Source organism: Thunnus maccoyii, chromosome 24, assembly GCF_910596095.1.
Source record: "Thunnus maccoyii chromosome 24, fThuMac1.1, whole genome shotgun sequence".
NCBI classification, from domain to species: Eukaryota; Metazoa; Chordata; class Actinopteri; order Scombriformes; family Scombridae; genus Thunnus; species Thunnus maccoyii.
Window position 1 is genome coordinate 20375359 of NC_056556.1, and position 72089 is coordinate 20447447.

Genomic DNA, 72089 nt, shown 5'->3' on the forward strand with positions numbered 1-72089 from the left:
TTGTCTTCTTGCTTTCTGCTATGCTGATAGAAAGCTTGCAGTTTGCTAGTCTGAAGATGTGACTCAGAGCAACAGGAGGTGAAACCTCAGAAGGTAGAGTCATGAGTTGAGGATCAAGCTTAGGAGAGCATGAGAGCATAAGCCAGGAGCTCTCTTCTGATGGAAACTTCTCAAGTCTGGACTGGCCAACTTACTCATCATTACAAGATCCAGACTCCAGCTTCTCACCCCAGCACATCAGACTCCATTCTCTGAAAGAGGCCACCCCAGGGAGCAAGCAAGTATTCATACAAAACTATCATCAATTTGTTTAACCCTGGTGCTTTCAAAATTTGTAACTTCAATTGGCAATTCAGAACTAAGCTGTGGTACCATTGATTTGACTCGCTGCTTCCCAGACCACAGTCATCTCATCTGTTAATCAGGTCTCTCATACCGACTGCACAATAGATAACTCTGCATCATGCATTTGAATCATTCAGTAGCCATAGCATTGTGTACCAGTTTCCCTTTCCCTCTTGTGTCTTGTTTGTAAAATGTTGTAGTGTTTAGTACGTGTAGCTGTAGTATTAGTAATAAATGTGTATGTAATTAAAGTGAACTTGTTTGTTTTCTTGTGCTTGCATCTCAGTCACTTAACCTTAAAAGACCTTTACACTTGCAAAATCATAATTAAGATTAGTAATCATAATTCTAATTGACCTCTCTTGTGTGGCCAGCAAGGAGGACTATTTCCCTATTATCATACCTACTCTAATATGAATTATGTCACTGGACAAATAATTTCATGTTGGAGTTGTACACAAGAATAATTCATAAATTCACCCATAAAACCATAGATATTTGAGTGCACAAAATCCTACAACAGTGTGGCAGTGCCGGCAGCCTTGTTTAGTAGGATGAGTACCAAGGACATATGCATGGCAGCGTCGTGGTCTATGCCCTGTCCATTCATATGGTTCTATCTCTTAGACATGTTGGGCTCCTTTCACAGTCTGTGCTCAGTGGATCGACCCAAGACTGGTAAAAAAAGGTGGGTGTGTATGTCAGCTGTGTTTCACCCGATCCACTGTACCCATAGAGTTCACTGGAGGGCAGAGCCTGTGTGGGATAGAACGATAGTTACAATATTATAGCCCTGGTTCTATTAGCACAGGTGGAGCCCTCCACCTACGGGCCCTGCCACTCCTACACCACTCACTGAGGAGGTTGTAGGATGCTGGACAGTGGGCATGCTGCCTTACAGTATATACTGTGGGCTCCACACTTATTCAGGTAGGCACATCCTGATCAGCCGGCTACGTTTATGCAAAGAAAAACCAAAGAAAATCTTGGTCGACTGAAATCGTACACAGTCTTCAACCAATCAATTAGTCGCCTGGGGGAAAAAAAATAAAAATTGTTGGATGATACAGGACAGAGTGAACTCAGCAGCCACACATTTCTCCATTCTCTATTTCTCTGTTTAGCATCTTCAGGTTAGGTTAACCCATTGTTGCTAACTTTAGAGCTAACCCCCTTTACTTTTCCAGCACTTGGGGAAATAACAGACGTGACTCTTGAGAGGCTGCAGCATTTATTAACTGACACACTGTAGTCTGTACTATACGTTTACTGCCAGACTGACAACTTACTGCTAACCTCTTCTTCTGCTCTACTCGCATTCACCGTCACTTTTCTGCCGCTCGTTCTTTCCCACTCGCTATGCACACATATTACACACTGCCCTATTCTTAATGGAGTTATACTACTAAGAGCTTCTCAGGCAATGACACAGAGGTTGACTCACGTTTCAGAACAGCACTGCACAGAGGCTCCCAAGCGCTATTGATTTCCAAATGAATAGATTTTTGGGATTAGAAAAATATTTTTTTGGCCTGACAGGGGTTCTCGTTGTTATAATTATGTGAGAAACACTGACTAAATGTTCAGTACATAAACGCTCAGTAAATGTTCACTACAGTTAGACCTAGCAGTCTCCATTAGGTTGGGCGAGTTCAAAGTTGTGAAAGCAACAGGGGTGTTTTGAATACACCCCAATTTTCACAGGTAATTTGTTAGTTTGACCTTCCTGCCACAGGAAATAGTGGATTAATCCTTGAAGGCTACTGATGTAGCACTTTTCTCGTTATGAAAGTAACACGACGATTATTCGACTAATGAGTATTTGGTCAGACAGGAGCATATCAACAAAGTAATCGACCAGTCAACTGGGAGACTACAGCCCTAGTGGAAACAGGAAGTTAACCTTTTATTCTTATCTGAATTCAGAGGGATCATAGCTCAAGTATGACATTTTAGAGGGCTTTAATTTTGAAATTCAACACCAGAGTATCCTGATATTGTCAAGTTTTTCAATGACAGTCTGTCATTTTGGTGCTTTAAAGTCAGATTGGTCTTTGGAAATGTATTCTTTAAAATAGAATAGAATAGAATAGAAAGCCTTTATTGTCATTGTACAGAATACAATGAAATTAGGAGCACTTCTACTGATCAGTGCATTAAAAGACAGTGAAATAAAACAAAATAAAATAAAACAAAAACAACCTTAGCAAACAAAGAACCACAGCCAATAACATAGGTTCTAAAATAATAAATATAATAAGTAATTTAATTTTGCACCAGAACAATTGTATCTTATTAAGGTTGACTAATTATTCACACAATTGAAATGACAAAGCCTCAAGCTTTCTTTGAAATAGTTTGCAGGCAGAAGTTATTATATTTTTTTATAATTATTCATTTATTTATTATTTAATAATTATTCATTTTGTCTCATCTAGTTAGTTATTTGTTTGTTTGTTTGTTTATTTATTCATTTATTATTGGCAGATTGATTGACTGAATGAATGTGATATCACATTCACCGGAAGGTTGCTTTTATTTTGAAATCAGTTCTTAAACGCTCTTACCGTAATGGCCAGTATATACACATAGCGCAAAACAATGTGGGGGCTAGTTTGACCGCAGTTCCGGGGGGGTTTATTAGCAGTTACAGGCTAAACAGAGAATATTGTGTTGTTTTGGTTTCAGACAATACTAACTACCAAACGACTGTCTTCACTCGTAGTTAATTAAGTGAAGATACTCACGGAATATCGTGTGCTTCGCTTGTTTAGCGGTATCATTTCAGGTCCCAGGTTAGTATAAATTGCTAGCTAGCCAGCTTATAGCAGCTTGTAAACTAAGCTAATATACTGAAAGGGAGCACGGCTATATTTCTGTTGATTGTTTAGAGAGCAATATCGTAGACAGCGCTATTTAACTCCACATTATCATGAAATAACGTCTATAGCTATAGGTACGTAAATAGATCACTATCTTAGCCACTAACAGCTAGGAAGACAGATGGTGGGCGTTAGCGAAGTCAGAATTATAAGTATGTGTATATGTTTTTGCTTTGCTTCAAAGGTCTTTGTTATGTATTTCCAGAAAACAGTATAAGTCAAGTCGTCATGCAGCAGTCAGAGAAGGACGCTGAGGAAGAGGCGACGGTAGATGTCCAGTTTACTGATTTACCAAACGCCCTTATCGCCTGCAAAGTACCGGAGGATTTATTCAACGAAGGGACACGGCAGGTAAGGTCAAACAAAGTGCCTTAAATCTGTGCTTCTCAGCTTCCCAGTGTGTAACATAGGTGGAACATTTATGAACGTTGGCATTTCATTGTGCTGCGTGCCTTTTAGTGTATTGGATGTGCGCCGACATTAAGAGTGGTTCCTTTGGATTTCTCTTCTGCGAGATATGCACTTAATGCGATTGAGCAAAAAGACTCGATGGAGTTTGGTGCTATACTGTACAGGTCATATGTATATCTCTTTGAGTGACAGTATCAGATAAACAAATTTCCATCAGAGCATGAACCCACTACCGACTCTAATGGATTAAGACCACTAGATGGAGGTAATGGTTAAGATAATAATGCTGTTGTTATGACTGAGCTAACAAGAGTACACACTTCCTGGTTCCTTAGTTACTCTGAGTTATTTTGTTTAATTTTGTCCTCATATGACACACAGATATGTGTCGTTGGGAAGTGACCATTAATATTCATTTGGAATTTGGTACCAGTCTGGTTCTGCTGAACAGTAGATTTTGAAATAGTCAACTAAAGCAGACAAGAGAGTAACAAAGGTGTAAAGTACACTGAACATATTGATCTATTTCAGGGTTTTGCTTGCATCCCTGTGACTGCTTACCTTAGGAGGATGTTTATGTGGTAGCTGAAGCTGAAAAAATATCCTAGTGTTGGTGATGAAAGAGGAACATAACTTAAACTGAATACTTTCATAAAACAAAACATATGAGTATTCTTAGCTCACACAGCGTACTTTAAGCATACCACTGTTAAGCATAGTTAAAAACAATATACATATATATATATTTGCTCTGTCGGCTCATGGTTGAGGCATTAATTTTGAATCACGTGTCACGTACCAGTTTGTGCGCGTACCTTTTGAGTGTCATGCACTTAAGTGAAAAAATCACAATCTGTCCATAGGGATTTAAATTTTATACCAAGATGGAACAAAGAGATGAAAAATACAGGTTGTAACGAATGTTGGCAGTTATTTTGTAGTCCTGGGGCAATATGCTCATCTCCAGATTCAATACTATCATAATATTTGGGTGCCGATTTGATTCAGAATCAATTCTTGATTCAAAACCGCTTCTTGATTGAATGAATAGAAATGGGTGTACTATTTTCAGTCTCTTGCTCCAGTATACTGTGTGCCAAGCTATTCACTGATGTCCTTATTTCACTGAAATACAATGTAAATATGAAACATAACTGTCAGATAAGATAAATGGTCTGCAGTCTTTTTAGTTAAAGTTAATTGCATTAATTAATGAATTAATTAATTTGAAAGCATCTTACTAGGGTTGGGCAGATGGGCGGATGCCATCGTCCATCGCTGATGGCTGACAGTCATTGACTGAGCCTCTACCATCGTAACTTTGTGATTTTAAAGGACCCCACCCCTTGTCTCTCCATCTTTTGTGTGGATTACATTATTCTTATTGGCTTTTTATTCACAAAGCCTTTATTGCAGTTACAGTAACACAGGAAGTGTAGTTGTTGGCAAGTCGACCTGGTTTACTGTCTCTCCTCTGCACCGCACAGAGGACACATACTCACACATGCACGGAGCGCTCAGCCCCGCCCGCAGTGAAACAGAGGAGAGGAGAGAAACTTAGCGCTACCATAAATGACAGCTAAATGCAGTAGACGCTCACACTGAGCTGAAATGAAACGAGTGCACATAAATTAGGTAAATAACACAAGTAAACATAAATGAGGTCTACCTGCCAGCAGCTCACCCTCACAACCAGTCGTGTATGTGTATGTCAGTGAACACCTACTGAGCGATGCAGAAAAATGAAGAAATCCCTCTGCGATCTCAAAATCACGTAAATGGTAAATTGACTGTACTTGTATAGCGCCTTTCTAGTCTTCCGACATCTCAAAGCGCTTTTACACTATGAGTCACATTCACCCATTCACACACAGTCATACACTGATGGCACAGCCATCAGGAGCAATTTGGGGTTCAGTGTCTTGCCCAAGGACACTCCGACATGCGGACTGGAGGAGCCAGGAAGTTCTATTAAGTTAAATTAAATGTCTTTCCTCCAACTTCTAGCCACCAAACCCATAACAAACAGGACAAAAATGTTTCCATTAACTGCAAGTCATGCAGATTTATAACGTACTGTGTATAACAGTTAGGGTTGTGTAAATCAATAGGGAAGTGATCCAAGTAGACGTAATAAAGTATCCGGAATTTACTGTACGTCAGTATTGGTGGGTGTGGCATGGTGGGAATGGTGGTTTGAGCAATGACTAAAGCTTTGTTGTTAGTGAATGTTAAGGTGCATCAGCAGTATCAGGGTTCAGCGTAACATTTCGACAGGCCCACTTGGCCAGTAAATAAGTTTTCTTGGCCCCCTGTATATTTTCACTGGCCTGGCAGTCAAAAAATTGAAATAACCATTTCCATAATTTTGGTGATTTATTATACATAGTTCACTTTTAGATTTAGTTGTTTTCATTTAGTTATTTGATATGTTATGTTGATATATTACACAGATATTCAAAATATAAAATTAAGCACATATTGGATCAGTAAATGAATGGTGTATAAATGTAGATTTCTCCATATTTTGTATAAAGCCAGATAGTATGGAACACAAAGGGAGAAGAGAACAGAATTTATGATAATAACATTTCAGCGAGTATTGATGACCTTGACAATACGCCCAATATACAAATTAACATTAACAACATCAACATTAACAATTCAATAAATGATGAGAGATCTGCAGAAATGTACTAACAGTGAACAGTGAGAGAAAGAACATAATAGTATTTGCTTGTGTCCACTCTGGATTAAAACTCAGGTAAGTTACTGAAGGATTAAACCTATATTAACCACAGTTAAACAAACAGACAGAGCAACAGCTGCAATATCTATACTTTAGAAGAGAGATTTCTGCAGTAGATGTTGACAAAGTTGGCAGGAACCACAGAGATGAAGGCTACACCTCAGTAATGTCATAAAAAACACTCCTGGTGATCAGCAGCAAGCATATTGTTGGTTTTAAGTAAACTGTATGTTGCCGTTTATAAAACTTGGTGATTAAAACTTAAACAGAGAGCTGTGTGTCTCCGAAGCTGCTGCTCTCAAAGTTACACAGAAGACATGCACATAACTACACAGTGAGGATGCTAACTGGCTAGCAAGTTAGCCAGCAAACTGTTCAAAACATACCACAGTCCGTTTTTCTACCCAGGAGCATTGTTGCTTTCAAGAAAATAGAAAGCTCCATTTTCTTTTCGTAGCCTTGTAAGTTTCTTTCGCTGATATTTTTTTCGAGTACTGGTATTACACCATATTTGGTGACCCATCAGATTCACCAGTAAGAGGCTACTGGGCTAAGATCGCAGCCTTCCCCACAAGTATTTGAGCGAATCACAATGCATTTCCTTGGTCACGTGTCTTGAAAACGATGACATAATGCGCTCACGTCACAGACTCTGATTGGCCCTGCATAAATTTTTTCTGGCTTGGGCTATCGTGCCATGGGTTATGTTGAACCCTGAGTAGAGAACAATAGTCAGACAAGGGAAAATCAGACTCAGTGGAAAATCAGTGGAAAACAGCTGAATACAAAAAGTGTTTTTATATGGGAGCAAAATACGCCGCCTACAGTTACTGTAGCATTGCACTGAAAAAAGATGCTTTGATACAAATGAAAGGTAAAACTAACTACAAAATCTCTAAGTACAGTGAGGTTCCACAGAATAGCTTTAATGCAACCTGTCACAGAATCTACTCTACTGAGCATAAAAACAAGCCTTAACTTTATTTGGTCTGTGGTTAGTTGCTAAATTTAAAAAAATACAGATAGACTTCTCAGCAACAGCAAAACAATCAGGTAGTGTTCTCACTCAGATTTCATGTATTGCTGAATGCTGAAGGATGGTGATAACCCGCAGGACCTACGTTTAAAGAGCAACTTATAGGTTTAATATCTTATTGAATAGAGTTGGACAGTACAACTCCCAAGATACATTTCAGCAAGAGTCCAGTCACCGAGCTTAAACTTCTGTGACAAGCGCCACTAAGTGCAAGTGAAAGGTGAAAGATGAGAAAACTTACTGAAGGTACAATCTTCATTGATCATCATTTTTAATTTACTACAGCTCTGATTTGCACCTGTGACTGGTTTCATGGAAGTTTGAAAAATCTTTTTTACTTCACATTGATGTCACATAATGTCAGTTTCCCCACAGGACACGCTGCTATGGGCTGATCAAATTTCAGAAGAGACTCAGCTGTAAAAGATTTCTCCATTCTCTGTTTGAGAGTGGCTGACATTGAGACTAACATGAGAATAGCTGGTTCACCTTTAAGGTTAGTCCACCTTAGGTAAGCCTGGTCAGGTTAGGCTAACCCATTGTTACTAACTTCGGGGCTAACCCCCGTCACTTTTCCAGCATTTGTGGAAACAATAGACAAGCTCACATTCACCATCACTTTTCTGCCGCTGGCTCAACCACACACTTGCTACGTACACACATTACGCACTGCCCTATTCCTTAACGGATATACACTACTTTTATAACAGTACCTTTCATGTAGTTGTCCTTTTGAAGAATGAGGGGAGGGAGGATGACTCAAAACAATTCCACTGTAACTAGGGTGTTATGCTCGCACAGTGTGCGAGTGAAAATCGTTAGTAACCCATTGATATTAATGACTGTGTGAAATTTTGCAACAGTGGTGTGCCGCTGCAGAATGAATATAGGGGAAACACTGGTTTGGTATTAGTAGCTAACATTGGTCATTCACCAAACACGTGCCCAGTTGTCCTCTCATTCTCCTCTTATGTATGCATCTTCTGTATTTTCAACCAACTATTGGTGTCAAAACTAGAATTGGGATCCATATTTATTGCTGTTAAACTTGACTTAGCTTGGCCACTATCCGTTATATGTCCAATTTCTCAGTTTTCAGATCGACAAGAAAACTGGTCCACAATGAATGCAGGTGCCACTGTAGTGTATAAGTTCAAGGTAATAAAGTTATGTAATTTTTTAAATTTAGCTTTATTTGCTGATCCACATTGCTTCATACAAACATATATACATATAACAAATAGCTCATACACACGGGCGATTTACCCACCACATGTGCACAGTCTACAGTGAGATGAGCTAGTGTTTGGTGGTGTCCTATAGGGGTTCGCTGACATTGATGGAAAAGGAAAACTAACAGAGGAGAAGGGCAAAGGGCTTTTGGTTAAAAAATTACTTGTGTTGTTGTTGTTTGTTCTTCCCTCTCTTCCACGATCTTGCTGCTTTTCCACTGAGCAAGGATTTGTAGGTCAGCTTATGTATTGTATAGCAGAATATTCTGCTGTGTGTGTGTGTGTGTGTGTGTGTGTGTGTATTTGTCATGTATTCTTGAAAATACTCAGTTGTTTTGGTTCTGTTAAGGAATGAGTGTACTTCAGTGGAATGGCCTTGTATTAAATAAGGCCGAAGGGATAATTTACACACATTAAGGATAAATTGATTGGTTGGAGAGAATGGGAACATTTTCAGATGGATCATTTCACAGGAATAAAGCAGAGTGTATTTCCAACTTGTGCAATCAGTCAATTAGAGTGTTGTCAGCCCAACTCTAGCAGAAAGCTGACTAAAACCAGCATGGAAGAACAGATTTAGGTCAGGGGAAACTCTGATGTAGGTCTGGAAAGTCAGGCAAGTCTCCTGGACTTTTCCAGCAGGACACACCCAGTGGCAACAGATGAGATCATCATGATTTAAGTTGAAGATTCAAATTCAAATCCTGGTCTTACTATACTTCTGATGTAAAATTACATACATAAATAATAATAATATTAATTAATTAATAAATATGTCTGATCAAAGTTTCCAGCAAAGTGATTAGCATTAAACTCAATTTTTTTTATTGGCATTAATGTCACAACAACAACATTGCCCAAGCATCAAGAGTCAATGAAACAAAATAACATTAACATAACACTACGATTGATATATCTTAATTATTTATAGTATATCTATTAGGGATGTCAGTTTCTGTTACTTTTGGTTTCAACAGACTGACACCCATTAACCGATAACTAACTAGTTAATTTTTAAGAAAAGTTTTGGTGTAGCTTTCATTCGTGAGAGCTGTCCAGCAGTAGGTGTTCAGAGCTAATGTTAGCTGTTAGTAAAAAATTATTTTCTCCAGCAGTTAGCATTAATACAGCTGCCCGTTTGTCTTTTCGAGCTCCTTATTATCTGCAACAGTGGCTTGACATATTCCGTTTCTGCAGTAGAGATGTCAGAAGACACTTTGGACTCATTTTCACACATCATGAATTTATTTCCTCTATGGCAGAAAAACACATTACACAAGCCTATATAAACTCCTGCAGGTTAAACCTGACTAACAAAACACTTTTAGGGCTGACTGACCCTGACACACTCACTATAAACAGACTTTAAGACGCTCGCTAGCCTAGCAACATTAATGCTACAAACAACACATAATGCAACACTCCGTGTAGAAGTCGGTTTTACACTGGTACTTTATCCATTCAAGAAGATCTGAGATGTTGTGAACATGTAATTGTCTAGCCGTTAGCAGATTGTGTATGCAAACTAACCTATAGACTGAAATGCGTAACCAGTCAAAAATATTCTCTTCAGTTAACCAATTAACGGTTAACTGTTGACATCCCTAATATGTATGTCTTTATGTGTGTGTGTGTGTGTGTGTGTGTGTGTGTGTGTGTGTGTGTGTGTGTGTGTATATGTGTGTGTGTTTTGTATATATGTATGTATTTATTATATACACACACACATACATACAGTATATCCTATGCATGTATTTGTCTGTGTGTCTGTGTCTAGGTTATTCACTGTCCCTCGGGTTGTGGTATGTTGATGCATATATTCGGCAGCAAGTTATGCCCTGTCTCCTTCTCCAAAGAGTATTTTTAATTTTGTCTCACACAACAGGATAAGCAGTTTAAACATAGATGAATGGATGAGTGGATGGAAACATTCATCTGAAATTTTCTGACCATCTTGATGAAAAAATGAAAAAGTTTTTAGCCAAATGGAAAATCTGAGCAGTTTTTTTGTTTGACATGCACTGACTCAGGATTAATGAAACTGCATGGAAGAGTGAGAGGTTTACTGCCATTATTCTGAAGTTGTCCACAAGTTCACTGGAAGGCCGATAAAGCTGGAGAAGGGACAGATGTGTCATTGTGCTGCATGTCTTATTTTCCTGTTCAGATGTGGAATGTACATGTCAGAGTCTGGATTCCATAACCTGATGCCTTTTTGGCTGAAAGTGGATTTTGTGGCTGGACAGACCACAGAAGTGTTCAGAGCTGGGGGTTTCAAAACAATGATGGTGTTTATTTGTAGGAACTGGAATCCACCTAAAGGTACTATTGAGAGTTTAAGTTATGTCGTCAAACGTCGTGTTTTGTCCAACCAGCAGTCCAAAACCCTAAGGTAAACAGTTTTCTATCATGCATGCCAAAGAAAGGCATTGAATCATGACATTTGAGAACCTAAAACCAGCAAAAGTTTGGCATCTTTGATTTAAAACATTGTTAAACTGATTCTTTCTCTCTCTCTCTCTCTCTCTCTCTCTCTCTCTCTCTCACTCTCCCTCTACACACACACACACACACACACACACACACACACATATACATATATATTTTTTATTTAGCCTATTTATTTTTTAATGTTCAATTCTAGTTCCCATTTCAATTTTACATATAGTGAGTTTCTATTTCGTACTGTACAGTTTAGAAACAATCTTTTACGGGGTTACCTGTCAACACTTCAATCACTTCATTCACCTTCTGCTGAAAATCCTTTTTTAAAAATCTGTATCATAGAAATGTCTTAGCTTTAAATATCTGAACAGGTCCCAATTTTCTGAATTCAATTCTCCTTTGAATTTTTCAAAAGTTTTAAAAATTTTCCCTCTATGAATTTTGTTTTTCCTTCTTTACTCCACCTTACAAATTATCTGTCTCCATGTCTAAACCTGGAGGTCTGAGAGAGCCAACTACGGAAGTTTATTGTCAAATTCAATTTCAATTCAATTTTTCAATTCAATTTATTTATATAGCACCAAATCACAACAAAAGTCATCTCAGGGCACTTTTCACATAGAGCAGGTCTGGACTGTACTCTTTAATTTACAGAGACACAACAATTCCCCCATGAGCAAGCACTTGGCGACAGCGGTAAGGAAAAACTCCCCTTTAACGGGAAGAAACATCAAGCAGAACCCAGCTCTTGGTGGGCAGCCATCTGCTTTGAAGCAGATGTATTATATACTATGTATTATATGTATTACATATATTTAGTGTCAGGTTTATAGTTAAATAAATTGCATTGCGATGTGATACATCTGCTGTTCCTATTGACCCACTTTCCCCATCCTGTGTCTATCTATAGTGTTCAGTAGGAAATAGTCTATTCTGGAGTGCACCTGATGATTAGCTGAATAGTGAGTAAAGTATTTTTCTAGTGCATAGAGGTTTCTCTCAAACAATCAATCATCATCAATAACAATCATACATACCTGTCTCTTGAATTAACATATTGAGGTCTTTTGAACTGCATGGGATTTATGTCTTGTTGTACTTGTTGTATTGATAGAGTAGTTAAGCATTGTGTTCCACTCTCCAACACAGTCAAAAATTCCTTCACTTTCAGAGATTACTGTATCAAATAGGAATTTAAAGAATTCCCTATCACTCTCCGGAGGGGTGTGTATATTAGCAAATGCGACCAGAACATTGTCTATCCTTCCTTTGATAATAATATATATATGCCCTCAACTCCCCAAACTTTTTCAGCTTATTATGTTCTTGTTTTAACGGGTGTCTCTTGTAAAAATATAACTTGTCTGATCCTTTTCCACTTTTGCTAGCACTTTACTCCTCTTGACTGGATTACTCAGGCCATTCACGTTTAAGGAAGTAATTCTCAAGTTATGTGACCTTGTCATACATATTCTAAATAATAAATGAGCTAGTAGCTCCCAAAAACAAAGTCTTCTAAACTCTTGCTCTTGCTCCTCCTAATGAGAGGGTAAAGCCATCCCAGATTTTGTAGTTTAAGTCCTCGTTCATATTTGCTTGATGTGTCCCCTCTGGAATTCCTGGAGTTTTTCCCTCACTCTCTGGGCTGGGCTGTCTCTGGCTCTTCCACGGGAAATCCACATCTCTTCAGCTCCCGCTGCGTGTCCTGTGCACTGCTGTATGTTCAAGCCCCATATCCCAATGGATCCACATTTTCGTGTATGGTATTTGAAAGCAAATCTCCTTTTCCTTTGGGCTTCCTTTACCCCATTGTATTCCCTGCGCTACTTGACTATCTCAGTCGCATAATTGAAATTGTATTTATTTATCAAGACAGTTTTTAACCTAAATGATGCACTGTACCAGATTTAACTTCAAGCTAATTTTCATCTGCAGTCCCTTAAAATTAAAACATATAACAGCACAATAACAAACTGTACAAAGCAAAAAACACACAGAACACATTATACAAAATACAAAGCTACACACAATCGCATTTCACATCCATAGTGTCAACTAGAAAGTCTAAGTAGAGAGTTCTGTTGCCCAGCTGGATTTTTCCCTTTTTCCAAGCTTCTCTCATTCTCTCATCCTCCTTGATGGTGAATTCCTGGAAGTTGATAACGATAGGTCTTGGTGGGGCTTCAGATCAGAGGTTGTGCGCCAGGGACCAATGAGCCCGCTGTATTTTTAAATCCAAGTCTTTTGGTAATAGCAACTCACTTCTGAGGAGTTTCACAATAAACCGTGCTACCAAGTTTTCCTCTGCCATGCCAAAGATGTGTATATTGTTTCTCCTATTCCAGGACTCTAAGTCCATTAGTTTTTGCTCCAGGACTTTTTGCTGTTCCAAGCAGGTGCTGAGTACCTCAGTCACCTCTGCTGCCCATCCCTCCACCTTTCCCCATGTGTCTCTGCTTCTCCAACTCAGTCAGACAAACTCTGCATTTCATCACAAGGTTGTCAAATTTGCCATTGAATTCTTGTCCCAGGTGATTAATTTCTTGTCTCAGACTGTCATTGTCCCACTTGAGATCAGTTTTTATCTCCTTTACTGCCCTAATTATGTCTTCAGGGTCTATGCTCGTTCCAGGGTTCCTCTTGGCTTCAGCAGTGTCTCTTCAATTGCGAGTGCGCTCTCTTTGATGTTGCTAGCTTTCACCGCTGAGGTGCTTATACCTTGAGTTTTTCGCATTTTTTTACTCTCTTTTATGGCCTTTGGTGATTTCTTCCCACTCATCTATCCCTTTCGCTGATAATTGTCAAGTTTTTGAGTTATTTAGTGGGTAAATTGCAATAGATCTGGGAGTGTGGTTTCACTGTGCATCTACTGCTCCATCAGCAAACCAAAGTCGTCATCCTTAATTTTATTTCAGTGTTGTACTTTTTTTTTAAATATGTGTGTGTGTGTGTGTGTGTGTGTGTGTGTGTGTGTGTGTGTGTGTGTGTGTGTGTGTGTGTGTGTGTGTGTGTTGCCTGCCTATCTGTCTAGTGAGGCAATGGAAAAAATGGGGAGATGAAACAAAAACATAGGAATGGAAAAAATGAAGGGCTGAGTATGCACACACACTCGCACAACACACTCTCCTAGCAGCCACAGCAGGGTGTCGTTGAGGTCTGGAGATGATTAGCACCTACCAACACATACTTAGAAGATAATGTTTAACATCAACAAACAACACTTACATGAGAACATTGGTTTCACTGGTGGGAGGCTCACCAACATCACACCATTTTCTTTTCCACATGCACTTTCCATCCAGCACACACAGGACAGTGCCATTAGTCCTTTCACTATGCATTTACACCTGCACTCAGGCAGCAAAAATGACGTACTGTGTGTCGACATGTTAGACTAATAGTTTACGATGGGCACATTCCATCCAGACCACCTGCCAGATGTCACTACCTATACATGGCTGAGATTTACTGTAGTTTTTAAATATACATGGTGGCTGTTAGGTCACTGCTAGTCTGTGTTACCTGAATGTTCAGCGGTCAAACCCAGCTGAGGCCTTTTGTGTTTGAATTTATATGTTGTGTCTGCATGGATTTCCTCCATCTGCTCCAGTTTCCTCCCACTGTCCAAAGACCTGCAACAGGTGGAGGGGGGATTTTTAAGTGTAAGTAGGTGTGATTGCAGTGTCCAAAATTAACTTTTTGACTCACCTGCCAAGGGGACTTGTAGATGAAAAAATCCATCAGCCATGCATATTTTTTCACTAGCAAAATAATAAATTGCCTTTTTGTGTCACATATACATTTGTTTCAGTGTATAATGTACTTCTATATAACTTTATATCAAAAAGTAGGCAGTAGTGCAAACATTCTAAATGTAAAATTAATATATTAATTAATTAATTGATTTGCCTCCGACAGTCTTGAGCACTCCTACAGTTTTTTGGCACTGTTTAGATAAAGGTAAAAAACACATATGGTGCACATGTCTTCATTATTTATATATATATATATATATATATATATATATATATATATATATATATATATATATATAGTGTGTATTAGGGATGCACGATATTATTGGCATGTCATCAGTATCGGCCGATAAGAGCTCTAAAATGAAATATCGGCATTGGCCATTTCTTTCGAATATGAGAGGCCGATTTGTTGCCCTCTCCTCCGCCGCCTAACTGTGCCTCCCCCCACAGACTGTTTCACCCTGACGGTCCGGTGTTTCCTCTGCAGGTTCCACTTCACTCAGCTGCCAGTTTGTTATTCAGGTTAAAGTGGGAAGAAGCAGCAGGTCTGATGGGCAGCACCGGGACCATCAGGGAGAAACAGTCCATCGAGGAGTTGCTATGTTCGGCTCATGGATGTATTATAAGAGCTGGATACCAGAAATGGCTCCCATTCAGCGCGTACGCCAAAAAAAGTTTCTAGCTTCCGAGTTTGCTTCCACGTTGTGGGGCCCACTGAACATGCGCAGTAGTGTTTCCCCGCTGGCCCCGCCCGCGAGTTCCCGCTCATTGTGATGATGTCACGGATTTCAAAATCGCTTTTCTCGGCTTGAGGAAAGTTTTACAAATATAAAACCTCCATGAATCAAAAGTTCATAATAGAAAAAGTCATAATTGATGTTGTTTGCAGTTCGAGGTGTCCTGTCAACAGTTTTACAGACGTCTGTTTTACAATGGTGATCTATGGGGAAAATGCTTTTTGGGCCGCAGGGGGATTTTTCGCTGCATTACCGTGAGTGGCCACTGGGAGAAATTGGTTGGAAGGCTGAGCGACGGTGCCCTAGTTCTTCCTTCATATATTGTCTTTCTTGATCATACTGAGTACAATCTGCTTACATACGTAATAGTCTCCTCAGCCTGCTGGAAAAAAAAATATGTGCCTATATCAGTATCAGCATCGGCAATCGGCCACAATAGAAAGAAGAAATATCGGATATCAGCAAAGAAATTCATTTCTAGGGAGGTAATCTTTATACTCCAAGATGTACTGATCTAACATGTTTTCCAGGATCCAGTGGTCATAACTTAGCATTTTATGCAGTATTAAGCTTTGTGGATGTGCTGTACGGCTTCCACCAACAGGTTGTGCCTACAAGTAAGGTGAGAGAGTTTTGAAGCAGAAGTAGTAGAAGAACAACTTGTTCTCTTGTTGTTGTTGTATGTTGCAGTAGTTTGCACAAATTTAGTGGTTTTAACAGTAGAGAAAATATGCTGGCGGACTGTAAGCAACATACTGCTTCATTTTGGTTGTAAAGTGTGTAAATAAAGAATCTGCAAGTTGTACTGCAGCCCAGTGTGAGCCTGAGTCTCTGGCTGCAACACATGACTATTTTGGTACAAACGTTTACCCATCAGTGTAGTGGAATACCTTCCAAGATTTAGCCGCCAAACACAGGGATGCAAACTTAGTCACTTAGCGCAAATAGGTCATTTGTGTGATTTGTGAGTTTTTGAATTTGGGGTGGGGTTTCATTAACCAAGCAGGTGCTTCTATTCAAGATGCTAGTTTAGCATTAACATGGGCCTCAGATAGCTAAATCACACAGCCATTAGACAACAACTCTGTGGCATTTTCACAACTTTATGCTTTAGTGTTCATCAACAGGTCTGCCACAGTGAGCAGATCGAGGCACGCTGCGACTTTTTTCTTCGTCCGGAGGCAGGGAGGCAAATCAGGCAAAGTCATGACAGTGCTTGACATTAAGGCTTGTCCTCTAATTGGGGACAAGTGGATTTTTTAATAGGGCAATAGGTAGAGAAACTTACGTGCCCCACTGTACAAGTTAAAGGTCATAAATAAACCGTGTCTTCACGTGATGTGCAGTGTTTCCCCTAGCATTGCCTGACCCCCTGCCCCTCCCGAAAGAAATAAAAACAAATGTACAAATGTAATGTAAGGTATATTAGCAAGATGGTGGTAGTGCTAAATGCTGTTTAGCCACCTCTCAAATTCAGAAATAACATTTATGCAAACTTTCATCACTTTACAACTGGTAGCTCAGACTGGCTTCCTACCGCAGTCTATTGCAGCTTCTAGGATGGCTTGTTTTGTTTGCCGTTTACCTAATCACATAATCAAGATTTGTTTTTAAGATAGAGACTGATTGGTCTATCTATCCATCCATAAGGCCTACATTTATTTATGTGTTGTAAATAAATATTGTTAATATTTAAAAATTAGGTAAATAAATAATATTATTAATATTTATTTGCCTAATTTTTGTGCACTTGTCTCATTTCAGCTTAGTGTAGTCATATTGAAACAGACTACCGAGTGCTTCACAATTCAGGATCAAATGAATGGCTTTAATAAAATTCATAAATTGTATTTTTTATATGTTGACATGGATGCTTCAACTGTTTGTTCGTCTGAATTCTACATTCTGCATTCGTAAACAAAATTAAAAAAGTAAATTATAGATTATATTAAAGTAAATATATAAACAGAGACAAGCTTTGCAAAAAAAAGTATCAGTCTCATTTCATAGATTGAAAATCACATTGAAATGACAAAAAAGAAAACTGGCAATAGAAGAGCTTTTTCAAAAGCGTCTTCTTCCCTTAAAACACTGTTGGTCTATAGTATTTAAACTTGATGGCTGCATTAGAGAACAGCAGCCATGGTTATGTGTGGAGTGGTGCTCAAACCTCATAATTTTACATATTGTGTTATTTGTTTAGCAGGCGTCAAGTCATGTTACCTGTAACATGTTTTACAAATTGCAGTTGGGGAATATGACTTGGCTGTGGCTTGAAAAAAAATTCAGTCAAAAGAGTTTTTTTTTCTGTCCTTTAATTCCTCACTCAGTTCAATTCAATAAGCTTTATTTGCATGAATGTCCGGTGAACAATATTGCCAAGTGTCAAGGATAATACAATTCATAAAATCAATGAATAAATAAAAAAGAACAAGAAAATGGCAAACATTAAATGTGTTTTGTGTGTGTGTGTGTGTGTGTGTGTGTGTGTGTGTTTGTGGTGGGTTTTTTTGTTTTTTGGGGGTTTTTTTGGTGTTGTTGTCGTGTTTGTGAGTGAAATCATATTCAAATGTGAAAGGTTGTTAGATGATTGGGCTAATTAAGCAATATTACACGAGAGGGTGTGCTTTACTGTCACTGTTGGCATGACAGTGATGCGGTCAGGAACGAGGCGCTTGCGCCGAGTTCCGTAAGCACTGACAATAAGGTAAAGCACACCCTCTCGTGTAATATTGCGATTATACAACATTTACCAACAAAATAAAAGATATAAACAAAAGTTATTCATATTGTGAAGCAGTTCGCTCTAAAAATAAAAACGTTTTGCTTGTGTTATCTCCGTTTCCATGGAAATACATGGGGTATGACTAATACCTGGAAAACAATCAGTTACGCCAGTAGACTCCTATCTAATGGAACCTAGTTTACTACTCCAGCAAGTAGGTCGACCCTTAGTAACGACCTAGCAACAGAGACGATTTCTAGTCCCTGCTGACTCAGCCAGCCAACTTCGGCTAATGCTCTCTGGATATCGCGGCATTTCCCAAACTGAATAAATACCTCACATATAAACACAAAACTGCTTTGCTAGCTCAATCTCGTTGTAACTAAGATATCCGCTGAAAAAAAAATATTTTTTCCGTGGACAGATTTAGCTACTTTGTCCGCAGACTTCACAGGCATTTCTAAGCTAGTAGCACTGTAGCACCAGCATGCGTGTGTAACTCGTCCCATAGTCTCAGAGTTCAGTCCACTCGGCAAAGGGTCTGTTTTGTTTTCCCCACAACCCCTAATCAGTTCAGTTCAATCCAGTTACAGAAACGTCAGATTGGTCGGACCACCGTGTTTAACTATATATCTAAAAAAGTTACAGTTACAGCTGAAAATGACAACAGAAAAAAACAAGTTTGCCAAGTTTACACAGCTCCGCAATTCAAATCAACCATCAGTCGTCTACCCAGAAATAACTGTTGTTGTTAGTGCAACGTCACAGCACATGTTTTGTGTGTGTGTGTGTGTGTGTGTGTGTGTGTGTGTGTGTGTGTAACTCTACTATAAGGTCACATTTACAGTACAGTGCTTGCTTTGTCAGGACTATGTAAAGTTGCAATGTTGCCAAAGCATAGAAACACTGTTAAATTAAGGTAATACAACAATAACATGACATTCACAATAGTAAATAATGGAACAGATAAAAATGGATCTACAGAGTTCTGCATGCAGTTTCTCTATGGGATACCTGTCCCATCTAGTGTAGTCCTGACAACCATAAAGGGCAATTGGTTGGATTATTCTATCATATTTTTTTCCAAATTCTAACTGGTATGTCTATTGTGTAAAATTTTCTTTTTTGCATGAAATGCTCTACATGCTTTTTGGTTCAGTGCATACACTGCAAGACCAAAGTTACCTGACCCACTGATTCTGAGCCCCAGGTAATCGTAATATAAGCTGTGATCTAGATGGGTGTTTCCTAGTTTGAATTGATATTTGGTTTCCTTAGATTTGGGCTTCTTTTGGAAGATCATGATTTTAGATTTGTTAAAGTTGACTGTCAAGGGCCAGTTCTGACAGTACTGCTCCAGGAGGTCCAGGTGCTGCTGTAGTCCTTGTTGCGTGGGTGACAGCAACACTAGGTCATCAGCACATAGCAGGAATTTAACTTCCTTATTGTTAAGGGTTAGGTCAGGGGTTCCAGACTGCTCCAACAGTACTGCTAAGTCATTAATCTAGATGTGAAGTAGAGTTGGAGACAAGCTGTTGCCCTGAAAGATGCTTCTCCCTTGAGTGAAGAGATCTGTAGTTTTGTTGCCAATTTTTACTCCATAGTTATTACTGACATTGACTTAATTGTGTCATAAAGTTTACTCCCGTCACCGATTTGGGGAATTTTATAATGTAATCCCTCTTGCCAAATAGAATCAAAAGCCTTTTAAAAATCCACAAAACATGCAAAAATTTTACTCTTGTTTTTTTGATGTACATGATGATTAATTAGGGTGTGTAGCGTGTAAACATGGTCAGTAGTGCGGTGATTTGGTAAAAAGCCAATTTGCCCCTTACTCAGGACATTGTGTTCCGTAAGGAAGGCCAGCATATGGGCATTGATAATGCCACAAAAACACCTTCCCCAGATTACTGCTCACACAGATGCCTCTGTAGTTGCCAGGGTCCAATTTATCTCCACGCTTATGTATTGGGAAAATAAGCCCCCAGCTCCAGATCTCAGGAAAGCAACCTGATTGAAGAACGAGATTGAACAACTGAAGCAGGGCCTGTTTTAGCTCAGGGCTGCTGTGTTTCAGCATCTCTGTCCTGCTGTCGTCAGCTCCACATGCTTTCCCAGACTTAAGTGTTTTTATGCTGTTTTCTAATTCTTTCATTGTTATTAGGTAATCAAGGGAGGTTCTGATTATTTTTGATTGTTGATTCAAGGATTGTCAATTTTTCTCTGTTTCTGTTCACGATTGAGATTGTGAGGTTAGGTTGCTCATATAATTTTTCAAAATGTTCAATCAATCAATTTTTATTTATATAGCGCCAAATCACAACAAAAGTCATCTCAGGGCACTTTTCACATAGAGCAGGTCAAGACCGTACTCTTTAATTTACAGAGACCCAACAATTCCAAATGTTACCATTTTGTGGGCCAAGTTGTCTGTTTTTTTCTATGTTTTATTATCTGTTTGTATTCTCTCAGTTTTCAGCATAATTTTGTCACAAGTCTGTGTTTTGTGGCTGACAGTGTTTTAGGTTGGACTGCTGTCTTAATTTTTTTCTGACATTTTTGCAGTCCCTGTCATACCACTCTTTCTTTTTTAGTCTCTGTTTAGATGCAGAGCTTTTCTTAGTAAGACCTGCTTTACTGGCTGATTTATAGTAGATTTCATTTATTTTTGTTACAGCCAAGTTTAATTAGTAAACTTCCCCACACTGTTACGAGGGAACAGCTTTCTGTGTTCCAGGAATTTACCATTGAAGTCAATAAGGATTGCAGTTTTAGGGTGCTGGTGACAGAGTGGTCCTTGTTCCTCTGTGATTGGTTCTACTCTGGCTGGGCAAGGGGCTGTGTGTAAGGCTGGAGGGGCAGTGTTGTCTTGTGGAGGGCTGGCTTGTCTGGCCTGTGATGCTGCTTGGTTGCTGGAGCCACTAGGTGGAGGGCTGGCCTGTGATGCTGCCTGGCTGCTGGAGCCAGTCTGTGAGCCTGTGTCTCTAGTTTAAGTTTGAGGATGCTGCTCTGTTGCTTCCATCCTAAGCAGCCTCTCTTGATAAGAAGGGTGTCTCTCTGCTCCATCTCCTTTCTCACCTGACATGTTCATGCCTGAGAGTTTCATTTGCTCTATGAAGCACATTCATACTTTCTCTCAACTAACACCAGTATTGGTTTCCTCTTTAAACAGTTTCATTTCATTTTTCAGCTGTTGAATTGTGTCAGACTCCAACAGTTTGGGTGCGTCCAAAATTGCATACTGTGCACTACATACTCAATACGCGTTAAGCATACTTTTGTGTGAATAAACAGTAGTATTTGACTTTTTGGATGCACTACTCAGCCTATTACTACATCACTTCCTGAGAGCATTAGTTGTAGCGAGACGTATTACCATAGTAACCTCACATCTACCAGCATCTGCAATACCTGACAGCAAGCATGATGAACCTCTTGAGTTTTTGGTTAATCTTCACATCTGTAGGAGTACTAGGGCTGTTAGAAAATGCGGCCCTTGAAGTGAAACCCACATTTGCTGCGGAGGTTGTTGCCTGTTGTGCTATTCTTCACAACATCTGTTTGGAATTGTGACGTGGTTGATGAGGATGTCATGGAGCCTGCTGATGAAGACAATGGGGAGTATCTGGCTGTGCTGAAATAGCATCAGGGGACACATTAAGGGACACACTGTCAGCAGCTGTTTCAGTTCCTGAGGCTGCAGTACCTGCCTTACAAGAGCATGACTGTATGAAAATATGTGAAAATACTATTGTGGCAAAGACTGTTCTCCCATTAATTCTTTTTCTTGTAAATAGTTTGTAAATATGTGATCTTATGTGAGCATCACATAATATCCTATATGGTGTGTGGTGCATAGTAGTGTAGTATTGTATAGTATAGTATAGCACTGTGTATTTTAGTGCAGTAGCCTATATATTCAGTGGTGGTCAATCAATACATATATATATTTTATATTAGTATATATTTGATGGTTTTAATTAGGACAATAATACAGTATATTTTGATTGTAATGTGAAATCACTTCTTTATTAAACTTTACTGCTTGCTTGTAATTGCTGTGGCATATGCATTAAAATAGAGCAGAACATATTTCTCTTTATACTACACTACACCACCCTACATTCTACATAATAGCTACTACAGAGGAGGGAGCATTAAAATTTATACTCAAATACAAGACCCACTACATTCCAAATATTGTACTCAATTAGCCTACAAGTAAATGTATTAATTAAAAGCAGTTATTTACTCAGGTAATAGTCCTTGTCTCTTCTCTCCTCTCTGTCTATTCTCTCCCTCTCTCTTCTCTCCTCTTTCAATTCTCTCCCTTTCTCTTCTTTCTTCTCTCTCAATTTTCTGCATCTCTCATCTTTCATCTCTTTCTTTCACCTCTCTCAATCTCCCTTACTCTCTCTTGTGTCTCTGTTTTTCTCTCTTCCTGTCTCTCTAGCATCATACCACTTCCATGATGCTACTGTAGCCTCACCACCGTCAGTACTAACTCCTGACTGGGGACATTTCAAGTCCTACAAAACATGAAAGCATAAATATTAACCAATAAAATAAGATTTTTTAAGACTTACTGTTGTGACAACTGACCAACTTACTTACTTTAAATTTTCCCATTTTTTTCTTCACCCAGGCAGGGTTCAAGACTTCAAGAGACCAGTTTCTTTGACAAATGTCCTAAAGGAAACACAGTTATGTTCACAGTTATTATTACAGCAGACTTTATCAGATGCAAACAGTTAAGAGTGTTTAGTTAAGAACACACAATAAAGAGCAGGGTGTCTGCAGGGTCCACCAAGTCAAGTTAAGACTTTTAAACAAAGTTTTTAAGGACTATTTAGACTGCAGTTTAAGACCTACTTCACAACTGTTAAGGCCAAAAGCTTCATGCTTATTTCCCAGACAAAAATTATCTTTGTCAACCTTTTTGTTCGGTGGCAATTAATTAATTTTATAGTACAATTAAGTGAAAAAGAGTACTCATAGCATTACTCTTTGTTTAAAATAATAAGACATTGTTAGACCTGGAAGGCTATTGAATGAGAGTTTTTTAGACTTTTTAAGGACCCACGGGAACCCTGAAAGAGAAACAGCTGTTCCTTTGAACTTACTCAAAACCTTTGATGGTGGTGTTGCGTTTGCCTGTGAACAGGCTTTTGAAGGCTGCGCGCCAACGGATCAATTTCTGTCAAGTCATCTGTCAATGGGGAATCAACATGAATTAAAATAAATTTAGCAATAAGCACAGGAAAAGAGGTAACTTCCTAAATTACCTGGGTAAAGTTAAGTACGTCCCCCTATTCCCTCTCATTTATGTCACATAACATTGCTAATGTTAATTAATGGTAACGTTAGTTGGCTCTTTAGTTAACATAGTTAACATTGCAACCACAATAGTGCATATACATACAATGATGTGACCAAATGATGAATGAACTAACTTTAAAAAATGTATTTCGCCTCGTAAAGTGAAAATATATATATACTCATACATACATATACATTGTGGGATATTTATGCCAGCTTAGTGTCCAGTGCTTGCATACTGCAATATTTCCCAGGAAATAATATGCACTTCATGTACTATTGGTTTCATACTATTGGTTTTGGACATCAAAAATCTCACATACTGTTTCAGTGTATGTTAGCATGCGATTTTGGACGCACCATAAGTTTTGTTTGAATTCTATTATCTCCACTTATAGAAGGGAGAGACATTCCTGAATGCACTGCACTGACACTGGTGTCCTGGGTGTCTGAGTGCTGTTAAAGTGGGCAGGCGAAGGAGTGCTGGAGGCTGTGTGTACATGGGAGGCTGGAGCAGTAGTGCTTGGATCTGAAGGCTGGGAGGGTGAACCTGCTTGAGCAATAGCTCTCATAGTTGAAGCCTTGGTGTTTGAGTCTATTTGTTGCAGTTTGCTTCTGTATTTCTTATCCTCCCTGCTTCATTGGTCATGTCCTCTGGGTAGTGGATCACTGAACTATCTAGGCTCCATCCATCTGGTTGTAGTTTTGGGTCCATTATTCTTCTCAGGAATGTGCTCTTCTTAAAATTGTTTTTTTTTTCTTTAGTTATCTTGTTTCTTGTTGTCTTCCCCTCCCTTTGCTGTCCTTTTTATTAGTTTTGTCCTGGTTTAGGTCTGTGTCTCCATGGCAGTTGGTAGCTGACAGTTGACACTTGGTGTTGTTAACAATTAGCTGGTTAGGTAGCTAGCTTCTCCCAAAGTTTTGTTTGTTGATTTTAGTTTTCTGGTTTTTCAGATTGCCTTGAAACTTGCGCAAATTCTTTACATTGAATTAAATATAAAACTTACCACTAAACTTGATCTAAAAGTAATTAAATCATTTGCTGTATGTGAGTGCACCTGTGCATAACCAGGCATTCAGACCAAAAACAGCACTAGGTTTCTTTGGTAATGCACCTGATGCTGTTTGGTAATTGCCAAAAGACTTCCCCACTTCCGCAGTTTAGTTACAGCTGTTGGGCCTCCACATACAGTCAGACAAAGATGGGTTCCTTTTTTCTTCTGAAACAAAGGATCAGCGCCTAAAGGCTGATCACAAACTCCATTCCCCAGCATGCACCATTTTCTCACCTAGGTGTTAAACAGGAAATGGCCTCAACACAGACTCTGATTGGCAGAGACGCATCAACATGACAGGGAGTCATGGCAACGGAGCCGTGACGTCATTCCCCCTTTTAAACACGGGCCGGGGGAGAGTCTTGTTCTCTTTCAGGTATTCTTGCTCAGGAGAAGGTTCGCCTTTTCGATCAGCTCGATCACCAATGAAAGTGACTCGTACACGTGTGCTATTCCCCCTTTTTTATTTGGAGCTTCTCCACTCGCTGGACGAGACGAGACTTCGACCCGTGTTCTTCCGAACACCAGTAACATTACCGGATCAGCGAGAGACTGCTTTTTGCAACCCAGCACTCTCATTTGATACCTGCAGAAGGGAGAAAGGACTTTTCTCCACGAAGACGCAGACAACTTCTACGCCCCAACTTCTACCGACTGAGTCGACCATTCTGTGTTTCTTCGCTGCCCCGCCAAGAAACCAGCGCCATCAGTCTCGAGAAACAAAGACGGCTCCACCAGCATCACACATTTGAGGACCTGCTGCTGGATTTCACTGATGGACTTTTACACACACACCGGTTCGCTCCGGAGAGCGACACAAGTAAGAGGTTGTCTTGGCAGAGATAGTATTAAAATTGTGTGTTTATGAGCTCAGTGCTCGTATCGTTGTCATGTGTTTTAATGTTGCTGTACTCTGAGGAGTATTTTTAAGTTGCTGCCTGTTTAGTTTTGTGTTCACCACACTAAACTGTTCATGTTATCCCACTCAGGATTTCTGTGTATGTGCCACCGCGAGTGAAAAGTAAGTTGCTTTGTCAGTCCACAACCAGACAACGTGCGTACAGGCTACCATCTGTACACTCGCTCTCTGTAGACAAAGCAACCGCTGCTCTCCCCTCACGGTCATGGGACCGAGAGTCGATCTCCTTTCTTCTCTTTCCCCCACACACACACACACACACACACACACACACACATTCACCTAACCATGCACGTTTTCCATACATCTGATAGTCAGATAACAAAGGGCCATAGCGCCGTCTTGCCCCTTTGTTATCCGCCATCAGACACGTGAGTGCAGAAACGCCATTGACCACCGGTCGGCGCTATCTGTTATTCTTAACCAGAACTCTGCGGCGCCTTCCGCCGGTTGTTCTCACATGACGCGACTTCCCCCCGGAAGCCACGCCATCTTGAATCACGTGCATCGTCACGTGATCCATGCCGGCCATCTTGTCACACACACACACACACACACACACACACACACACACACACACACACACACACATACACACACACTCGCACACACTTTGGTTTACCTGTTTGCCTTTACACAGCTGCTGATTTATGTGTTTTTCTTTAGTATTAGTTGTGAGCATAGTATTTATTGAAGCAATTGTTGACTTTGTTAATCCTTGTGGAAGTTAATAAATACTATTTATAGCTTTTAAAGAGAAGTTTCTTGTCATGATTGTGCATCTTTTATTGTGATAAGTGGCTGAGAGTCAGTGCTCGGACTTTCACCTTTACTGTTCACTTAGTGGTGTTGATACACCAGGTATTAGCTCCCCTTAATTGAATAATTTGTTGATGAGGCTATTTTTACAGTTTGGTTATTGATCCCAGTCTCCGGGTGGTGCCCCGCATTATTAATTAAGTTTAATAATTTCTGGTCAGATGTTCCTGATTCAGCAAAGCAAAGCTCAGCTACAGCAAGAAGAAAACCTAGAGCAGCCCCCCCCCACTCATGCAGGAGGCCAATGCACCGGATGAAGCCAGTCTGCTGTCTGCATGCAACTTCAAGCTCCGCAGGCGAGGGAGCTTGCCCTGCACAGGAAACTTGAAGCTGCCCAGCTGCAGCAGCTGACTACTCGAGTTGACGCGCCCCAGGTGTCTAGCAACCCATGGTGACGCAGCCTCCAACCTCTCCATTCTGGACACATACCAAGCTTCCTCAACGGTCCACTCATGGAGCATGACCGCTCCACCATCTTGGGATGTGCTGCAGTCTGCCCTGAGACAAAGGGGTCAGTACTACGACCACACTCCCTCCACACTGCGAAGTACAAGGTACCGGTCTCACCACCATGATGAGTTTGGCTATGAGGGGTTGATGCAGATGGCCCGCTGCCGCCAAGTTACAGTTTGAGGACCCGTCAGATCGAGTGTCTCGCCCGTGATGTAGAGCAATTCGACCCAAGTAGTCACGAGTCAAACATCGATGATTATCTCAGAGAGATTGAGCGGTGCCTAGTTGATCTTCCATACGCCTCCTCACGCGAGAAACTCAAGCTGGTGTGGAAAACAATGGCGAGAGAAGTGCATGTTTTTATGGAAACTGCCGGCAGAGACCAGAGACTGGTACCTAGCCCTCTGTAGAGCCTTGCGGGAGGAATATTCGCCATACATGGACAAAGCCTCCGCCACTCTCAGGGCCCTTACCATTACACAGAGGAAGCACGAGCCTCTGCGTGAGTATTACAGGTGTCTGAGAGCCACCTACTTTCAAGGGCGCAACGCCCCTGGCTTGGAAGAGGAGCAAGCCTTCCGATCCCTCTTCCATCACAACCTCCATGATAGCATCCAGTACGATGCAGGAACTCAAGAGGTACGCTCAGCTGGCATGGGAAACGCGCATCTGCCCAACCAAAGGGCATGAGACGGAAGCCAGAGTCCTGGAGGTCCGAACCTCGGAGAACGACACCCTGATGCTAGAAGGCGACGAAGTGCCTCGCACCGAGGCAACAGGGTGAAGCACAGAGCCGAGGAGGTGGTGGCCAAGCGCAGGACCAGGGTCACTTTAAGCCACGAAGGCAGGACTCTCACCAGGCGAAAGGGAGAGTCCATTTCGAGCAGAACTCTAAGCATCTGAATCAGTCAGGTAAAGCTCTGAACAGGCAGCAGGAAAATGGAGGACTTGATGCGGAGATGCTTGACTGAGGTGTCAAGGCAGTTTGAGGCACCTCGCAGCCTTCCAGGACCACCGGATCCCGCAAAGGATCCCGGTCAGGGTCCCTCGTCATCTTGACTAGGCCAAGTCCCCTCCCCCACCTCCGCCAAGGTTTACTTTGTGGACTGGGGAAGGGAAACAGAGAAGGCCAAGCCACTACCTCACTTAAGCACTTCTGACCCTCAACACACCCCTTTCCTGACTTTCCTTGGTGACCTAGTCCGCAAGGGCAATGGTCACCGCATCTACACCTCGGTGGTGGTAGGGGGGTGCATCAGCTCCCTGGCACTACTTGACACTGGTTCAGAAATCAGTCTTATGTGTTCTAGCATGTTAGCAGAGGTTGCCAGAGTGATGCTCTCACTTGGCAAACCCCTGCAAATCGAGGCCTGTAATGTGAGTATAACTAGTTATACCCAGAACAGGTCTCCCATCACCCAACGCACTTGGATCGACCTCACCTTCCGAGAAATGACTCTTGTGCACCCCATCAACATCTGTATCATTGATACAGATCCTCTGCTCATCGGACAAAATCTGCTGGACTGGCTGGCCCCCCTCATCGACTGCCACTGTGGACTTATTTGGGCTCAGATGGATACCCCAAAGCCACTTGTTTCAGGCAGCCGCCCGCCAGCTTCGTTGTCGTCCAGGAGTCCAGAAGTCCTCTGCTGATGATCATGCCTCTTCCAGAGCCCGAGTCTGGCTCTGAACCTTCCATGCTGCCGTTGCACGTGCAGCCATTGTCTGACAGTTCCAGCTCCTTGAAGGACCACAAGTCCTTCCTTTGCTCACTGGAGAACTTGAACTCATCATTGTACAGCCCCCCTGTGGTCGGAGGTGTACACATTAACGGTGTCTTGACCCCCAATGCGTTCGTAGCACTATGGTCGGAGAAATCCGCCAACAGTCAGGACCTCTTTAACGACCTCTGTCAGCGCAGCACACCTCCGTTCTTTGCACAGCAAAGCCACCGTGTCCTTTCTGCAGGATCGCCGCAGATGCTCCTTAAGGCCATCGGAGTGTGTGCTCTCTCTGTCAAAATCGTGAGGAAACAGGTCGAACATTTCTTGAGCGTTGTCCCGTAATTTCAAATCTTGCAGATCTTGTCAGGCTGGGTGCCAAGCTGGACACAGTGACCCAAGTCCTGTGGTCCCAGGCCAATGCTGAATCACACCCCCTGACCGTCGAGCCTGCATACATGCTATCAGGTCAGGCCAGACGATCCCCCAGGCATGTCAGGTTGCCAGTGTAGCTGATCTTGTGGTTCCTGTACGAACAGCAGGCTTCCCCATCCGCTTTGTGATCTCAAAGGACAGAAATCCCTGGGTCACAAGCTTTCTTCCAGCCTTTGCCCCTCTTCTGGGAGCTCAACCGGACAGTCTGTGGTACACCATTGCTCGCCTTGGACAACCGCTCTATGTACATTCTGGTGCACAACTTCACTCACCTCCCAACCCAGGTAACGCTGCGTCGCCCACTGGGGATGTTGATTGATGTCTCCTTCTGTAACTTCGAGCTGACGGTGTCAGTTGTAGGAGAGCTGCCTCCTTCCCTAGCTAAAGACCATGACCTGGAGAGTGTCCTCTTCATGTACCTGACCAAGATGATCACTATCATCCACCACGAGACGCTGCAGAGTGAAGCTATCTGCAGCGCAGCTCCGAGTCCCAAAGGTGACATGGTTGTGTACGCCCTCGTGATTCAACCCAGAGACACAGCCTCAGGTGCTGCAGTGACTCAGTCCCCGCCTGAAGAGCCTTACCCCGGCTTTCCTCGACCAGCTGCTGCAGAAGCAGAACATTCGGGAGTGTAATTCCACCTACAACTCTCCGATATGGCCAGTGTTGAAACCAACCGGCAAATGGCGCCTTGACCATTGACTACTGCCCTCTCAACAAGCAGGTTCCGCTTTCCCGTTGGCCCATGATTCACTTGGACCAAGAGCTGGCCAAGGTGAAAGGGGCTCAGTTCTTTTCTACCGTGGACATGGCCAACGGTTTCTCGACCATGAGGGTTGACCCGTACAAGCTGGCCTTCTCTTAGGGCAATCGCCAATACACATGGAACCGTTGCCGGTTCGGGTATTCAAACTCCCCTGCCGAGTTCAACATCTTCCTCCACAAAGCAATGAGCAATGCCGCCGCCCGTGACCTCATCTATGTGGACGACATCTTGATGAGGAGTCGGACCTTTGACGAGCTGAGATTTGGCATGCGCTGAACCAGCTCTCCGCCACAGGTGCCAAGTTGTCACTCAAAAAGGGTCAATGGTGTCGAACAAAGGTCAAGTGTGTGGGATTGACAGTGGGTGCAGAAGGTATTGAACCCCAATCAGGGAAGATTCAAGCCATCCGCAACATCAAAGCCCTGACAAATGTGTCGGAGCTCAGGAGCTTCTTGGGTGTCTAACTACTCTCGACAGTTCATTGAAGACTATGCAGAGATAGCCAGACCTCTCACAGAGCTCCTCTGCAAAGACAGGTCACTCGCGTGGGAAGAGCCACAGTAACAGTCCTTTTGCCATATGAAGGACAAACACTGCTCAGCTCCCTGTTTGGCCTACCCAGACAAGGACAGAGAGTTCTACCTGGAGGCGAGATTCTCTTCCCACTGCGTGAGTGCCGCGCTGGCACAGAAGTACGACACAGACAAAAGAGCTGTCGCCTACACGAGCCGACCCCTGAGCAGCGTTGAAATGAAGTTCTCCGACTGTGAGAGGGCCCTTCTCACCACGGTATACCAACCTACCTCGTTCCCATGAGTCTGGTTGAGCAAACCCTCAGATCCGCAACAACTACTATGGTACAGTCATCACAGACTCACCTGGCATATAGTCTTGGTAGTGCAATCCTGGTTTATGAACCCACAAAACCTGGAGATAGGGTTTCTTCTCAGTCTTCCCATAATAGAATGGTAAAATGTGTATCGGTTAAAGTCAGTGCTGAATGTTGGGTTTTGGCAGGACAACACTCATGTCCACCTTAAGACACCACCAACACTCGCATACCATGATGATGACCCCTTGCTCCACCTTAGTCCCAACTGTAACTTGTGCACCAAAACTAAGCATGTTCACTGGGTTTGTCCAGGCAGTCCCTTCATTTAGGATGTTAGCAATTACCTCTGTGGCATAAGAGACGAGTCCCCTGAATAAAAGTGTCAGGGCAGACTGTCTGTTAAAGACGAATGTATGGACACTAAGGTAGGACGAGTGGGTAATCGATGGCCCGTTAGCACACCTGCTAACGAAGCCCTTATGGCGTATGATCGTCATGACACAACTACGAAATTGACCCGACCCAACCAGACGATGTTCTTGACGGTTCCTCATGGAGCCACCATACACTTTGGTGACATTGTCCTCCATCATCTCAACCCTGACCAACACGACACGGAGATTGAGATTATGGACGCAAATTAGTGAAATTCAGTTTCAAACCATCTGGACTCACTATGGCTTACTTTAGCCACAGGTCATCACCCTCCCAGGAACATCATGTCAGTTGGGCTGCCCTTGGGCTCCTTCTTAGTGGTTGGGTCATCACGGCAGTCATTGCACACATCATGTTCAAATACATTTGCAGGTTGTAGGCCAGACTTGACACCCTCTTGGTTGTCTTACAGCTCTTCGTGCACAAAGGAGTAGGCCGGTCTCTAACCCCTCCTGCTTTTCTTCACCCCTACCTTAGGCCTTCCCCTAGCGTTAGTGGTGAACATTGAGCAGTCAAAGATTGTAAGTTGTAAGGTAAGGTGTAATGTATTTTCCTTCCCTCTTTTGATGTGTAGCGTAGTTTAGAAACCATCTGCCCAGATGAAACTTCATTGCTTATCTGCCCAGAGGCTAAAACCTCTGCTTATTGAACTGTACAGACTCTGACTGTTCCTCAGGTATCATGGACTCTTTGTTTCAGGGATATGGACCACTCCTCAGAACAAAGGGGGGATGTTGGGCCTCCACATGCAGTCAGACAAAGATGGGCCTACATGCAAACCCTGAGGTGTTCCTTTGTTCTTCTGAAACAAAGGATCAGCGCCAAAAGGCCAATCACAAATTCCATTCCCCAGCATGCATCATTTTCGCACCTAAGTGTTAAACAGGAAATGGTCTCAACATAGTCTCAGTTTGGCAGAGGCTTCCCCTCGGAATCCGCGCCATCTTGAATCACTCTTGAGGCAACTTTTACAGTTTGGTTATTAGTCCCGGTCTCCGGGTGGTGCCCCGCATTATTAATTAAGTTTAATAATTTCTGATTTCATAATTCATAATTATCTCTGATAATTATAAATTATAGCTAGTAACCATACACACCCCATTCAAACCCAACACAGCAATTAACTAGCATTAGCAATAGCTAGCTAGCAAAAACTATTCATGAATACAAACACATGGATGAATAACATTTATTGTCTTTTCGGGCTCTCACCCACTCTAATCCCTCATCCATATGATCAATGTTCTCTCACCCATGCAACAGTTGAACTGATCAGGGATCAGATAAATGCTACAACTAGGGTTGGGCCAATGGGTGATGCCATCGTCCATCGCTGATGGCTGACAGTCATCGACCACTGAGCCTCTACCATCGTAACATTGTGATTTAAAAGTCCCCCACCCTCATCTGTCCATCTTTTGCATAGATTACATTACTCTTATTGGCTTTTTACTCATGAAATTTACAGTAATGCAACAAGTGTAGTTAGCTGTCGTCAAGTCAATCTGGTTCTCTGTCTCTCCTCTGCTCTGCTCAGAGGACAGACACTAAGGCATGGAGCACTCAGCCCCGCTTGCAGTAAAACAGAGGAGAGGAGAGAAACTTAATGGGACCATAAATGACAGCTAAACGCAGTAGATGCTCACACTGACCTGAAATAAAATAATTACACATAAAATAGGTAAATAACATAAATAAACAGTGTCTACTGCGTTTTGCTGTCATTTATGGTCATGTTAAGTTTCTCTCCTCTCCTGTTTTACCACAGGCAGGGCTGAGCACTCTGTGAGTGTGTGTATATGTGTCTTCTGAGGAGCAGAGAAGAGACAGTGAACCAGGTGAAGTACTCAAGTTGACAACAACTACACTTTTTACGTTATTGTAAGTGCAATTAAAGCTTTGCAAGTAAAAAGCCAATAAGAATAATTTATCACTCCTCCCGATATCATTGCAATGTTTTACCGTGGACATTGTCATATGCCATCTCTGTTGACAATGTAGACAATATGCCAACCCTAGCCACAACAGCACAGTGCGCCTTTTGTATGATAGTATGTGTTGAAATTGCTGGAGGGATTTCTTCTTGTATCAAGCTACAGGGAGAAAAAAGTGCATAGTTATTTTCTAAAAACAAAAGCTGGGTTTTTAGCTCCTCTAGATGTTAAGTCCAGAATCTACAGAGGGTTAGAGTCTGCAAAACAAGACTGTGTCCCAACTGTTTTGACCTTTTCACACAGGTGCAAATGTTTGTGAATTGGCTGCACAGGCTCGTCTTGTTTTTCCAACTGCTGGCTGCACACACACATACTTCTCCACCACTTCAAGCTCTGTGCTATTAATACCTCATAAAAGCATGTTATCAAACTGCATACTTTCCATTAGCACCACCTCTCTTCCCCCTTCATCATGCATTCTTCCAACCAGCCATGTCTCTCGTTCTCTTTCCGCTCTTTTTTTCTATTCCTGTCTATCTCTTTTCTGTCTCCTTTGTCTGTCAGCTGTCCTCTCTCTTTACCTTTGTCTGCCTCCATCTCTCTCACGACTTCATCCATATTTACTAAGACTGACGTGTTTTCCACGTCTTGCTCCTTGCACTCAGGAGTCAGGTGATAAGTCTTTGGTATGTGTGTGAAATCAATAGGTGAAAGGCTTATTGTTACATATTTTCCATTCAACAAAGGATTTTTGTCTTGAGTTTAAATGCAACTGAAAGCAGATTGTCAGTTTGCTCAGCGGTGATGTCATTATTTTCCATATTATCTCTCTCTCTCTTTGTCTCTCACACACACACACACATACATACACTGCCCTTCATTCTGTATGATTAGTCAGCATCGGGTTGTATCTGTCAGTAGAGGGATAGGAAGAGAAAAAAAGGGGGAGGGACTTGTGGGTAATGCGTCATCGGCTGGCAGGGACTCATTTAAGTGGCTGTGGAGCAAGAGAGAGAAAGAGAGAGAGAGACATGACATTTTCGGCACTCCACACCCAAATCTCTGGAAAATTCCTTCAGTTTTCAGGCTGCTGCAGAGCGGGCTCACTGATGTACTGAGAGAGAATGGAAAAGGCTGAATAGTAAGTAGACAGAGCACTGAAGTGAAGCAGAAAGGAGCCAGACGTTGAATGTTGGATTTTGTCTTTTTGTTGCAGTTTCAAGTGTTGCAGCAGGTTATTCAGAGTGGATAACCTTTGAATCTGGGTTAGGAGTCTATATATTGACTGAAGTGACTTGAATGTAGCACAGTGTATCTCTAACATTAGGGATTGGTTCACTGTGAAGACAAAAGAAGAGATACCAGCGTTTTACCACCACGTGAAAAGAGCCAGTGGTGGAAAAAAAATAACCCATTTCCGGTTTGGGAGCATCTATCACTTCCTGCTCATCTGTCACCCTGGGGAAGGCAACGCTCCTCCGACCCCCCCGATTCCCCCCTTCCTCTTCCTCATCATCACCGACATCATCCTCGCCACCACTGAAGTCTGTTTCAGCGTCCCGTTGCGTCCTGACCTCAGGTATCAGGTGGAAAAGGTTTAGGTTTCCCGGATCGCCCGTCATGCACATCAAGATGACCAAGTGTAACCACTTCTGCCTGGCCGCCTCGGTGACCAACCAGGAAGTATTCAATTGTCCCGAGGCACAGGTAAGAGAGCACTCTGCTTTCTTGTGCTGCTTTCGCTATCTAGGTTCCCTAAAAATGAACCAACACTACACTTTGTTTTGCTTATAGTTCAAACTGTACAGGTTCATTTCTGAAGACTGCTACAAATATTAATATTTTTCGGTTAAAGGGGATTAAGGGAAGGGAAACTGATGAGCAGGATTACCTGAATTTCACCCAGAGCAGTGAACCACATGGGGTTAGGTTTAAGTGTGTTATTATGAGACTTCCTATGGCCAGGCTGAATACTCCTTCCTCTTTTGACTTCCACATGACTCACTGCACAAGTCAATGGCTAGTGACTGCTCTTGTGGTGCAGTACAGAGCAGTGGGTACAACACTGACTCCTCACTGAAGGTGACAGGGACAACTTGTGAAATGCTATTATTATACAAATATTCATTGATTTAAAACCATTTGTTCACCATTACTTTTTCAGCCTTGGCTGGGAACATGCTGTATGCATCTTTTGTAAAGTTGCAACTTTCAGTAACTATCTTATCATTTTTCAATAATGTGTTGCTATATAATCTTATTAAAACCTCAAATAATCTAAAAAAACAGACTTTATTTTTAGAAAAAATTCAGAATGTAGGTGTTCTGAGAAATGTGCAAAGGTTACGTGCAGTGAAGTACAGTATATGCGCTAATAACTGTATGCATTCAAATGTATAATCTTTTCAGAAGTCAAAAATCATTGTACAATAACATACTTCATTTATGTTAACTTTAACTATATGAAGTGGAAGCAGTGGTACTGGTTCATTGCATTGTGTAGTCTACATTGCCCTTACCTTATTATTATTATTTTTAACACTTAATAACTTCCTTAAATAGCTGGTCACTGTAATTTTTAACAAACATTACTCAAACTGGCGGAAATAATGCATTTGTTGGACTATTTTCAGTGTGGCTCATTGATGTGATTTTCAGTATTTGGACAACAGTGGAGTCCCAGAGGAATAAGATATATTCGGCTTTAATAGACACATGATACTGCACATGGAATTTGTTGACAATAAGAAAAAATACACAATATCATTAGTCTTATCCTTGAAGGTGTGTTCAGACTTACTGTAAAGCGCATTTTCACCTTCTGTTATTCAAGCAAATTTGACTACTGGACTGTTTGAGCAGTCCCTATTTATTTGCCAGCCCTTGAGCGGCGTATGCATTTGACTCCACTATTGTTTGTCTATCCTGTTTGTGTAGCTCAGTCTCTGACTGATCTCAGAACCCACTGGGAACCTCAGTTCTTTAAGTTACTTCCCTTCCAGTCTCTGTCCTTTTTTGTCTTTTCTCTGTCTTCATGAATTCAAACAAAGTAGTTTTTCACTTTTGATGGAGCCAGGCTAGCAGGTTCCCTGTTTCCACTTTCTAAGCTAACATTTGCACCTCAACACCTCACAGGCCCTTCTATATACTTGACATACAGAGATGAAAATAACACTCATCTTTCCATCTGACTTTTGAATTTGACAGCAAACAACCGCTCCCCAAAATGTTCCCTACTGCATTATGTTTTTTTGAGCAAATTTGACGAGACATGGCAGGTTTTAATAAAGGCTCTTGCATCATAGCAACTAAGTGAAAACAACTTAGTCAGGGAGTCATTACTGTGACTAGGCTGCACAGACATGATCATTATTTGGGAGGCCTTGCTCTCCAGCATCATTATGGCTATTTGCTGGGATCTGCTAGAGCTCATCATTTTGTCTTGTTGTGTAAACACTGACCTAACTAGGCTCAGATTGAGAAGAGGGAGTGTTCAGACGGCTGCTGAAAATGTATTGCTTTAATAGCCTGTTCCTACAAAGGCAACTGTTTCATTAAACTGTGTGTGTGTGTGTGCGTGTGTGTGTGCGTGTGCGTACTTAAGTAGCATCCCATAATTTCAGATATGCTGTCATCTCAAGTGTTTATATTAATGGAATTCTGTCAGCCATCGCTATGTGTGTCCTCTTGGAAGTGGTAGCCAAGGTCAGCCGTCTGGCTAATTTTTCTCTCTTAATTAGCTTCTATAGCAATAATTGATCATCTAAAAATGAGGACATAGCTCTCCCTTGCTGACACAAGGAGCACACGCAGTAAGAAACACAGGCTGCAGGCTCTCTTGAGCAAAGAGGAGGGACAGATATAAGTGTCTGGTAATAGAGGCTATTTTTATAAATTTTATTCATACTTCAAGTCTCATAACTGTATCCACTGCTGCCTCTGGCTCACAGTATTTAGTATTTTTAGAGAAAGATGAGCTTAAGAGAGCAAATTGAGTGGAACTGGAGGAGATTGTGCAGAAGCTGGTCTAATTTTCCTGAATTCAATCATCATGTCAATCTCTTCCTCCACTTTTCCTCCCCTCTGTTCTTCTCTTTCCAGGCCAGCTTTGAGGCCTTGTTCCGTTCATTCGACCCAGAGGTTCAGTTCCAGTACTTCAAGTCTTTTCGTCGGGTCAGGATAAGTTTCAATGATGCTCTTGCTGCAGCTGAGGCAAGACTCCGACTGCACAAGACTGACTTAAATGGCAAAGAGATGAGACTCTACTTTGCTCAGGTAATGTCTTTGAAATTCATCTTTTTCCACCTGCTGCACTGGTCTGCAACAGCCAACTGCTTCTGGATTTCTGGATTTTAGAACTTTTTTCAGTCACATCTTCCTGCCATTTGTATGGAGGTCCAAACTGCTCAATATTAAACTTATAGATATATAATTGTGAAATAAATAATCACATGCATAGATTGGGTTAAATATATAAATGAACCAGTGATATATGAAATAACTTTACACATTATATTGGTTTGAACCCTGAACAGTTAGAACCCTATTGAGTTTGTGCTGGTTTATTATTAGGGTTGAAAGGCCAAGGGATAGAGCCCTATTGACTTTGTGCCAGTCTATTAGGGTTCAAACCCCGAAGGGGTTAGATGTGGTGTCAGGACAGTGACAGTTACATTTTGACAGTGAAAATTAAATTTGGCATTAAAAACAAAACTAGAACTGAAAAAGGAAACATTGCCATTGAAAAACTTGAATTGGAAAAGTTGTATTGGCACTGAAACAAGCATTGTTCCACAGAAAAATAAAACACGGACATTAAAAAAATTACAATCTTACAATTTTTTGCATTATAATGTGTTTTTCCATGTCAATCTTTAGATTTTTTTCTTAATGTCTGTCTTTTTTCAGTGACAGATTTTTTTTTAAGCTGTCAGTTTTTGGGGTTTTTTTCAGTGTCACTGGTTTTCAGTTTTAACTTTCTGTCAACATTTGACATGAAGAGGATGGCCCATGCTGGCCCTACATTACCCAGTATGCCTTGCGGTCTGACAAAGATTACCCCAGAGGGTTTAGAACCCTTTTGTGTTTGTCTGGGTTTATTAGGGTTCAAACTCTGAAGGGGTAGAACTCTTTCCAGACCAGCTTTGGGAACAGATCTATCAAAGCATTTGGTAGCTTTGGGAACAGGTCTACTAAAGCATTTTGAGCCCAACCCATAGGGGGTGCTAAAAATGTCACAAACGCGTCTCTGAAAACCTGGTGGACAGAATTTCACCAAAATTGGTGTGCATGCTGTGGGGGCAAGTATCAACCAAAATCTGAAGTGCCATATTGATTGGTGCAAGTGGGTGTGGCCTATCATATATTTGCTCATAACTCAAGATGCTTTTAAGCAATCCTTAAAAGATTGGAGACATCCTGCAGAGACATCCTGGAGACATCCTGCACTATCTCCTGAACATACTCACTAAGTTTTGTTTGAATGAGATGAATGGTGGAACTTTGCACAGTGCACAATTATTTAAATGCCACAGGCTTTGTGATGATGAAACAAGTATAAACAGAATTAGTAGCTGAAATGAGTTTTCTCACCTTTGTGAAGCCTGACACCCACTTGTTGCTGTTCTTGGCTTTAATGTTGGCCAATTGAGGTACTTCCTTCTGTTGAGTGCAAAAAGGTGTGAATCTGCTAATTGCCGCTTGCGGCTATATTTATTATTACTAATAGGGTTCAAACCCCAAAGGGGTTAGAAACCTTCTGTTTGTGCCAGTTTATTATTATTATTATTATTTTTCTGCTGCATTTGCTCAAATTTGCGTGAACTTGAAAGGGCAAAAACCATGAAACTTGGCCCAACAATTGGAAATGATGTGTATGTTCTTTAGGCTTGACGCAGTGGTTGATGTTACCTGTGTTACACGGTGTTGGGGCATACACCATTACATTACTTACCGGTGTTGTCACAGGAGTTTATCAGTCGATGGGAAAATTTCCTCCCCTTAGCATCCCAATTAGCCAGATGGTGGTGCTGTAATCACGGCCCAAATTGGTGCAAGTGGGCGTGGCCTATCACATATTTGCTCATAATTCAAGATGCCTATGAGCAATCCTGATTAAACTCACCAGAGACACTTGGCACTGTATCTTCAACATACAGTACAGACCAAAAGTTTGGACACACCTTCTCATTCAAAGAATTTTCTTTATTTTCATGACTATGAAAATTGTAGATTCACACTGAAGGCATCAAAACTATGAATTAACACATGTGGAATTATATACTTAACAAAATTGGTGAAACAACTGAAAATATGTCTTATATTCTAGTTTCTTCAAAGTAGCCACCTTTTGCTTTGATTACTGCTTCGCACACTCTTGGCATTCTCTTGATGAGCTTCAAGAGGTAGTCACCTGAAATGGTCTTCCAACAGTCTTGAAGGAGTTCCCAGAGATGCTTAGCACTTGTTGGCCCTTTTGCCTTCACTCTGCGGTCCAGCTCACCCCAAACCATCTCGATTGGGTTCAGGTCCGGTGACTGTGGAGGCCAGGTCATCTGGCGCAGCACCCCATCACTCTCCTCCTTGGTCAAATAGCCCTTACACAGCCTGGAGGTGTGTTTGGGGTCATTGTCCTGTTGAAAAATAAATGATGGTCCAACTAAACGCAAACCGGATGGAATAGCATGCCGCTGCAAGATGCTGTGGTAGCCATGCTGGTTCAGTATGCCTTCAATTTGGAATAAATCCCCAACAGTGTCACCAGCAAAGCACCCCCACACCATCACACCTCCTCCTCCATGCTTCACGGTGGGAACCAGGCATGTAGAGTCCATCCGTTCACCTTTTCTGCGTCGCACTAAGACACGGTGGTTGGAACCAAAGATCTCAAATTTGGACTCATCAGACCAAAGCACAGATTTCCACTGGTTTAATGTCCATTCCTTGTGTTCTTTAGCCCAAACAAGTCTCTTCTGCTTGTTGCCTGTCCTTAGCAGTGGTTTCCTAGCAGCTATTCTACCATGAAGGCCTGATTCACACAGTCTCCTCTTAACAGTTGTTCTAGAGATGTGTCTGCTGCTAGAACTCTGTGTGGCATTGACCTGGTCTCTAATCTGAGCTGCTGTTAACCTGCGATGTCTGAGGCTGGTGACTCGGATGAACTTATCCTCCGCAGCAGAGGTGACTCTTGGTCTTCCTTTCCTGGGGCGGTCCTCATGTGAGCCAGTTTCTTTGTAGCGCTTGATGGTTTTTGCAACTGCACTTGGGGACACTTTCAAAGTTTTCCCAATTTTTCGGACTGACTGACCTTCAGTTCTTAAAGTAATGATGGCCACTCGTTTTTCTTTACTTAGCTGCTTTTTTCTTGCCATAATACAAATTCTAACAGTCTATTCAGTAGGACTATCAGCTGTGTATCCACCTGACTTCTGCACAACACAACTGATGGTCCCAACCCCATTTATAAGGCAAGAAATCCCACTTATTAAACCTGACAGGGCACACCTGTGAAGTGAAAACCATTTCAGGTGACTACCTCTTGAAGCTCATCAAGAGAATGCAGAGTGTGTGCAAAGCAGTAATCAGAGCAAAAGGTGGCTACTTTGAAGAAACTAGAATATAAGGCGTATTTTCAGTTGTTTTACACTTTTTTGTTAAGTACATATTTCCACATGTGTTAATTCATGGTTTTGATGCCTTCAGTGTGAATCTACAATGTCAATAGTCATGAAAAGAAAGGAAACTCATTGAATGAGAAGGTGTGTCGAAACTTTTGGTCTGTACTGTACATACCGAGTTTCATTCAAATCCGATAAAGGTGGGACGAATGGCAGAACTTTGAGTGTGCAATTATTGAAATGCTGTAGGCTTTCTGATGATGAAACAAGTGTGTGATTGGTCTCACTCCTTCCTTCAAAGCTTGAGCTGCCTTCTTCTGTTGAGCGCATAAAGGTTCACAGTTATATTTATGGTAAAGTTTACTTCAGATTGCCCCTTTTCAAGTATTTATTTTTATTTCATAATGGAATTTTTACCAATGACAATTTATTTCATGTGACAATTTAAATCATTTTCATCATTTCACTTTTTATGTCATGGCACTTTTCATGATAGGAGTTATTAGTTTAGCAAGATTAAGATTTTTTTTATTCTAAACATGATCCATGGAGAAAGACACAACTCTATGAAGTAGGGGAGCACGATTCAGGAAATCTCACGATTTGATTCGATTCCGATTCTTGGGGTCACGATTCGATGCACAATCGATTTGCGATTCAAAATCAATTCTCAATTCAATACATTCATAGATTTGATTCTAGATTGATGTTTTGAGTTACTCTTTCCATTTGACTGCAGTAGACACTTTTATAGGTCTCAAAGGAAAAAAATAACTCTGAATCAAATGTAAACATTTATTACTCAATGTCAACTCTGAGTAAGATTTATTTTCCTTTAGTTCATTCAGTCATCAGGAAACCAAGGCAGCCCTGAGACAAAGGGTCAAAATGAATACTTAATACAAAAATAAAAATGATTGCAAAGATAAACTGCTAAGTGTAAAACGTCAAATAATAACTTAAATTCCCACTTCAGTTAACAAAATCAAACAAACAATAGTTGCCTACTACATTTAGCTGCAAAGTGCAAACAAGAAAATTGATCACTATTAGCGGGTGATTATCATAACCGATTTAGTTTCTTTTTCTTAATTTCTCATGCAGATTACCATATAATTGATATTTGTATATTTACTACACGAATATAAAGTAATGAAACGGGCAGCTTCGCTATTTACTGAATTTTATTGACTGTTTCAAAATACAGAACAGATGTATTAACGCTTTCACTGCTGCATCTCGTTGGCCCGTTTTTGGCAGTTTGTCATAAGCTTCAAGGAGACTACGTTTTTCATTGAGAGAAAATTCATTTCTCATTCCTGTCCTCAGATAACCAGCCGGCAGCAGACCTGTTGTCCGTTGTGTGTTTAGGCTGCGGGGGGTGGGGGCTGCAGGGGCCGCAGCAAGAAAGTTCAACCAGAATCAACTTTTGGAGAAATGCAATCTGTAACACTGGACAACGCTGCCCTATGACAAAAACATTACTAGGTAGAGGGGAGGACATTTTTCTTCGTTTGATAACATTAAAAGTAAAGTAAGGCTCTGCTGACGGCTTCCTGACTCATTTCAAAAAGACGAGAGAGAGAGGCAGTGGTCGAGTGAGCTGGAGAGTAAATAAAGAGAGGGAGCGCTGGTAACGTGAGTGAGGAAGTTGGTGAATCAGATCAATAAAATGTTATTTTCCGACTGTTTCACAGCGGTTATAAATAAATAAGCCCACAGCCACACAAACCTGTGGAAGTGCGCTGCAGCGCCTGATAATGGCTTTAGTCTTGTCAAGCTCCTTCTTCCCTTTGAGATAATAAAATCCAAAATATGTCCAAATGATCGCCTTCACTGCCAGTGGGACAGGTTGTATTTGTTTTTCTGTCAAGCACTCTATTGCTAACGGCCTCTCCATGACACACACTTCACTTCCTTCTTGCCCCCAGAGTTGGGTCCGGGCGAAAACTGGCATGGTGTCATTGCGCCATCTACGGGATTTAGCAGCTAACTCATGTCAGGAAAAAATGGAAAACAGCGTTATGTCAAGACTGAAAAATGTGAATTGATTCTTGGAATTTCTGAATCAATTCTGAATCAGCAGAGATAGAATTGCGATTCTTATGTGAATTGACTTTTTTGCGCACCCCTACTTTGAAGAGTAAAAAGACAGTCTTGTGCTTGTTCTCACCAATAGGAGCTAGCCAACACTGCTAACACTGGCTCTTCAGTTTGATGCTGACATCCAAATACACTGACTCACCCTAGTTAGTTAGCAGTTGTTGAATTAAGAGGCAGGTGACAATGCCACTGTCATTAAATGTGAATTCATGAAATAGAAAGTGACATTATGAAATGAAGTGTGACATGAAACAAAAGTATAATTGGGAAACAAAATAGGGCATTTTGAAATAAAATTGTCTTTAATGAAAGCAAAATGAACTGTGATTATTTTAATAAATCTGATGCAATAACATTTCACAGTAATGAGTTGATTTCTTAAGTTATCAGATGTTAACATTTATATTTAAAACTGTATATTGTCCCAATAAATACAATACAACAATAAATAATTGGTTAATTAAGATTTTACGCAATGTATTGACGTGATTATTTATTTCATAATGCCTTATTTGTTTAATATCAGTTCAAATATAACCTTGGGCCACCAACATTCAAAGTTTCTTAGTGTATTTTTAATCCGACTCCCTGTCCTACTCCACTGTCACCAAGACCCATTTCTACTCTTCTGTCCTACAGTCTGTTCACATAGGGAGTCCTCGGCTGGAGCCTCCCAAACCTGAGAAGCAGTTCCTGATATCCCCCCCCGCCTCGCCTCCAGTCGGCTGGGAACAGTCTCAGGACGCCACCCCAGTCATCAACTACGACCTGCTGTGTGCCATCTCAAAACTAGGACCAGGTACAATAGCACTCTCTTTGATCACACAACATCCTGGAATTTTAAATTGTCATATTGCTATATCATATTTAGTCTTATATCTGTGTTTTATAAAGTGCACAGGCTGTGATTCTGGGAGCTGTTCATCACAAAGTAAAAGCAAATATAGACTTTAAATCAAAGCTGACAGGAACTCAGTAAAGACGATGATAAAAGGGATACTCACTGCTTTTCAACTTTCTTGATAGGATTGTTGATCAAATCATGCTGCAAAATCACTCTATCTTCAAGACAACAACCCCAGATTGCCCAAGATTATGTAGTCAGGCAGACAATGGCTTCTAAAGTGGCTAACATAGCTTGTTCATTGTTTTGACTGAGCTTTCACAGTGGCATAGGCATAAACTTGCCGCAGTGCAAACTGTAGCTACAGCTGGGGGCTGCATGTCTGACAGTATTGTGGAAACATCAGACAAAACTGTTTGAAAACGTCACCTTGGGCTCTGAAAAATTGTGATGGGCATTTTTTACTGTTTGTCTATCTCACATATTAAAGACAAAACAAGTATTTAATTAATCTGAAAAATCATTGACAGATAAATCGATGATGGAAGTAAGTTAGTTGCAGCCCTATTATCAACAAATAGGAGCTTGTATGTGATTGGAAAACTGCTAGGTGTACTGTCATAAATATAGGTAAGATGCATATGGAGTCTGGAGTGTACCACCAGAATAATTAGTAGGGGTTTAGCACAAACCTGTATCTGTATCTGTTTAAGAAGTAAATAGACAGATACTTTATTTGTCCCTGTGGGGAAATTTGTTTGCAGCACAATCACAAGGCATTTCATCATAAAAGTCACAAATACACATACTTTTACACATACCAGGAGGAGGAGGACAGTCCAGACCAGCTGGACATCCTTTGTAACCAGGAAGGAGTGGTCAAAGTGCATGTGGGATAGGTGCTAGTGCATTAGCTGTTTAAAAACTGAAGGGCTTGTGGAACAAATGAAAACTTGGATCCATTTTTAATGAATAGAGGGGGCAATATCGTTGCCTGGATGGCAACAATTCAAATGAGGCAAGGGGGTGCAGTCTTGTTTGCCCTCTTCATCACTCTATCTCTGTAGATGCATTACATACTTGGTCACATAATCCCTAACAGTTTACTGGCTGTCAGTTTTTCTGACAGTCTTTTTCTGCGCGTCAGTAACATTTCTAAACCAGCAGATGATGCAGAACATTAAAACACTTTCAATAAAAGCACTGTAAAACATTATATAGATGTTTGATTTTTAATTAATTTGATTCTTGGAAGGACAGCCCTCTTTTGTTTTTCTCTGAGAGAAAAAAAAGTGTTACTGCAGTCACTTTACTAACCCCCACCAACAATATGGTTAGGCAATTAATCTATTGTCATCTCCATCCTGTTCCCTTTTTCATGGGCCTAAGGATAAGTTTTTAGTTTCTTGGGTTGGGCAGGTGTTCAAGTCGAAACAAAGGGGTTGCTATTTTAATCAGCAAACAGATGCAATTTAAATGTCTTAAGGAAATCTGAGGGAGAGGGTAGGATTATCACTGTGTTGGCAGAAATTCAGGGACAGTCAGTGATACTGGCTAATATTTATGCGTCAAATGGTTCTTTATAGACCTTGAGAGTAAATTATTTGAGAGTAGGGACTTCCCATATCACTCTGGACCAGACTTTAGATCGGAGTAGCTATAGAGGTAGTAAACTAACCAACTCAGTTCTCACAGTGAAATTTATGTACGTCTTTGTGGCTTACAGATGTGTGGAGGATGTTGAATCCTACAGGCATGGATTACACCTATTACTCTAATGCTCACAAGGTATACTCAAGAATTGACCTATCTCTTACTTCCATTTCTCTATTTCCTGCTGTTTTATCCTGCTCAATTGGGACCGGGCTAATGTTAAGTTGGACTTATAACCATACTGTGAAACAATTAGATCATCTAGATGGAGATTCAACTCCTCTCTTTTACAGGACCCTGTTTTCAAAGAAGGGCACACATTAAAAACTACATGTAAATCAATGTGCCCACGGCACCCTCTGCTGGTATTGCCTGGAAGGCAATGAAGGCTAATTTTAGGGGCTATATCATTCAATATCCATCACACAGGAAAAAGCTTAATACCTTTCAGCTCACCCAACTAGAGAAGAAGATAGAAATAGCTGAGACTAATCTGAAGTAGAATATGTCTGCATCTAACTTGAGGGAGTTAACACAACTCAAATATGAATAGAACTGTATACTCTCCAAAAAGGTAGAGTTTCTCTTGTTTCAGGCAAGACAAACTTACTTTGAATGTGGGGATAAGGCAAGGAAATTTTTAGCTACATACATTAAGCAGAAGCAGTCAAGCTCAGCAATTCCTGCAATATAGTCTCAGGGAGGGAATCTTGTGTCCAAAGGATATTAAAGGTACATTCAGGGTGTTTTACACAGATCTTTATACGTTAGAATACTTAGCAAGTGATGAAGATAAAACATCTTTTGTGGATGATTTGAACCTTCCCAGGCTCAATTAGGAACAGCTGGAAGCTTTTAGAGAAGGTAAACTGCCCCTTCTTTATCACAAGCCATTAATATCCTTTTTCTAAGGATCCGTGTGACTGTAAAAGCTTCTGACCAATCAGCTTGATCTCAACAGACTGAAAAATTTTATCGAAGGTACTGGCCAATAGAATTGACAAAGTGATCACATCTCTAATTCATCCCGATTCAGGTGGGATTCATTAGTAAAAGACACTCATCTGATAACATAAGATCTGATACTTGATATAATGTGGTCAGTCCAGGATTTAAATTGTCCAATTGCAGCTGTTTCACTAAATGCGGAAAAAGTGTTTGATTGTGTGGAATGTAGATACTTGTTCCACACTCTCAGAGCCTTTGGGTTTGGTCAGCAATTTATGACATGGTAAGAGGTTCTGGATAATCAACCAGGGGCAGGGGTGCAGAGAAATGGAATCATTTCTTCCCATTTCACATTAGGCAGAGGCACTAGACAAGGCTTATGTCTTTCTCCTGCACTCTTCTGTTTAGCACTGGAACCACTAGAGGCTACAAAACGCTGAAATGACACCTTCCCAGGGGTCAGAATAGGGAATACAGTTCACAAGCTTATGTTGTATGTGGATGATATTTTGTCGATGGTATGTGATCCGGTGAGGTCCATCTCAATCTTGCTTAACTCTACTGACTCATTCTCAAAACTCTCTGGGTATAAAGTGAATTGGTCAAAATCTGAAGCACTCCCACTGACTTCCTAATGCCCCAAATCCTTTTTCCAAGCAGGGTCATTTCAATGGCCTCAAGAGGGTATGAGGTCTAGGTACCTTATACCCTCTTGAGGGCTTTTTATTTCCTCATTAATTGAGTGATATTGTGTAAAAAAAAAAAAAAAAAAAAAAAAAAAAGAAAAAAACTTTGAGTCAATCAATCAATTTTTATTTATATAGCGCCAAATCACAACAAAAGTCATCTCAAGGCACTTTTCACATAGAGCAGGTCAAGACCGTACTCTTTGATTTACAGAGACCCAACAATTCCCTCATGAGCAAGCACTTGGTGACAGCAGTAAGGAAAAACTCCCCTATAACGGGTAGAAACCTCAAGCAGAACTTGACTCTTGGTGGGCGGCCATCTGCTTTGACCAGTTGGGTTGAGAGAGAGAAAGAAAGAGGGAAAGGGGGGGGCAGAATAACAACAATCATAACGTCATCAGCAACAGCAACAGCCAGGGAAGGATGCCAACAGGACTGTGAAGGACCGCGAAGGCTCGGCCCAGAACCCAGGGTTTCCTGCGAGATGAGAAAGCACAAAAAAACTCCGGGGAAGAAGCAAAGTTAGTGACATGCATTGATGTTACATGAATGCATACAGATGGAGAGGAGGAAGAGAGAGGAGCTCAGTGCATCATGGTATGTCCCCCAGCAGTCTAGGCCTATAGCAGCATAACTAAGGGCTAATCCAAGGTGAGCCTGGTCGGCCCTAACTATAAGCTTTATCAAAAAGGAAAGTTTTAAGCCTACTCTTAAACATAGAGAGGGTGTCTGCACCGCAGACCGAATCTGGAAGATGGTTCCACAGGAGAGGAGCCTGATAGCTGAAGGCTCTACGTCCCATTCTACTTTTAAAGACTGTAGGAACCACCAGTAAGCATGCATTCTGGGAGTGCAGTGTTCTAGTGGGATAATACGGTACTATGAGCTCTTCAAGATATGATGGTGCCTGTCCATTAAGGGCTTAGTAAGTTAGGAGAAGGATTTTAAATTCTATTCTAGATTTTACAGGAAGCCAATGTAGCGAAGCTAAAATGGGAGAAATGTGATCTCTTTTTCTAGTTTTAGTCAGTACACGTGCAGCTGCATTCTGGACCAGCTGGAGAGTCTTTAGAGACTTGTTAAAGCAGCCTGATAATAAGGAATTGCAATAATCCAGCTTAGAAGTAACAAATGCGTGGACTAGTTTTTCTGCATCTTTTTGGGACAGGATGTGCCTGATTTTTGTGATATTACGTAAGTGAATAAATGCAGTCCTTGAGATTTGATTTATGTGGGAGTTAAAGGACATATCCTGATCAAAAATAACTCCCAGATTCCTTACGGTGGTGCTGGAGGCCAGGGTAATGCCATCCAGAGTAGCTATTTATAATGTGTTTCTAAGGTGTTTAGGGCCAAGCACAATAACTTCAGTTTTATCTGAGTTTAGCAGTAGAAAATTGCAGGTCATCCAGGTCTTTATGTCCTTAAGGCATGTTTGGAGTTTGTTTAACTGATTGGTTTCATATCAGGCTTCATTGATAAATATAATTGGGTATCATCTGCATAACAATGAAAATTTATGGAGAGTTTCCTAATAATATTACCTAAAGGAAGCATATACAAGGTGAATAGAATTGGTCCAAGTACAGAACCTTGTGGAACTCTGTGTCTAACTTTTGCCTTCATGGAGGATTCATCATTAACATGTACTGTTAAGTCCCTGCTGTCCTCATTCTTCTTATCCTTATGGGGAAAAGTGAACAAATTGAAGATGGACTGCATGCCTAAGATAAAGTATCTACTTAAATCTCTACCTGTCAACATACCTAGAAAGTTTTTCAAATATTTTGATAGAATATGTAGCAATTTCTTGTGGAATGGGAAACCTCCCCAGATGCGTTTGGAAAGGCTCCAACTTCCAGTTGACAAGGGGGGTCTAGGGCTGCCTAAACTGCTATTTTATCATTATGCCTTCGGTACCAGACATTTAGCTCAGTGGGCATTACCTCCAGAGAGGGCTCCCCCATGGTATGAGATGGAGCAGTTAGTAGGTTCTCCTCTCTCTCTGTTGAACTGCTTTTTTGGTATCAGTCCCATCCTATTATATTCCATCTGCAGGATACAAGGAGGATAATATGTCAGACGTTCAATCTAAATCCTTATCTTAACTCAGATTCCAGTATATGGTTGAAATTAATGAAATCCCAAATTACTAACTGGCAAAGCCCCCTTTCTTATGGAAAGAATGGTTGGATAAAGGCATTCTCACACTTGGAGATCTACACGAAGAAAACACTCTCAAATATTTAATAAGTTCTGTCAATATTTACAAGTAAAGCATTTAGTAATGCAGGTCTTTGGCTCACCCAGAAATGTCCCTCAAAATTCCGATATTCTCGCTGCTGTCACTACGCTATATGGAACAGCGTAGTTATTATTCAAAGATCTTTGATCAGGCCAATACCAGTACCTAATACTCTAAAGATAGCCTGGGAATGGGACCTGGGCCTTTGATTAACTGTACAGGAGTGGGAGGGCATTTCTGGTGGAAACTTTAATAAAATGTCAAGGGATATTAGAATTAGGCTTATCCAATTCAAATTTCTCAACCAATTTTACTGTACACCTTCTTAGCTTCACAGACTAGATCTTAAGGACTCAGCAGAGTGCTGGAGGTGTCAGGCCTCAGACTCAGAGGGCACTTTATTCCATGCCCTATGGGAGTGCCCGGTGATCCAAGACTTTTGGAAGCAGGTCCATGAACATATTACAGAAATTTCTGAGGACAATTTTGATTTTGAACCAAGGCTGTAGGTAGGTGATCATCTACAAGTTGCCCATTATAGTGCGTCCGATTTGGATTTTGACTTGCATCATGGTGGGTAGAAAGGTTTTAATGAGGGGGTGGAAGACACCACGGAGCCGCTCCTTTCAGGACTGGTCTACTGATACTGGTAAACTAGCCTCTTATGAGCAAATGTCATATAGAAGCACTGATAGGTGGGACAAATATATCAAAAAATGGGGAAAATGTATTGTACAGGGTCAGTCCCTGTTACCTGAACAGGTAACAGGGATTGACCCCTGCTTGGATTGGTAGCACAATAGGCCTATATGTACCTTGGAATGTATCACTTGAAACACTGTGTTTTTAGCCTTTAACGATTTGTCTACTTTCTGGCACATCTGCATCATGCAAAGTCATGCCGCTAGGAGTTACTGTTCAGACTGTACAGATATCAATCACTTGGAGTACTTTGGTAATTAAGAAACAGTTTGAGTCTGATGATAATGGACCAAGATCTGAAGTGAATGAGGAGATTGTTTTTTAAATGTGATTTCTCTGGATTTAAGGATGTTTATTCATGATGGAGATCCTGACACCACTGTAAAGAGTGAATCCTGCAGATTGTAGCGAGATGTCCACGATGTGTGTGTTTCCATTTGACTGGGTTATGACTCTGGGAAGAAGCAGTTTTACATTTGTGGTAAATTGTGTCAGCCAGGAGACAGGTTTCGGGAGCACGGCAGGTGGCATGTATAAAATTTACTGCTCATTAATTTACACTATTTATGTTGTACTAGCATTATTTGTTCTTTTTTGATCCCGTCAGGTGGCATGCAGGGTGAGTAAAAAGATAATGAAAAAATTAAATCCTTTTACTACTCACAAAACTTCCAGCCATCTTGCTGACAGTGCCCATTGGTGAATAAAAATAAACTCTCTGGTCAGGTCTCTGTTGTCTTAGATGAAATCTCATGGAAAACTTAAATGAAAGCAGTGCAAGGTCAGTTATACTCTTTATTCTGTATCTGGTTACATCAACAGACTTTTTTCCCAGCAGACATTTTGACTTTTCATAGTGGGAAAAGCACAGATATTAAATGAACTATGGCTCTGTTCTGTTTAAGAGTTCCAGTAAGTCATGACTATGTGATCACAATACCAGGTCCCTGAAAATGAAGCAGCTAAATAAAATTCAGCCATTGATAATTTACACATGCTTTTCCTACTGTGACATGACTAAATATCTTATGTGAAAAAATGACTATCCTATATTGAGCAAAATGGTCTAAGAAGGCAGTAAAGAGGATCTACTATTAGAAGGTCCTGTTCTGTTAGAATCTACAGAAAATAGATCTGTAATCCTGGATTGTGACTGTGTGTGTGTGTGTGTGTGTGTTTGATTCCCAGGGGAAAAGTACGAGCTCCATACTGCCACTCCCACTACCCCCAGCGTGGTTGTCCACGTCTGTGAGGACGAGCGTGGCGACAGTTCAGCCCAGGACGACAGTGACCAAGATGACAAGCCCCGCCCTTCACGGCCGAAGATCATCCAGACACGGCGCCCGGACTACACGCCCAGTGTCAAGCAGTGAACAACAATGAGCGGGGACCGCAGTTGACAGCTGTAACATTTCATCTTGAAGTGATTGGTTCAAGAGCAGAGTATGCTCTCAGAGCTTTGAAGAAGGGTTTGGGACTTTGGGAAGGCACCCGCCGGTGCTGCGTTGTCCCGTACACGAGCATTTCATAAGCTGGAGAGAGAGAAAACATAGTGTCACATGCTGCATTCATGTCCCGTGGGAAAGACAGGCGATATGAAGTTCCTCATGGAAATTACTGTTGAGTTTAGTCATCAAGTGATACACACTGCTCGTGAATTTGAGGTTTTGAGATGGAACTGAAGGACATGCTAGTTTTGAAGTGTAGGAAATAATGTATTCTACTATAATGATCGTGCTTAAGAAACTATGGCAGGAGAACATGTCTTTGCTGGATTTTTGGTTTGTGGTTATATACCATGACTGTGTGTGTGTGAGATAAAGCTGCTAAAGGGAAAAAAAGTCTATACAAGATCATCAGAGTGATTTGAATATGGTTATTCCCACATGACATGAATGCAGCATCTTTATGACAAGTCATGGTTGTGTTTTCCTGAAGTAGAGTTTTGGACACACACAAGGAAACAATTTTTGAAAAGATTTATTTTGATCATAACTTTGCGACTGCTGGTGCTACACACGTCAGTCAGGTGTAGAAGTTGAAAAGGTACATTTTACACATTGTTAATGTGTGCTTTTTCTGATTTCCCTCATTTGTGTGGTCATTACCCAAGAGGACATGTTGGGGCTGCAACTGCATATCTGTGATGTCACAGCCTCACATTTGCAGTTTTGTCATGGATGTGTAGTTAAGTCAAAGCTCACCTTATTTACATTTTACCGGCAATACTCTTGTGTGTACTGCTTACACTGAAACATTGTTCCAAAATGAGGAGCTTGCAGCCACTGTGTTGTTCCTGTAATGTTTTCTAAGTGTTATTTGAGATTATTTGAATTTTTATTTTACTCTTGGGCCTGTCTGTGTTTTTGTTGTAGTGTAGTAAAGGACTGTGCTATTTGACATGCAATGAATTTCAATGCTTTACATTACATTTTTGAATGTAGGGGACACACACACACACACCAAGTTAATCTGGGGGCTTCAACTACACTGACCATGGTACCTTGTTGGTAAAATAAAGGAGGAAAAAAAACAGGTCTAACTATTTTTTGTTCATATTTGGGCTACTTACTTGAAATAGTATTATGTTCTATTGAGTCTTTCTTCTAATCTGTGTGGGAAAATACAACCAAGGTGCTGTTATGACTCAGGGCCTCTTCTGGTGGGCCCCCATTTAAAAAAGATTGTATGTTTTATGAGGATTAATCCCAACCAGTGTAGTTTATTTTGTTTTGTATTTGTACAGGCTGGTTGTTTGTTTGTGTACAGTATGTAGGAAAAATGTGAACGAGAAGCATGTGTATGTGTATCTTACTTCTGTTAAGACAGATGTGTACTATTGTCTCTCCATTAGCAGTGGAGTTGTTAGTAAAACTTCTCTCATTAGCATTCATGATAGGTCAGAGGTATGCAAAGATGTTACAGACCACACTTTGGGTTAGTTTGACCTGCACCAATAAAGAAATGCTGCAGACGGAAAAAGTTGGCACACATCAAAATAATTTATAAATCATACTAGTTTTAATCACTTGTATAGCTTGGGGATGTTTTTTGAGGAAACTGATATTTCCCATTTGTAAAACAAATTATGAAAACTATCTGGACAGATTGTCTGTTGCAACTGTTGTCAGCTTCACAAAGATGATATTTAAAACAGGAGCAGTCATCTGAAACCTTCTACATAAACCACTCCCTCAAATAATTGCACCTGTTACATGGATGTGCACGCATGAAAATAATGAGAAAGTGAATGATAAGTGGGAATCTGCGTAAAACAACCAGAGTAGAATATAGGATTAGATAAGAGATTCATACAAGATTACCCTGATGTTCCAGCACACTTTCCATGACTGGAACAAGTCTATTTCTTAATTTGAACTGTTCATGATATGAATCAGAACACACCTTGTATGTGTATTAAGATAGCTCTTTGTTTCTATTGTCTTGGTGTGAACCTTTAGTTTTTAATTCTGAGGCTAGTTGTAGTAATCGATAATTGATTGGATAATGTACTCACTATTCATTAAAATGTCACTTTAAATTTGTTGAAAACAATAAAAGCTGTTGTTTTTGTAATGTTAAATTGATATTTGCCAGTCAAAGGTTTGGACAAATATATTCATTCAAGGGTTTTTCTTATTTCTACTATTTTCTATATTGTAGAACAAATACTATAACATAACACATTTAGAATAATGTAAACAAAAAAGTGTTAAACAAACCAAAATATGTTTCATATTTTAGATTCCTCAGAGTAGCCACTGCTGCCTTGATGACAGCTTTGTACACTATTGGCATTCACTCAACCAGCTTCATGAGGTCACCTGGAATGCTTTTCCAACAGTCTTGAGTTCCTACTTTTCCGTCACTCTGCGGCCCATTTCATCCCAAACCACACCAGCTGGGTTTAGGTTGGATGGTTGTGAAGGCCAGGTCATCTGATGCAACACTCCATCACTCTCCTTCAAATTGGCAATTTCTGAGCTGGTAACTCTAATGAATTTATCCTCTGCAGCAGAGGTAACTCCTGGTCTTTCTTTCCTGGGATTGTCCCCTTGAGGGACAGTTTTATCATAGCATTTGATGGTTTGTGTGACTACACTTGGAGAAACTCTCTAGCGGTTCTGAGCGGTTCTTGCCATAATTTGCATTACTACAGTAGTGGAATAGTGCTATTACCAACACTACCTTGGGACAACACAACTGATGGTCTCAACACATTAAGAAGGCAAGAAATTCAACCAGTTAACTTTTGACCAGGCACACTGCAAAAGCATTTCAGGTGAACCTCATTAAACTGGTTAAGATATTGCCAATAATACTAAAGCTGTCATCAAAGGAAACAGTGGTCACTTAGAGGAATCTAAAATATGAAACATATTTTGGTTTAATATTGGTTTGTTTAATGCTTTTTTGTTTACTACATGATAGTAGTAGTGTTATTTTTTATAGTTTTGATGTCTTCAGAATTGTTGTAAAAGAAAAAAGTAAAAATAAAGAAAAACCCTTGAATGAGTGGGTGTATCCAAACTTTTGACTGCAGAATGTATTAATGCTGACTATTTTTATGTGATGAAAAATGTAATTTATTACATTATTTCTAGTTATTATCAGTTGCTACAGGCCTCTGCTTTAGATGTCAATTTTGAAGAAAATGTTTGTCTTTTTTTTTCTTCTAAAAGAATCATTCAGGGTGATTAAAGAAAGAAAGAATGTTGTCTTGTGGAACAGCACTCTGACAGACATGACACACTGCCAGCAAACAGATCATCTTGTTGTTGCAGAGTGCTCTGTCATTTTAGTTACTTTTTTACTACTGGTGTTGCAATTTAATTTATCTTAAAGAGGTCATGAACATTATTGAGTCACCATTAAATAAGGATTCGACCATCTAAATTCACGTGTCTTTAAATCTTCAGGACCTTTTTTTTTCACCACTTTGGGAAACAAGTTGTGAACATTTATAGATGATCACCTTTAAGTCAGTATGATAAACTTATTAGCAAACAGTTTATTTCCACATCCAGCATCTACAGAGATGTAAAGGCAATGAAGTAAAATCTTATGCCAGTGTAAAAATACTACAAGTGGAGTAAATGATCTTTTTTTACTTTGTTAAGAATCAAGAGAATTTTGTGCAGTTTTGTCAGTATGTGGATCGTTTTCTGATTAATTCCAGTCAGGAGACTCAGGATCAGGATTAAAATGGATGCAGAATCTATGAATTTAATGGATTTTGGCAATATTTCTAAGACAGTAAAAACAAGATAAGACAACTTTCTTAATATCTAGTTCAAGATTGAGACAATAGCAAACTAGGTTTTTAACAGAAGGTTTAGTATTGTTGGTGGACTGCATTTGTACATGCTGATGGTCAGGGCCAATTATAATGATTGTATTTAGGCCAAAAGTGATATATTCCCTTTGAATTTGGCAGCAAGAAGTTACACACTGCATAATACTATACTATACTATATATATAATACTTTGCAGTTCCTGTCACTATTTGTTAAAAGTGCTGAAGGCCTTTTGATTGTTTTTCTCACCCTAATGGTGGAACATCAGCTCTACCACTAGGGTGTGGTCCTGTGTCCAGTGCCTGTGTCCTACTATGATTGTTGGATCTTGAAGAAGGCTTGAGAGCCGAGATGTCACCACCTCACAACAACCCGCTATTACCCTGATCATCATAAATTTTGTTTTGTCAATGCTAGTCCCAGGGGCAAACAGCAAAAAAAGGTAGTATGGAGGATCTGCCACAAAGTGTTGTGCATTTTAGAAAATTTGCGCGGAAAATTCAAACACAACACATTACCAGTGGTGGAAAGTAAGGGTGTAATGATTTGGTTCAGACCTCGATTTTTGAGCCAGGGTTGAAAAATGGGGGAAAAAAATTCTACTACAATTTGGAATATAGAGAACATTAAAGAAAAACATGAAGGTAGATTAACTCTATAAACTAACTTCACACAAATTAACTAGGGAATGAGGGTGTGCCCAAATACAAATAGTGCCTAGCACAAATAGTGGGTTTTTACGAATATTTGTTTCATACAAATATTTTAAAATTATTTGTTTTTGGGAGGAAAAGAAGCGTCAAATTCAGCACGCAGGAGCAGAAGTGAAAGAAAAGTTATTTTTCTATATATCCTGGAACTCATATAATCAGTGTCTTTCTATGATTCTGGGCTAGATCTGATGAGAACCACTAATTTCTGCACCATGACAGTGAAAGTGATTTTTCTGATGGGATGCTTCCAAAACACTCTTTTTCAGGGAGAAGAAGTGGGAATCAGGCAGAAAAAAGCTGCTTTTGATGACACTGGTGATTTTGGATGATTCTGGCTTAGATATGATGAAGAACCACTAAATACTGCACCATCAAAAACCATTCAAACGAATGGTGGTTTTGCCAGAATTATCTGGCTAACCCTAATGAGAAACGACTCATTTCTGCACCATGACAGTGAAAGTGCTTTTTCTGCTGGGATGCTTCAAAAACACTATATTTCAAGGAGAAGAAGTGGGAAACGGGCAGAAAAGAAAGAAAATAGTATTTTTCTGCGTATCCTGAGACTCCTCATGAAATCAGTGTTTTTCTATGAGTCTTGGCTTGATCTGATAAGAAATCATTAATTTCTCCACCACAAGAACTTTTGTGGTGGAGAAATTAATGATGAGAGAGAGGGTAACATTCCTTTACTTCAATGCCTTTGCTTGATCTGTGCCTGTTGTAAGTGGATGGATAGCTTTTAATTCATATTAGATCCGTGGCAAATACAAACTATGCAGAGACAGATCTGTTGTATTGCTACTCTAAACATTCAAGACAAACACACATTTTATGGCTATTTAAAAAACAATAACATTCCTCCCCCCCAGACCTCCCTGGTAAAGTCTAATGATGAAATTATGTATGTATGATGAAATTGGTTATAGAATTACTGAGTTGGATGATTCTGCCTCAGATCTGATGAATAACAACTAATTTCTGTACAAATAACAGCTTTTCATTTTTCATGCGAGGATACTGCAAAACATTGTTTTGAGGCAGAAACTGTTCATAGAATCAGTGATCGTGGATGATTTTCTCTCAGATGTGATGAAAATACAATCATTTATGTATCATTACAGTGGAAAGGCTTTTCATGCATCAATGCTGCAAAAGAGCGATCTATGAGGCCGAATGAGTGTGAAATGGCCAGAAATTACAGTGTAGGTGTATGATGCAAATGCTCATGAAATTAGCGATTTGATGTGATTCTGGCTCAAATCGGATGAAACAGCACTAGTCTGTTGCAACACGTTCTCATCCCTAATTTGTCAAATATTGCCGCCTGGTCAATGGCCCGACACTTCAAACCATGACGCTCTAGGTACCCCTTTCGCGTCAGTTCTGCACGCGCAGGGCTGTTCAACAGATATCAGTGGTCGAAATTATGCCGTTTATTCTTTTCCCTTGAAGTTCATAGACCAACGTAAGAGCATGTGGCCACTCTCGACTGGTGCTATACTTTAGTGAAAGCGTATTCTCCCTATTCATTCTTATCAGTTGTTTTTCTTCCCGTGCTTTGTATTGCCGCTTATGTGCTGTTTGCTCCCAGTTTTACCGTCAGTTCCCGCTCGTTACATACATACATACATTGTCTTTTTCACTTCCGTGTTCATAGGAAACAGCTAAATAAGAACAATACAAAAAAAATACATTACAAGCGCAAACTTTACACACGTGATGGTTACACATGCGCACGGGGACGAGGCCGCATCTAACCTAGGCGACAATGCAATATAGTACATTATATATATTTGAAAATAGGGTTTGTCTTAGGCCCCGACTACAGTGAGGCAAAATTACAGCAGGCTTATATGCTATTATTTGTATGTCTCTAATGGTGACGGAAGAGGTGGTACATGCTTGGGTAATGTTGTGTGTTTGGGAGTTGGACTTTTATAATACAGCCATAGGGCTGACTTTGATAAATGTATGAAATGTGTTATATTCGTGTTCGATTAATCAAACAACCAGTTTTAACCTTCATTCAACTCCGGTGTAAGTGGTCTCATAGGCCTATTTATTTTTGGCCCGCGTTTACGGAAATATGCAGTCACAGCAGGACTTTCTTTTTTAAGATAACACAAATAAACCAGCCCAACACGAATGCAATGATCATCTATGTCTACATGCAGACTCCTAATATTTATTTAATCAAAAAAATGTAACCCTGTAATTTTTGTAAATAGAGTATGCGTGTGTATGTGTGTGTGTGTGTACCAGGGCTCCTGGCCGGTAAGACGAGTGCAGATGAGGGTGAGCATGTGTCTGATGTCGGTCATGTCACAGGAGCCTGGAGCTCCAGTGAGGGCTTCTCTCACTCTCTCACTCACTCTCACTCACACACACACACACACACACACACACACACACACACACACACACACACAATTTCTCTCTCTTCCTCTGTAGATGTGTACAAGGTCTGCTAGAAGCAGCCACTTTGTTGTTAAAAGTATTTTGTGGAGCCATAACATTTTTTTTTAAAAAGCAAGAGCAAGTATTATACTTTTCCTGGTATATTGAAGTAGTTGGTGCCCCACCGATTTTTTTATATGTAAAAACGCCACTGATTGTGTGGCGTTCACAATGTTCATATAATCAATGATTTTGGATGATTTTCTCTCAAGGATGAAGAAAATCGACACATATTTTATTAATGACTAGGAATAGCAGCGAAACTGATGGAAACACATAAAAAAAGGTACAGGTTGTGTGTGCCGTGACTCTACTAGCAGAATAAAGCATTAGGTGTGAGTCTGGATCGAATATGATGAGAAGCCACTAATTTGTGTTGAATAGCAGTGAAACTGATGGAAATACATAAAAAAGGCACATGTTGTGTGTGTCGTGACTCTGCTAGTGGCATCAAGCGTTTGGGATGAGTCCATTCTGATGAAAAGTGACTCGTTTGTGGGGAATAGCAGCGAAATTGATGGAAACACTTAAAAAAAACATATGCTTTGTGTGCCGTGACACTGCTGTGTGTGAGTTGAGCATTTGGGATGAGTCTGTCTCAATTCTGATGAAAAATGACTAGTTTGTGTCGAATAGCGGTGAAATTGAGAGAAACACATGAAAAATCATATTCTGTGCGTGCCGTGACTATGCAGGTAAAATCAAACATTAGGTGTGAGTCTGGATCAAATAGGGTTAGGGTTGGGGTTAGGGTGAAAGTGCTCATGAAATGAGTGATTTTGGATGATTGTGGTTCAGATCTGATGAAAAACCACTAATTTCTGCTCAATGACATGGGAAGTACCTTTTCTGCTGTCATCCTCGCAAAACACCGCTACTGGAGCCCCAGTACGTGGGAAAAGGCCAGAAATGACAGATCCAGATACCATTCTGTGTATGATGAAACTGCTCATGAAATGAGTGATTTTGGATGATTCAGGTTAAGATCTGATGAAAAACCACTAATTTCTACTCAATGACATGGTGTCATCCTGGCAAAACACTCTTTTTTGATGCAGAGTAAGTAGAAAATAGCCAAAAGAGAGATTATGAAGTACTATTCTGTGTAAAGTGAAAGTGCTCATGAAATGAGTGATTTTGGATGATTCTGGCTCAGATCTGATGAAAAACCACTAATTTCTGCTCCATGACATCTGAAGTGCCTTTTCTGCTGTTATTTGTTTAAAAAAAAAAAACGTTTTTGGTGTCTGAATCAAATAACGAAAAACCAGTCAAACCCGGCCCGTCTTTGGTTTTTACCGATTCTTTTTATCATTATTCCTAAATCATGTGATCTATTCATTTTCCCTACGAAAAGACCGCGCGGACTGGTGCGGACAGGTCCGCGCGTACGCAACAAATTGCAGGTACACGGATGTCTGCACAGAGCCCACGCGCACACCCTCTGATGACGAGATTTATGTCACGTGGACCATAATAATGACTTAGTATCTCATAATAATGACTAAGTGTCATAACGCCTGTAGATGGCGTTGTTAAGTAATTTTCAAGCTAATTCATGAACTGAAAAATAAAAAAATAGGGGAAGATGAAATGAGAATGAATCATGGAATTAAATGGTCTTTAATTGATTTACAATCCAAAATTTTGATTATTTTAACAATAGCATTTTTTTCTCATTACCCTTACTCATGGTAAACTGATATCTCTGCTACTACAACAGAGCGTTTTGGACGAGTCTGCATCGATTCTGATGAAAAGTGACTAGTTTGTGTCCGATAACACTGAAATTGATAGAAACATATGAAAATGCATTTCCTGTGTGTGCCGTGACTCTGCTACGACAACAGAGCGTTTTGGACGAGTCTGCATCGATTCTGATGAAAAGTGACTAGTTTGTGTCCGATAACACTGGAATTGATAGAAACATATGAAAATGCATATACTGTGTGTGCTGTGACTCTGCTTGCAGAATCATGCATTCGGTGTGAGTCTGGTACTAATATTATGAAAAGTGACTAGTTTGTGTCCGATAACACTGAAATGGATAGAAACATATGAAAATGCATCTCCTGTGTGTGCCGTGAATCTGCTACTACAACAGAGCGTTTTGGACGAGTCTGCATCGATTCTGATGAAAAGTGACTAGTTTGTGTCCGATAACACTGAAATTGATAGAAACACATGAAAATGCATATTCTCTGTGTGTCTTCACTCTGCTAGCAGAACCAAGCATTAGGTGTGAGTCTGGATCGAATATGATGAAAAGTGACTAGTTTGGGCCCAATAACACTGAAATTGACAGAAACACATGAAAATGCATATTCTGTGTGTGCCTTCACTCTGCTAGCAGAACCGAGCATTAGGTGTGAGTCTGGATCGAATATGATGAAAAGTGACTAGTTTAGGCCCAATAACACTGAAATTGACAGAAACACATGAAAATGCATGTACGGTGTGCCGTGACTCTGCCAGTACAGCAGAGCGTTTTGGGTGAGTCTGGATCGATTTGGATGAAAAGTGACTGGTTTGTGTCCGATAACACTGAAATTCATAGAAACACATGAAAATGCATGTACGGTGTGTGCCGTGACTCTGCCAGTACAGCAGAGCGTTTTGGGTGAGTCTGCATCGATTCTGATGAAAAGTGACTGGTTTGTGTCTGATAACACTGAAATTCATAGAAACACATGAAAATGCATGTACGGTGTGTGCCGTGACTCTGCCAGTACAGCAGAGCGTTTTGGGTGAGTCTGCATCGATTCTGATGAAAAGTGACTAGTTTGGGCCCGATAACACTGAAATTGACAGAAACACATGAAAATGCATGTACGGTGTGTGCCGTGACTCTGCCAGTACAGCAGAGCGTTTTGGTTGAGTCTGCATCGATTCTGATGAAAAGTGACTGGTTTGTGTCCGATAACACTGAAATTCATAGAAACACAGGAAAATGCATATTCTCTGTGTGTCTTCACTCTGCTAGCAGAACCAAGCATTAGGTGTGAGTCTGGATCGAATATGATGAAAAGTGACTAGTTTGGGCCCAATAACACTAAAATTGACAGAAACACATGAAAATGCATGTACGGTGTGTGCCGTGACTCTGCCAGTACAGCAGAGCGTTTTGGGTGAGTCTGCATCGATTCTGATGAAAAGTGACTGATTTGTGTCTGATAACACTGAAATTCATAGAAACACATGAAAATGCATGTACGGTGTGTGCCGTGACTCTGCCAGTACAGCAGAGCGTTTTGGGTGAGTCTGCATCGATTCTGATGAAAAGTGACTAGTTTGGGCCCGATAACACTGAAATTGACAGAAACACATGAAAATGCATGTACGGTGTGTGCCGTGACTCTGCCAGTACAGCAGAGCGTTTTGGTTGAGTCTGCATCGATTCTGATGAAAAGTGACTGGTTTGTGTCCGATAACACTGAAATTCATAGAAACACAGGAAAATGCATATTCTCTGTGTGTCTTCACTCTGCTAGCAGAACCAAGCATTAGGTGTGAGTCTGGATCGAATATGATGAAAAGTGACTAGTTTGGGCCCAATAACACTGAAATTGACAGAAACACATGAAAATGCATGTACGGTGTGTGCCGTGACTCTGCCAGTACAGCAGAGCGTTTTGGACGAGTCTGCATCGATTCTGATGAAAAGTGACTAGTTTGGGCCCAATAACACTGAAATTGATAGAAACACATGAAAATGCATATTCTCTGTGTGTCTTCACTCTGCTAGCAGAACCGAGCATTAGGTGTGAGTCTGGATCGAATATGATGAAAAGTGACTAGTTTGTGTCCGATAACACTGAAATTGATAGAAACATATGAAAATGCATATACTTTGTGTGCCGTGACTCTGCTACGACAACAGAGCGTTTTGGACGAGTCTGCATCGATTCTGATGAAAAGTGACTAGTTTGTGTCCGATAACACTGGAATTGATAGAAACATATGAAAATGCATATACTGTGTGTGCTGTGACTCTGCTTGCAGAATCATGCATTCGGTGTGAGTCTGGTACTAATATTATGAAAAGTGACTAGTTTGTGTCCGATAACACTGAAATTGATAGAAACATATGAAAATGCATCTCCTGTGTGTGCCGTGAATCTGCTACTACAACAGAGCGTTTTGGACGAGTCTGCATCGATTCTGATGAAAAGTGACTAGTTTGTGTCCGATAACACTGAAATTGATAGAAACACATGAAAATGCATATTCTCTGTGTGTCTTCACTCTGCTAGCAGAACCAAGCATTAGGTGTGAGTCTGGATCGAATATGATGAAAAGTGACTAGTTTGGGCCCAATAACACTGAAATTGACAGAAACACATGAAAATGCATATTCTGTGTGTGCCTTCACTCTGCTAGCAGAACCGAGCATTAGGTGTGAGTCTGGATCGAATATGATGAAAAGTGACTAGTTTGGGCCCAATAACACTGAAATTGACAGAAACACATGAAAATGCATGTACGGTGTGTGCCGTGACTCTGCCAGTACAGCAGAGCGTTTTGGGTGAGTCTGGATCGATTCTGATGAAAAGTGACTGGTTTGTGTCCGATAACACTGAAATTCATAGAAACACATGAAAATGCATGTACGGTGTGTGCCGTGACTCTACCAGTACAGCAGAGCGTTTTGGGTGAGTCTGCATCGATTCTGATGAAAAGTGACTGGTTTGTGTCCGATAACACTGAAATTCATAGAAACACATGAAAATGCATGTACGGTGTGTGCCGTGACTCTGCCAGTACAGCAGAGCGTTTTGGGTGAGTCTGCATCGATTCTGATGAAAAGTGACTAGTTTGGGCCCGATAACACTGAAATTGACAGAAACACATGAAAATGCATGTACGGTGTGTGCCGTGACTCTGCCAGTACAGCAGAGCGTTTTGGTTGAGTCTGCATCGATTCTGATGAAAAGTGACTGGTTTGTGTCCGATAACACTGAAATTGAAAGAAACACAGGAAAATGCATATTCTCTGTGTGTCTTCACTCTGCTAGCAGAACCAAGCATTAGGTGTGAGTCTGGATCGAATATGATGAAAAGTGACTAGTTTGGGCCCAATAACACTGAAATTGATAGAAACACATGAAAATGCATGTACGGTGTGTGCCGTGACTCTGCCAGTACAGCAGAGCGTTTTGGACGAGTCTGCATCGATTCTGATGAAAAGTGACTAGTTTGGGCCCAATAACACTGAAATTGATAGAAACACATGAAAATGCATATTCTCTGTGTGTCTTCACTCTGCTAGCAGAACCCAGCATTTGGTGTGAGTCTGGATCGAATATGATGAAAAGTGACTAATTTGTGTCCGATAACACTGAAATTGACAGAAACACATGAAAATGCATATTCTCTGTGTGTCTTCACTCTGCTAGCAGAACCAAGCATTAGGTGTGAGTCTGGATCGAATATGATGAAAAGTGACTAGTTTGGGCCCAATAACACTGAAATTGACAGAAACACATGAAAATGCATGTACGGTGTGTGCCGTGACTCTGCCAGTACATCAGAGCGTTTTGGACGAGTCTGCATCGATTCTGATGAAAAGTGACTAGTTTGGCCCAATAACACTGAAATTGATAGAAACACATGAAAAGGCATATACTGTGTGTGCCTTCCTCTGCTAGCAGAACCAAGCATTAGGTGTGAGTCTGGATCGAATATGATGAAAAGTGACTAGTTTGTGTCCGATAACACTGAAATTGATAGAAACACATGAAAATGCATATTCTCTGTGTGTCTTCACTCTTCTAGCAGAACCAAGCATTAGATGTGAGTCCGGATCGAATATGATGAAAAGTGACTAGTTTGGGCCCAATAACACCGAAATTGACAGAAACACATGAAAATGCATGTACGGTGTGTGCCTTGACTCTGCCAGTACAGCAGAGCGTTTTGTGTGAGTCTGGATCGATTCTGATGAAAAGTGACTAGTTTCTGTCCGATAACACTGAAATTGATAGAAACATATGAAAATGCATATTCTCTGTGTGTCTTCACTCTGCTAGCAGAACCAAGCATTAGGTGTGAGTCTTGATCGAATATGATGAAAAGTGACTAGTTTCGGCCCGATAACACTGAAATTGACAGAAACAAATGAAAATGCATGTACGGTGTGTGCTGTGACTCTGCCAGTGCAGCAGAGCGTTTTGGGTGAGTCTGTATCGATTCTGATGAAAAGTGACTGGTTTGTGTCCAATAACACTGAAATTCATAGAAACACATGAAAATGCATGTACGGTGTGTGCCGTGACTCTGCCAGTACAGCAGAGCGTTGTAGGTGAGTCTGCATCGATTCTGATGAAAAGTGACTAGTTTGGGCCCGATAACACTGAAATTGACAGAAACACATGAAAATGCATGTACGGTGTGTGCCGTGACTCTGCTAGAAGAACCGAGTATTAGGTGTGAGTCTGGATCGAATATGATGAAAAGTGACTAGTTTGGGCCCAATAACACTGAAATTGACAGAAACACATGAAAATGCATGTACGGTGTGTGCCGTGACTCTGCCAGTACAGCAGAGCGTTTTGGGTGAGTCTGCATCGATTCTGATGAAAAGTGACTAGTTTGGGCCCAATAACACTGAAATTGACAGAAACACATGAAAATGCATGTACGGTGTGTGCCGTGACTCTGCCAGTACAGCAGAGCGTTTTGGTTGAGTCTGCATCGATTCTGATGAAAAGTGACTGGTTTGTGTCCGATAACACTGAAATTGATAGAAACACATGAAAATGCATATTCTCTGTGTGTCTTCACTCTGCTAGCAGAACCAAGCATTAGGTGTGAGTCTGCATCGATTCTGATGAAAAGTGACTAGTTTGGGCCCAATAACACTGAAATTGATAGAAACACATGAAAATGCATATACTGTGTGTGCCTTCCTCTGCTAGCAGAACCAAGCATTAGGTGTGAGTCTGGATCGAATATGATGAAAAGTGACTAGTTTGTGTCCGATAACACTGAAATTGATAGAAACACATGAAAATGCATATTCTCTGTGTGTCTTCACTCTGCTAGCAGAACCAAGCATTAGGTGTGAGTCTGGATCGAATATGATGAAAAGTGACTAATTTGTGTCCGATAACACTGAAATTGATAGAAACACATGAAAATGCATATTCTCTGTGTGTCTTCACTCTGCTAGCAGAACCAAGCATTAGGTGTGAGTCTGGATCGAATATGATGAAAAGTGACTAGTTTTGGCCCAATAACACTGAAATTGACAGAAACACATGAAAATGCATGTACGGTGTGTGCCTTGACTCTGCCAGTGCAGCAGAGCGTTTTGGTTGAGTCTGCATCGATTCTGATGAAAAGTGACTAGTTTGTGTCCGATAACACTGAAATTGATAGAAACACATGAAAATGCATATTCTCTGTGTGTCTTCACTCTGCTAGCAGAACCAAGCATTAGGTGTGAGTCTGCATCGATTCTGATGAAAAGTGACTAGTTTGGGCCCAATAACACTGAAATTGATAGAAACACATGAAAATACATATACTGTGTGTGCCTTCCTCTGCTAGCAGAACCAAGCATTAGGTGTGAGTCTGGGTCGAATATGATAAGTGACTAGTTTGTGTCCGATAACACTGAAATTGACAGAAACACATGAAAATGCATATTCTGTGTGTGCCTTCACTCTGCTAGCAGAACCGAGCATTAGGTGTGAGTCTGAATCGAATATGATGAAAAGTGACTAGTTTCTGTCCGATAACACTGAAATTGATAGAAACACATGAAAATGCATATTCTCTGTGTGCCTTCACTCTGCTAGCAGAACCGAGCATTAGGTGTGAGTCTGAATCGAATATGATGAAAAGTGACTAGTTTCTGTCCGATAACACTGAAATTGATAGAAACACATGAAAATGCATATTCTCTGTGTGTCTTCACTCTGCTAGCAGAACCGAGCATTAGGTGTGAGTCTGCATCGAATATGATGAAAAGTGACTAGTTTGGGCCCAATAACACTGAAATTGACAGAAACACATGAAAATGCATGTACGGTGTGTGCCGTGACTCTGTCAGTACAGGAGAGCGTATTGGTTGAGTCTGCATCGATTCTGATGAAAAGTGACTGGTTTGTGTCCGATAACACTGAAATTGATAGAAACACATGAAAATGCATATTCTCTGTGTGTCTTCACTCTGCTAGCAGAACCAAGCATTAGGTGTGAGTTTGGATCGAATATGATGAAAAGTGACTAGTTTGGGCCCAATAACACTGAAATTGACAGAATCACATGAAAATGCATGTACGGTGTGTGCCGTGACTCTGCCTGTACAGCAGAGCGTTTTGGACGAGTCTGCATCGATTCTGATGAAAAGTGACTAGTTTGGGCCCAATAACACTGAAATTGATAGAAACACATGAAAATGCATATTCTCTGTGTGTCTTCACTCTGCTAGCAGAACCGAGCATTTGGTGTGAGTCTGGATCGAATATGATGAAAAGTGACTAGTTTGTGTCCGATAACACTGAAATTGATAGAAACATATGAAAATGCATTTCCTGTGTGTGCCGTGACTCTGCTACGACAACAGAGCGTTTTGGACGAGTCTGCATCGATTCTGATGAAAAGTGACTAGTTTGTGTCCGATAACACTGGAATTGATAGAAACATATGAAAATGCATATACTGTGTGTGCTGTGACTCTGCTTGCAGAATCATGCATTCGGTGTGAGTCTGGTACTAATATTATGAAAAGTGACTAGTTTGTGTCCGATAACACTGAAATTGATAGAAACATATGAAAATGCATCTCCTGTGTGTGCCGTGAATCTGCTACTACAACAGAGCGTTTTGGACGAGTCTGCATCGATTCTGATGAAAAGTGACTAGTTTGTGTCCGATAACACTGAAATTGATAGAAACACATGAAAATGCATATTCTCTGTGTGTCTTCACTCTGCTAGCAGAACCAAGCATTAGGTGTGAGTCTGGATCGAATATGATGAAAAGTGACTAGTTTGGGCCCAATAACACTGAAATTGACAGAAACACATGAAAATGCATATTCTGTGTGTGCCTTCACTCTGCTAGCAGAACCGAGCATTAGGTGTGAGTCTGGATCGAATATGATGAAAAGTGACTAGTTTGGGCCCAATAACACTGAAATTGACAGAAACACATGAAAATGCATGTACGGTGTGCCGTGACTCTGCCAGTACAGCAGAGCGTTTTGGGTGAGTCTGGATCGATTCTGATGAAAAGTGACTGGTTTGTGTCCGATAACACTGAAATTCATAGAAACACATGAAAATGCATGTACGGTGTGTGCCGTGACTCTACCAGTACAGCAGAGCGTTTTGGGTGAGTCTGCATCGATTCTGATGAAAAGTGACTGGTTTGTGTCCGATAACACTGAAATTCATAGAAACACATGAAAATGCATGTACGGTGTGTGCCGTGACTCTGCCAGTACAGCAGAGCGTTTTGGGTGAGTCTGCATCGATTCTGATGAAAAGTGACTAGTTTGGGGCCCGATAACACTGAAATTGACAGAAACACATGAAAATGCATATACGGTGTGTGTGCCGTGACTCTGCCAGTACAGCAGAGCGTTTTGGTTGAGTCTGCATCGATTCTGATGAAAAGTGACTGGTTTGTGTCCGATAACACTGAAATTGACAGAAACACAGGAAAATGCATATTCTCTGTGTGTCTTCACTCTGCTAGCAGAACCAAGCATTAGGTGTGAGTCTGGATCGAATATGATGAAAAGTGACTAGTTTGGGCCCAATAACACTGAAATTGATAGAAACACATGAAAAATGCATGTACGGTGTGTGCCGTGACTCTGCCAGTACAGCAGAGCGTTTTGGACGAGTCTGCATCGATTCTGATGAAAAGTGACTAGTTTGGGCCCAATAAAGCTGAAATTGATAGAAACACATGAAAATGCATATTCTCTGTGTGTCTTCACTCTGCTAGCAGAACCAAGCATTAGGTGTGAGTCTGGATCGAATATGATGAAAAGTGACTAATTTGTGTCCGATAACACTGAAATTGACAGAAAACACATGAAAATGCATATTCTCTGTGTGTCTTCACTCTGCTAGCAGAACCAAGCATTAGGTGTGGAGTCTGGATCGAATATGATGAAAAGTGACTAGTTTGGGCCCAATAACACTGAAATTGACAGAAACACATGAAAATGCATGTACGGTGTGTGCCGTGACTCTGCCAGTACATCAGAGCGTTTTGGGTGCATCTGGATCGATTCTGATGAAAAGTGACTAGTTTGGCCCAATAACACTGAAATTGATAGAAACACATGAAAATGCATATACTGTGTGTGCCTTCACTCTGCTAGCAGAACCAAGCATTAGGTGTGAGTCTGGATCGAATATGATGAAAAGTGACTAGTTTGTGTCCGATAACACTGAAATTGATAGAAACACATGAAAATGCATATTCTCTGTGTGTCTTCACTCTTCTAGCAGAACCAAGCATTAGATGTGAGTCCGGATCGGAATATGATGAAAAGTGACTAGTTTGGGCCCAATAACACCGAAATTGACAGAAACACATGAAAATGCATGTACGGTGTGTGCCGTGACTCTGCCAGTACAGCAGAGCGTTTTGGGTGAGTCTGGATCGATTCTGATGAAAAGTGACTAGTTTCTGTCCGATAACACTGAAATTGATAGAAACATATGAAAATGCATATTCTCTGTGTGTCTTCACTCTGCTAGCAGAACCAAGCATTAGGTGTGAGTCTTGATCGAATATGATGAAAAGTGACTAGTTTGGGCCCGATAACACTGAAATTGACAGAAACAAATGAAAATGCATGTACGGTGTGTGCTGTGACTCTGCCAGTGCAGCAGAGCGTTTTGGGTGAGTCTGTATCGATTCTGATGAAAAGTGACTGGTTTGTGTCCAATAACACTGAAATTCATAGAAACACATGAAAATGCATGTACGGTGTGTGCCGTGACTCTGCCAGTACAGCAGAGCGTTGTAGGTGAGTCTGCATCGATTCTGATGAAAAGTGACTAGTTTGGCCCGATAACACTGAAATTGACAGAAACACATGAAAATGCATGTACGGTGTGTGCCGGTGACTCTGCTAGCAGAACCGAGTATTAGGTGTGAGTCTGGATCGAATATGATGAAAAGTGACTAGTTTTGGCCCAATAACACTGAAATTGACAGAAACACATGAAAATGCATGTACGGTGTGTGCCGTGACTCTGCCAGTACAGCAGAGCGTTTTGGGTGAGTCTGCATCGATTCTGATGAAAAGTGACTAGTTTGGGCCCACTAACACTGAAATTGACAGAAACACATGAAAATGCATGTACGGTGTGTGCCGTGACTCTGCCAGTACAGCAGAGCGTTTTGGTTGAGTCTGCATCGATTCTGATGAAAAGTGACTGGTTTGTGTCCGATAACACTGAAATTGATAGAAACACATGAAAATGCATATTCTCTGTGTGTCTTCACTCTGCTAGCAGAACCAAGCATTAGGTGTGAGTCTGCATCGATTCTGATGAAAAGTGACTAGTTTGGGCCCAATAACACTGAAATTGATAGAAACACATGAAAATGCATATACTGTGTGTGCCTTCCTCTGCTAGCAGAACCAAGCATTAGGTGTGAGTCTGGATCGAATATGATGAAAAGTGACTAGTTTGTGTCCGATAACACTGAAATTGATAGAAACACATGAAAATGCATATTCTCTGTGTGTCTTCACTCTGCTAGCAGAACCAAGCATTAGGTGTGAGTCTGGATCGAATATGATGAAAAGTGACTAATTTGTGTCCGATAACACTGAAATTGATAGAAACACATGAAAATGCATATTCTCTGTGTGTCTTCACTCTGCTAGCAGAACCAAGCATTAGGTGTGAGTCTGGATCGAATATGATGAAAAGTGACTAGTTTTGGCCCAATAACACTGAAATTGACAGAAACACATGAAAATGCATGTACGGTGTGTGCCTTGACTCTGCCAGTGCAGCAGAGCGTTTTGGGTGAGTCTGCATCGATTCTGATGAAAAGTGACTAGTTTGTGTCCGATAACACTGAAATTGATAGAAACACATGAAAATGCATATTCTCTGTGTGTCTTCACTCTGCTAGCAGAACCAAGCATTAGGTGTGAGTCTGCATCGATTCTGATGAAAAGTGACTAGTTTGGGCCCAATAACACTGAAATTGATAGAAACACATGAAAATACATATACTGTGTGTGCCTTCCTCTGCTAGCAGAACCAAGCATTAGGTGTGAGTCTGGATCGAATATGATAAGTGACTAGTTTGTGTCCGATGACACTGAAATTGACAGAAACACATGAAGATGCATATTCTGTGTGTGCCTTCACTCTGCTAGCAGAACCGAGCATTAGGTGTGAGTCTGAATCGAATATGATGAAAAGTGACTAGTTTCTGTCCGATAACACTGAAATTGATAGAAACACATGAAAATGCATTTTCTCTGTGTGCCTTCACTCTGCTAGCAGAACCGAGCATTAGGTGTGAGTCTGAATCGAATATGATGAAAAGTGACTAGTTTCTGTCCGATAACACTGAAATTGATAGAAACACATGAAAATGCATATTCTCTGTGTGTCTTCACTCTGCTAGCAGAACCGAGCATTAGGTGTGAGTCTGCATCGATTGTGATGAAAAGTGACTAGTTTGGGCCCAATAACACTGAAATTGACAGAAACACATGAAAATGCATGTACGGTGTGTGCCGTGACTCTGTCAGTACAGGAGAGCGTATTGGTTGAGTCTGCATCGATTGTGATGAAAAGTGACTGGTTTGTGTCCGATAACACTGAAATTGATAGAAACACATGAAAATGCATATACTGTGTGTGCATTCCTCTGCTAGCAGAACCAAGCATTAGGTGTGAGTCTGGATCGAATATGATGAAAAGTGACTAGTTTGTGTCCGATAACAATGAAATTGACAGAAACACATGAAAATGCATATTCTCTGTGTCTCTTCACTCTGCTAGCAGAACCGAGCATTAGGTGTGAGTCTGGATCGAATATGATGAAAAGTGACTAGTTTGTGTCCGATAACACTGAAATTGATAGAAACACATGAAAATGCATATTCTCTGTGTGTCTTCACTCTGCTAGCAGAACCGAGCATTAGGGTTGAGTCTGGATCGAATATGATGAAGAGTAACTAGTTTGTGTCCGATAACACTGAAATTGATAGAAACACATGAAAATGCATATTCTCTGTGTGTCTTCACTCTGCTAGTAGAACCGAGCATTAGGTGTGAGTCTGGATCGAATATGATGAAAAGTGACTAGTTTGGGCCAAATAACACTGAAATTGACAGAAACACATGAAAATGCATGTACGGTGTGTGCCTTGACTCTGCCAGTACAGCAGAGCGTTTTGGGTGAGTCTGCATCGATTCTGATGAAAAGTGACTAGTTTGGGCCCAATAACACTGAAATTGACAGAAACACATGAAAATGCATGTACGGTGTGTGCCGTGACTCTGCCAGTACAGCAGAGCGTTTTGGTTGAGTCTGCATCGATTCTGATGAAAAGTGACTGGTTTGTGTCCGATAACACTGAAATTGATAGAAACACATGAAAATGCATATTCTCTGTGTGTCTTCACTCTGCTAGCAGAACCAAGCATTAGGTGTGAGTCTGCATCGATTCTGATGAAAAGTGACTAGTTTGGGCCCAATAACACTGAAATTGATAGAAACACATGAAAATGCATATACTGTGTGTGCCTTCCTCTGCTAGCAGAACCAAGCATTAGGTGTGAGTCTGGATCGAA

The 72089-nt window shown here is 40.8% G+C and overlaps 1 protein-coding gene across 1 annotated transcript; it reads left to right on the forward strand.

Annotated features, from left to right (window-relative positions):
- The first annotated feature begins 2918 nt into the window (after positions 1-2918).
- Positions 2919-53367, forward strand: rcan1b (regulator of calcineurin 1b). The gene is made up of 5 exons (XM_042404537.1): positions 2919-3140; positions 3433-3578; positions 37119-37292; positions 43376-43535; positions 51006-53367. Exons 2-5 carry the CDS (start codon positions 3456-3458, stop codon positions 51188-51190), a joined length of 642 nt encoding a protein of 213 aa, XP_042260471.1. The 5' UTR covers positions 2919-3140; positions 3433-3455; the 3' UTR covers positions 51191-53367.
- Positions 53368-72089: the final 18722 nt, after the last annotated feature.

Bases quoted from the DNA above. Each gene is read 5' to 3' on its own strand.
- rcan1b (XM_042404537.1), top strand. From the start codon at position 3,456: ATGCAGCAGTCAGAGAAGGACGCTGAGGAAGAGGCGACGGTAGATGTC. The intron at 37,293-43,375 runs GTAATGTCTTTG...TCTGTCCTACAG, and splicing joins TGAGACTCTACTTTGCTCAG to TCTGTTCACATAGGGAGTCC. The intron at 43,536-51,005 runs GTACAATAGCAC...TTTGATTCCCAG, and splicing joins CATCTCAAAACTAGGACCAG to GGGAAAAGTACGAGCTCCAT.